Source organism: Cryptomeria japonica, chromosome 9 (genome assembly GCF_030272615.1).
Source record: "Cryptomeria japonica chromosome 9, Sugi_1.0, whole genome shotgun sequence".
In the NCBI taxonomy this organism is placed as follows: Eukaryota; Viridiplantae; Streptophyta; class Pinopsida; order Cupressales; family Cupressaceae; genus Cryptomeria; species Cryptomeria japonica.
The window spans coordinates 306,205,156-306,277,244 of NC_081413.1; positions in this window are offsets into that span (position 1 = coordinate 306,205,156).

Consider the following 72,089-nt stretch of genomic DNA (forward strand, 5'->3'; position numbering starts at 1 on the left):
TTTATTTCTTGTCCTATTTTTTCCCTCTTATCCTTCTTCTCTTGTTTTGTTTTGCACTTTCATGATTTTGGAGATTGGGGATAGAGTTGTTCCAAGGTTTCTTTGGGGCTCATAAGACTCAACCCCCAACCCCTCCTTCTTGTCCCTTTTTTTTGTGTCCTAAGTGTCGAGGATGTCAGATACCTAACCCTCATCCCTTGGTGCTTCCCTTTCATGGATTAGATAATAAGGGGGTCAGGGTAACATAACCTTATGTAACCCTGACAACCTTGATCCTCGACCCTTAGCCCTTGGTGTCTCCCTTTTGAGGATCAAGCATTGAGGGTGTCAAGGTAACATAGCCTTACGTAACCTTGGCACCCCCGATCCTTGAACCTCGAAAGGGGTCTGTATACCCTACCTACCCACTTTTACACATTTTAAGTCCCCTATACCTATAAAAGAAAAATTTGAGAGTTCATTTTACACATCATAAATCAAACCACCTGATGTTTATACTTGCTTTCCAAGGCAAGAAAGTGACTGGTTGTTCTCTTGACTATAATCAAGATTTGTGAGTTCCAGATTAATAGAACTAGGCATCGGGCTTGTTGTTTTTGGGTTTGAGGTAGGGTTTTGTTGTTTCTTTCTTTGCTTTTGTTATTTATTTATTTTTTTTCCATTCTCATTTTGTCTCATGCTTGGAGTTTACCCTACAGGCTTCTACACCACTCTCCTCATGTGTCCTTTTTTTTGTCTTCGGCATAGCCTTGTGGGGTTGGGCTCTCATCCTTCCACTATGTGTAAGGGTGATGTTAGGGAATTTTTTTATTTTAGATCAATGTCCTTATTGTAGCTATGTATGCTTCCACAGTTGTATTAGTTTGATGAACTTTGTTTTAATCAAGTTAGGGTTTGAGGAATCCGACTCTCAATCTAGATCAATAACTAATCTCAATATGAATAACATAAACCTATGACCCAAAAACCCTAGGGTTTTAAGTGATGTAATGCCCCGCCAGGAAACCCTAAAGGGATAAAGCTAAAATACACAAATGGAGTGAAAATATATATATTTTTAAATAGAAGACACAACATGATGATAGAATGAGTTATCTAAAGTTCAGATAACACGATGGAAGACTAAACAAAACCTAAGGAGTTTCCCAACGTGATTACGTAGCTTAACAACTAACTCAACTCACGACATCTAACCCAATAAAGCAGGTTAACTTAATTCCATGTTATTACTTTAAACAAGGATATTATTTGTTTAGTAATTTAAAATTGTAGATAATAGGACACACTCATCCGTTATGGTTGAAGACGAGTCTAACATGAGGAAATTTACCCATTAAAGTTAAAACGTAGATAACATATGAATTCATCCATTAAGGTTAAAATATAGATATCTTGATGAGTTCATCCAATTTAGTTAAAATATAGCTAATATGATGAAGTTTGTTTATTAAGGTTAAAATGTAAATAACCAAATGAGTTCATCCATTATAGTTAAAATATAGCTAATAAGATGAAGTTCATTTATTAAGGTTAAAATGTAAATAACCAAATGAGTTCATCCATTATAGTTAAAAAAAATAGCTAATAAGATGAAGTTCATTTATTAAGGTTAAAAATGTAGATAACAAAATTAAGTTCATCCATTAGAATTACAATTTAGGGAACATGACGAGTTCATCCAATAATTTTTAACCATTCATTATGATTAATTTTACATTAAACACATGCCATGCACCTTGTTCCAAAATGCACTTAAACTTCATCATAACTAGTGAGATCTTTTCAAGCATACTTATTTTCGTTAACGATAATAGAATTCATTCTGCTAATCAAAACTACACTCTTTCATGATCCACATTACTGCATTAAGAGGCGATTGCATACATGCATTTACGATACATCTCACCTAATCCACTTATACATTCTACCAATATGCCATCCATACATGCTAACACTAAAACATGAAACATAAGAACAAAAGCATCACATAACACCCAATTGATATCAAAATTCACCCCTAAAGGGCTACATCTCCAGGTTTTCTCAAATGCAAGACCCCTCTGATCATTTAAATAAGTTAAGGATACATAAGGTTCACATTATTTACAATCCTACCATCAGGGCGGACATAACCAATATACAAACGACCACATCCCCTACATAGAAACAGATCCAACTGAACATATTAAAAATAAATACAAAGGTCCATTGCCTGACGATACTCTAGCTAGAGACCTGACCAACTATGGTCAACCACAAATCAACACACTACACCCACATAAAGGACAAGACCAATTATAACATCATCACAAGGCAACAACCAAACTAGAGTTCATTGATATAAACAAGTACCCCAAATCAACCAAATGACAGGGTCCAAACAAACATATCAAGGCCTTTCCATTACTTTTAACAAAAGCGAATACAAAAATTAAACTTGCATAGGTAATAACCAAGAAAGGACAATATTCTTTCCTATTGGTTTAAACAATAAAAGTCGATCAAGTTTTCTGAATGATCTAAGTTTTCAAAAATACATTAACAGAAAAATCACCATTACAAGGTGAATACATTACTAAAATTGTAATATTACCATTTGTCTATTTCACAATACAGAGGAAGAATATAACTAAACCATTTATCTTACTAAATGAAGATATCATTAACTTACCAATTTTCCAATCGATACATTATTAAATTTCCAGTAATTCTAATAGCATATCATTTAAGTTTTCAAAATATCCAATGATAAATAATTCATTTTTCAAATACTCATATACTTTAGTAATTTCAATTCTAAAACTCCTAAATGTCCTATATCATTGAAATCGAAAAAATAATACATATTCTTGAATAATATATTATTTAAATATTACCAAACAATAAAAATATTTTATTTCAAAGATCTTCCAATTTAAACAATATTTAATCTTTTTTCCAAAAGATACTTCCCTATTAAAAACAGATTCCAAAATTAAATATTAATTAATATATATTTATTAATCCATGATTAATAAAATATAGTTAATTTAATAATTAATAATACCCAAACTTCAAATTAAGTATTATTTAATATATATAAATATATATATATATATATATATATATTAATTTTCATCAATAAAATATATATTAATAATAACTATTAACTGAATTAAAACTATATAAAATAGACTTTAATAAAATTATATTAAAAACTTCTTTTAACCACACCATAAATCACGATGCATATATTTCATTTTATATATTTTTTTTTTTAAATAAAAAATAAATAAATTAAACAAACCCTAAGCCTGCGGGTCCCACCTCCCATCCACGGGAATGGGGTGGACCAATCCGCAGGTCCCTACGACCATAGGTGGACGCAAGCTCCTGCCAACCATATTGTGGACGCAGGTCTCCTGCGGCCCACAATGTGGATGTAGGTCCCTGCGGCCCACAATGTGGACACAAGAAAAGTTGCGAACCCATAGGAAAGAGGGAGAGGGAGGCGGCGTGAGTTGAGCCTCGGCTCCTCCACCCGCCAAACGCTAATGCCCAATTATTTTTCGATATTAATATTTTAAAATACATTTAATAATGGTTTTACAAAAAAAAAACCCTAGTTCGATTTAATATTCATAGTCTCAAACAAAGACTTCAAACAATTTCCAGAATGTCCATGGATAACAAATTATCAAAATTTCTAGAATAACCAGGCCTAAATTAGTCAAAGTTTCCTCAACCAAATAACAAATTTTGGGCATAAAAAAAGATCATTTCTCAAACAACGAATCCACCAAATTTCCAAACTTTAAACTAAAATGCACAGATTTAAAACCCAATCCCCATTTCCTTCAAGAAATTTCTTTCAAAACCAACCAGTAATTTTATTTTTTTTCTATCAAGAAGGAAACAATTAAGAATCCTACCTCCATATGCAATCCTAGATGAGATTTGCTGAAGAGCCCAATCCTCTAGCTCAAGAAATCCTTCTCCTCCAAAATCCCCAATTTTCACCATCCAAAAATATTTTCCAAAAAAAATCAACAACCCTAAAAATATTTTCCAACCTAGGTTAAATGGAAGAATATTTGACCTAATCTCCTATTTTCGAATTTAAACACTTTCTTTTAATTAAAATGAAAAATCATTATTTTCAAAATATACAAATATTCTAAACTTGTTTTTTTTTTTGCTAATTAAAATCAAAATGTTTCTCTCCCTCATTTAATTTTAATTTTCTCAATTCTAACAAAACTAACATTTATATTTCACAATATTAATGAGGGTAAAACGTTTTTTTTTAAATTAAAAAAAAATCCCAAAATCAATCTTTCACACTATATCAAATATATATAAATTAAACTTGCTTTTCTAATAAAAATTGATTTTCTTAAATAATTAAAATTTACCTTTCTATTCCAAAAAGAAAAAGGGATTAAATTATTTCTATTTCGAATAAATTTAAATCTTCCCTTTCAAAATGCATAAACTAAATAAATTCATGATTTAAAATTAACCATTAAATTAAACTTGCTACAAACATAAATAGAGCGATCTTTTTAATTAATGATTAAGCACATAAAAAAAACCTATTTATTTTAATTCCTCAATTACTAATGCGTAAATGAACACATTGAATCAAATTAAATACTTAGGATGAAATATTCAATTTTACCATGCGCAAGGCATGCAACCCAAGAAAGCCAAGCAAATACACGACCCACAAACCCAAACGAAAAGGGAAAACTGACGGACTACAAACGACGCTCACTTGAGCATGACTAGGGTAAGATGAGGGTTTTATGACCACCTAATCCAAATTCTAAGGACGAAAGAGGTATACTCAACCTTGCGAATCCCGATGAAGACGAACCTCGCACCTAGGCGGTACTATACCTGTAATATCCTGCAACCAAGAGTCACACAAGCATACATATATATATATATATTTAATGAAGGTGTTAGCTCGAGATTAATAACAAGAATCAGGAGAATAATTAAACTTACATAAGAATCGATGTGAAAGCACATTAATAGGTACGCACAACAATCACAATATATGACTACAACATTACATAATGGTAAATCAACTATCCCAGAATGCCACATAAAAAAAAAGTCAACCAAGGTCAAACCAGTTTTACAAAGTTGACTAGGGTAGGGGCACTACAAGTGACCCATCAAGTTTTCCCCCTAAAAATGGATTGATTGAACTAGGGTTTAGTTCATGAATAATAAATATTTCTACTTGGGTAAGTTATACAATAAAAATAGCAAATAAGATCCAAAATGAAGTAGTCCAAGAAAGTGGGGAATCAATAGGGGATGATCTACATCAACTTCCCTAACCTAAATTTCAACAAAGTTTTGACTTGTTGGACAACAAGGATCAGGGGTTCACTAAACCCATTAAGTATCAAGGATACTATTGTAGAAGATTGTTGTAGATATGGTGTCCGTATAACTTTGTTCTCATTGATGTCAAACCTCAATGTGGTGTGATACCTTTGTTACTTGCACTTGTATGATGATAATGTATAGTGATGATATTGAAGTTCATGGTTGGATTTCATACCTTGCTAACTAAGGAGGTAATGTGTATATTTTTTTGTCAACAAAGACTGAGAATCATGATGACATATTATGATGAGGATTATAAGTATGATGGTGAGAATGCTAAAAAATGTTATTCTATCTCTCTTTTTCTCTTATGTAAGGAATCGATATTATAAAGATGTTTTGGTCTTTGCATATTGTTAAAAGAATGAGACACAAGAAGTTGTACTTGTAGGCATCTAAAAATGGTCAATGCTTGTGGTGTCATATGGAAAAGGATTTACCATAATGTAGAAGAAGGGATATGATGGATGCAGTGGTTTGGGACTTGACAAAAAGAGGAAGATTAGAGTCTATCATCCCTGAGATGTGACATAAAACTTTGGGTTTAGGTTTTGTAGTATTGTGAATCGAAACCTCATCTACTAAAGTGACTATGTGTGAAAAAGGGCATGATTCTGATGATGAAATGACACCTGAAGATACCCATCCTGAAACTAACTATAATGAATGGGAGTGGGACTCTTATTCCTCAAGCTCCTATTCCCTTGATAATGTCTTCATTGAACCTAACGATTTGCCTATGGAAGACAAACATGAAATTCCTCCTCCTGTCAAAACATGTCCTAAAGCTTGGATAGTATCATTTTGGAATCCTAGCACTGAATCTGGCACAAGTAGCTCAGATAGTGATACTACTAACATTCATATCTTTACTATCACAATCCAAACCTTTACTAAAACCGATGATGACATGCCCCTTGTATACCCACAACTTATCCAATGCGGCCAACAAGGACCACTTCAGTTATATTTCTTTGAAAATGACGAGGCAATAGCAGAATTCTTTGAGCTTAGAGAAGGCATACCATAAGGTGATCACAACGATAGATTTTCTATTGATTTAGATTCCTCAACATATTTTGGGGAGTCAACTCCATCTTCCAGTTGAAAAATTGAAAATGAAAATTAAAAAGAAAAAAATCAAAAGAATAGCTCTCTAGGTGAAAACTACAAGGCACCCTCTGACCACAAAAAAGTAAAAACAAAGGATGTACCTGCAAGTGAAAACCTCTCTGAGGAACCCATAGGTGGAAGATTAGACATAACCCCATCAGGTAAGGACAAATCAACATTGCTTGTGGAGATGACTGAAGAGATAAATTTGGGTACACTTGACAATCCTAAGGTCATTCATTTTGTTGCTTCATTGTCAGAACAAGAAAGAATAGATTTTGTCAGCTTTTTCCTTGAGAAGAGGATCAATTTTGCATGGTCTTACACAGACATGCCTGACCTTGATCCAGAAGTAGTCCTTCATCATCTACCATTAAAACCAAGTGCCAAGCCTATCAAACAAAATCTAAGAAAAATGCATCTGCAAGTGGCCCTACTAGTCAAAGTTGAGCTCAAGAAATTGCTAGATGTGGGCTTTATTAGACCAATTGATAATGTAGAGTGGATCTCCAACTTAGTGCCATTCAGGAAAGCAACTGGGGGTATTAGAATTTACACTGATTTTAGAGACTTAAACAAAGCATACCGTAAATATGACTTTCCTCTGCCAAATATTGACATCATAGTAGACATGACAACTAGATATGAGATGTTGTCACTAATGGATGGATTTTTGGGTACAATCAAATCTAAATAGCTCCTGAAGACCAACATAAGATTGCCTTTACATGTGATTGGGGAGACTATTGTTGGAGTGTGATGCCATTTGGCTTGAAAAATGTAGGGGCAACATATCAAAGAGCCAAGACAACAATTTTTCATGATTACATGCACACTTTGATGAAAGATTATGTTAATGAGCTCCTATGAAAATCAGTTACTAGAGATAGTCATCTGGCTATTTTAGGACCAATATTTGACCGGATGGAGAAATACAAGCTTAGACTAAATCCAACAAAATGTGTTTGGTGTTGCATCTAGCAAATTATTGGGCTAAATTATTTCTCAAAGAGGTATTGAAGTTGACCCTACAAAGGTCAAAGCAATCCTAGATATGCCTCCCCTACCAATCTTTGTCAACTAAGAAGCCTCTAGGGATAGTTACAATCAATCCAACGATTCATAGCTTAATTGGCAGACAAGTGTCACCCCTTCCAACATCTTCTACACAAAGGGGTATCTTTTAAATGGAATGATTAGTGTCAACAGACATTCCAAGCTTTAAAAGATTATCTTCTATCACCACCTATTTTAATGCCTCCCATAGATGGAAAGCCCTTCATTTTGTATATCTCTGCAACAAATACAACATTAGGAGCTATTTTGGCCCAACAAGATGAACAAGGAAAAGAGCAAGCTATTTATTATATTAGTCAAACATTAGTGGCCTATGAATTAAATTATTCTACCATTGAGCGAGCATGCTTGGTAGTAGTATTTTCATTTCAAAATCTTTGACATTATATGTTAAATCATAAGACCTTGTTGGTAGCCAAGATTGATCCATTGAAATATTTGCTTAGCAAAGAAGCTCTAATAGGCCGATTAGCAAAATTGGTCACAATTTTAAGCAAGTTTTATATTGAATACATTGAAAGAAAAGAAATAAAAGGACAAGTCATAGCTGATCAACTCACAAATGCACTTGTCCAAGATGATCATTCAATGTTGACTAATTTTCTAGATGAATCAGTATTTTATATCATATCTTCTAATGAATGATAATTATATTTTGATGGATCCCACACCAGATTTGGCTCAAGGGCATGTGTTCTATTTGTAACCCCTCAAGGTGATGCTATTCTAAAATCCTACATAATAACTTTTATTTGCACTAATAATATCACAGACTATGAGGCTTTGGTTACTGGACTCAGAGTAACAATTCAATGACATATTACACATCTGCAGGTCTATGGAGATTCTCAGTTAGTCATCTGCCAAGTAAATGATGACTATGAAACAAAAGATGAAAAACTTCTCCTTTATAAGCACATGGTAGACCATTTCAAGGAAAAATTCACTATTATCCAATTTAATCAAGTCCCCCATCTTCAAGTCAAATCAACAGATGCTATGGCAACTATTGCCTCTATGTTGGATATGCCTCAAAATATGGACAAATGTGAATTTTTGGTAGACTAGTTGTTGGTCCCATCTTTTGAAATTCTGACATCAGATCTGGTGTGTGTCCTTGTTGGTCCTAACCTAAAATCCCATTCCCTACCTCCAAACCTTTATACCAACCAACATCGAGCCTTTATTAGACAAGCTGCCAAATATGTCATCATCGGTGATACCCTCTACCATCCATCCTTTGACCAAACCTTCTTCAGGTGTTTGGATTCTGATGAAGCACAAAGGACTTTACATGAAGTTCACGATGGTATATGTGGGGGCCATTTCAATGGTCTTATCCTAGCTTAAAACTTGGTTTGAGATGGATACTATTGGCTGACAATGGAACAAGAATCCCATGACTTTGCTAAGAAGTGTTACAAATACTAGACGCATGGAGATTATATTCATGCACCAGTAGAAGAACTTCAACCTATCATTTCTCCATGGCCCTTTTCTCAATGGGGGCTTGATCTCATTGGAAAGATCCACCCGACATCATAAAAAATACACAAGTTTATCATAACGGCCACATAATACTTTACAAAATGGATTGAGGCTATACCTATGACCTATATCATTGGCACCCAAATTTCTAATTTCATTCTGAATTATATCATGTGCTGATATGGATTTCCTCTTACTATTGTCATAGACAATGGTCATCCATTTAAAAATAAAGATGTTCGTGAACTCTGTGATAAGTTTCACATTCAACATCACTTCTCAACACCAAATTATCCATAGAGTAATGGCCAAGTTGAGGCATCCAGTAAAACCATTATCAAGATACTCAAAAAGGTTGTCAATGGCATTGGTAGAGATTGGTATGTGCAGTTAGATCTAGCTTTATGGGCCTATCACACTTCTATCTGCACCCCTACTGGCACAACACCTTACTCTCTAGTGTATGGTGCATAAGCTATCTTACCTTTGGAGGTCAAGATTCCATCCCTACGAGTCTCCTTACATCACCTGATAGATCATGAGGCATACAGAGTTTCTAGGTTGCATTAACTTGAGATGCTAGATGAAAGGTGTAAGACAACTTTGACACACTTGCAAGCATATCAAAACCATCTTTGTTACACCTATAATAAGAAAGTCAAAGGATGACACTTAGAAGTAGGAGACTTGGTCCTGAAAGCCAACCCTAAGGATTCACAATCTACTGAGATCATCAAAGGTAAATTTGAGCCTAATTGGGTTATCCCTTTCATCATAACTGAAGCATATGGTTTAGGTGCTTATCAACTTGCAACCCTAGAGGGAGAACCACTATCAGATCTTGTGAATAGCATGCACCTCTAGAAATATTATACATAGATTTATTTTAGCAGTTCTTCAATATGATCTTGAAATTTATTTTTTAAATGTGAAAAATAAAAAAATATCACCTTGGTGAAAACCTGGTAAATAGGTGCCTTGTATGAGAGCAAAAAAAGTGAAAAAGAAGAAAAAATGTCAAAAATCATAAAGAAAAATCATCTCCCCTCTAGTGAAAACCTAGCAAATAGGCGCTTTGGGCAAGTACCATGGTGAAAACCTAACAAACAGGCTCCACATGTAGCAAGGTTGCCGCTTCACCATCTATCATGATTCCCTCTATACATAGCACAAAGTTTTATCATGCCCATCCATTTTGATTTGACCCAGTGTCTTTCTCCAGGCTCGCGATTGGTTAGCTTCAACGTCTTTTTTTGTCAATTACCAATCCATGTATATATGTTTTCTAACCTGGTCATTGTACATATTTCGGATCTCACTTGGGGGCCAATCCCTTGTCATGATCAATTGACGGAGTTATCATATTGAGCAGATTGGACGCTACGACATGTAAATAACTTTTAAAGTCCTCAAAAAATCACTAAAAATAAAAAAATGTCCTGAAATAATTACAAAAAAAAAATTATAAAATGTCCTGAAATAATTACAAGAAAAAAAGTCATAAAATGTTTCGAAGTAATCCAAAAAAACCGTAAAATGTCCTAAAAAAAAATCAAAAATCAAAAAGTTCAAAACCCTAAAAATTTGAAAACATAAAAAATCCAAAAATAATCTTTTATTTCATTTCGCCAATAAGCTGTCCCCTTTGTATATAGACAAACATTTTGAGCACATGCCAAATAGAAACACGATAAAACATTACGCTTAACAAATCACGCATTTACAGATGAACTAGTCAACCGATCAAGCATTCAAATTGATCAAAGTTGTCCTATCAATCAACAATATCAACATTATCGGTCCTTTGTCAACATTATCATGGGTCTTATGTAGGGTGTGGTATACTCAAAACCAGACTGTGTCCTGTCTTTGGCAGGGTACTGCATTTCTTGAAACTAGACAGCATGATTGTCCTTTCACTACAACATTATCACCTTTTGGCAATGAAGATCAGAATGTTTGTTTTACTTGCTTGGATTTGTTAGTATTATCTTTCATTGATTTATCTTTGATCATGTTCCTATGTCACTTGATGATGTCACTGAGTGATTTAGAGTGGCTGGGATGGCTCAAGATCAGTTTTTTTGTTTTGTTTTCTATTTGTGGAGTGTTTCATAAATTTCTGGGGCACGTATGTCTTCGGTGTCTGTGATAAGTACATTCTCTTTTTGAATGGCGCACATACCTCGACCTTTGACACACGCCTTTTCTTAGAATGTTTTGACTCACTCCTTATCTGCAATGTGTTTGTTTTATGTAAAGGGATTGCATTATCGCTTTGGCCTTCAATGCCATGATGTGATGCATCCATTTTGAAATATTAAATAAAGGTTCTCACCTACTCTTTGTGCATTTATGAAAGCAAGATTTTTCTTCACCACCAACTCTTCTCCATCTAATTTCCTCTAGCTAACATTTCTTTCGTCAGTCATTGCGGTCATCTTGGTCTAGTCTTAGTATTATTTTCGATAAATTAGCCTCTTTTCTGGATTTTTCCGACCAATTCCCCAAGGGGGCATCCATATATGTTGTCATTATATGGGGCATATTTATTGATTGCTCTTTGAAACAATGCTCATAATGGCAGTCTCAAAGAGGGGCAAAATGTAGGCATCTAAAAATGGTCCACGCTTGCGGTGTCATACTTTAACATGTCTGTGTGACCTTATTTTAGGGTTTTCACATCCTATTAACATTTCTTCTATGTCGCACACTTGATCTTTATTATTTGTTGACATTTTGTCATTCTTGTGCATTTCTTACATTTGTTGCATTCTCAATTAGGTCTTGTCAACATTATCATTATCAATTGAGATCTTTGATCATTATCAATATTATCATGTCAATAGAACATCGTCAACCCTTCTCAATGTCAAATTAGGGTTTTGTATTGATCAATCATCAATTTATCATTTCTTATCAATTTGGATCGATTAGTCATTGATCCTCTTCAATTGGCACCTGTCAATTTCATCGTTGTCAATCTTGATCAATTTATCATTGATCTTTGTCAATTAAGATTGACACTTTATCAATTATCTAGTTTTCATCATTAAATCATTGATCAAATCTACCCTATCGATTATCTTTTGTCATGACCTAATTGTCATCCTTGCATTTCTATTTCATCTCCTAGGGTATTCTGATTTAATCATTTAATCCTATTTGTCATTTCCCTCTAGGTTAAATAATTTATTTATTTTATCCTAGGTTCTCTTGTCACAATTAAATATATATTTAACTGGCTAATTAATTCTCCCTCTTTTGTGAATTAATTGTTAGGTCCTGGAGACAATTGAGAGGGGGGGGGGTGAACCAGTTGTCCAATAAATTCAACCAAAATTAACTTATCTAGAACTTAATGCTTAATACCGGTAAACCAAACTTTATGCTAGTAGATAGTCTTAACAATTAATTGCAAAACCGGTAAAGATTAATGAATGAAATAGAAAGACAACAAAATCCACAACAAATAACACCAATGTTTGTATGTGGAAACCCTGTAAGGGGAAAAACCATGGTGGGAAGTCTTACCCATAACCAAATGATACTACTGTAGATAGTATGTGTTTACAATATGGATTCTACACATGCAGAAAGGCCAGCTACCTAGAGCTCACCGCTCAATCACAAAATGAGAGTCACATTGACTACAATTGGATGGTTAAATCCAATGATAATGTACTTTACAAAATAGCATCTTCATATGCTGGATTCAGTACCAGTGTAGTTTTGATTGCCTTCACAAAACCCTCCTTCAACCTTTAAATGATGTTTGCGTGTATAGCTCTACTTATTTTCACATATACTCTATTACAATTCTTTTTCCAATCCCCTATCAATCTTACAAATAAGATCTTACATACATACCATAACCTAAGACCAATTGAATAGGTCGGCTCACTAAAAGATATTAAAATAAAATTAATTACAAACAAATCAATATCCAATGCAAGATGTCAGCTCAATGCATTTATAATAATAATAAATCATCTCCATGACATGTCGTGCTAATCTGGAATAGATAAGTATGTCGGTGCTTATCCTGGACCTATTTGCCGGTAACAACAAATATACAAACCTGAATAAAAAAATAACCAAATCGCCAAAACCAAGTGATCGAATAATGTCTTCAACATAACCAAGTAGTTTCCAAGTCATTCCAAGTGTCGGTGAACAATATAATATACCGGTGAACCAAATACCAGTTTCTTGCATAATTCTCTATCTTGCCTGTGAACATAACCAAAGTCTCTAAATGCTGATAAGTGTTGACAAGCGATGACAAGTTTGACAAGTGTTGACATCAATGACAAAACCATATCAACATATCCAAAATACTAACAATCTCCCCCTTGGCATTGATGGCAACACAAGATGGAAAAACCATCAAAGTGCCAAAATAGAAATGCCAAAAACCAAAAACCAACAATCTCCCAAAGAGATCATTAACTGGAAATAAAAAATACATAATATCTCTTCCCAAAGGATAAAGTCTCTCCCCCTAGGAATAATATGTGTTATCCATGTGTTTTTCCATATCAATCTCTCCCCCTTTGACATCAAATGCCAAAGCAATACAAAACCAAATACAAAATACCAATTCATTCAATATACCTACTCCCCCTTAGAAGCAGTGCTCCTCATCAAAGCCGGAATAAAAGATTTCACTATTAATTCTATCGGTTGATGACAAACATCAACTGTCTAGGTCTCTACCGGTGGGGGTAGGACTCCAAGTTGCTCTCTAAGATACTCAAGTGTTTCCTTAGGAAAAGGCGTTGTAAAACTATCTGCAATCTTCTCTTTAGTATTCACATAAACCAATTTCACTTCTTTTGCTTCAACATTCTTCTTTAGAAAGTTCAGTTTGATAGAAACATGTTTTGTTTTAGAGTGAAGTGCCGGGTTCTTTGATATATCAATTGTTGTTGTATTGTCACAGTAAATAGTGATAGGTTCTTTGCAATTCACCTTTATGTTCTTCAACATTTGCTTGATCCATAATACATGTGTACAGTTGGTTGATGCTGCAACATATTTTGATTCTTCTATTCATAAACTTGTACAACTCTGTTTCTTGCTCAACCATGAAATTAGTCTACTACCAAGAAAAAATGCTCCGCCGGTGGTGCTTTTTTTGTCATCCACATCTCCTGCCCAATTAGCATCTGTGTATGCATATAAGTCAAAATTTTCATCTCTAGGATACCATAAACCAATATTTGTAGTGCATTGTAGGTACCCGAAAAACCTTTTTACTGCTGATTCATGATTTTCTTTAGGATTACTCTGAAATCTTGAAGCAATACATACTGCATTCATAATATCAGGTCTTGTTTGTGTCAAATACAGTAAACCTCCTATCATAGATTTGTATCTAGTCAGATTAATAGGTGTAGATTCATCCTTCAAAGATAATTTTTCATTTGTAGTCATAGTTGTGCTTACCGGTTTACAGTTCTCCATGCCAAATTTCTTTAGTAATTCCTTCAAGTACTTAGATTGACATAGGAATATACCTTTATCAGTCTATGAAATCTGCAATCCTAAAAAGAATTTTATCTCCAATCATAGACATTTCAAATTCTTGTTGCATTTTGTTAGAAAAGTCTTTACACAAACCATCTTCTCCTCCAAAGATTATATCATCAACAAAAAATTCAATAACCAAGATGTCATCATTAGTCACTTTGTAGTATAGATTGCTATCAACATTACCTTTTGTGTAACCAAGCTTCAAAAGATATTTGTCCAATCTTGCATACCAAGCTCTAGGAGCTTGTTTCAATCCATATAAAGCTTTCCTTAACCTGCAAACCATGTCTTTGTTATCTGTCAAATAAAATCCATCAGGTTGCTTAATGTAAACTTCTTCTTCAAGATCTCCATTCAAAAATGCACATTTAACATCCATTTGATATACTTTATAGTTCTTGTGTGCTGCAAAAGCCAATAACAGTCTTACTGCCTCAATTCTAGCTACCGGTGCAAAGGTTTCATTGTAATCAATTCCTTCTTTCTGAGAATATCCCTTACACAGCAATCTTGTTTTTTTTTTGATTAGTATGCCATCTTCATTAAGTTTATTTCTGAAAACCCATTTAGTTCCAATTACATTTTTATCTTTAGGCCAGGAAACTAATGACCAAGTGTTATTCCTTTCAATTTATTCCAATTCATCTTCCATTGCTTTAATCCAATATTTATCTTCATATGCTTCATTTATTGATGTAGGTTCAATTTGAGAAATAAGACATACCTCTTCATTTTCCAATATTCCTCTATTCATAACTCCTTGAAATTTGTTTCCAATTATCTGATCTTCAGAATGATTCAATCTTACATATCGGGGTGTTTTTGCTTGTTGTTGTTCTTCAGTGACTGTTGAATCTCCAGATGATGCCGGTGTAACTGGATCACCATTCTATACTAGCGTATTCATAATAGGTTCATTTGTGATTATCTCAATTGTCGGTTCAGATTCTGTGTACCTTGAATTTCCTCTAAATTGTTCACCAATCTTCATATTCGCACTCTCAACAATTTTCTGCAATCTCTTGTTAAAACATCTATATGCCTTGCTCTTAGATGAATAACCAAGAAATATTCCTTCATCAATTCTAGGATCAAATTTTCCACTATACTCATCTCTTCTAATATAACACACACTTCCAGATATTCTGAAATATTTAAGAGCAGGAGTATTACCAAACCATAGTTCATGTGGGGTCTTACCAGTTTCTCCTCTGATGTGAACTTTGTTGAATGTGTAAACAACTGTATTGACCGCTTCTCTCCAGTATATATGAGGTAGATTTTCTTCTGATATCATACTTCTAGCTACATCCAAGATAGTTTTGTTTTTCCTTTCCATGACTCCATTCTACTAGGGTGTCCGAGGTACTGACAATTGTCTTCTAATCCCATTCACTTCACATAATGCATTAAATTCCTTAGATGTGAATTCACCTCTTTGATATGATCTCAAACATTTGATTTTCTTACCGGTTTCATTTTTACCATCACCTTGAATAGTTTGAATTTTCCAAATGCTTTAGATTTTTCTCTGAGAAAAGTAACCCAGCATATTCTAGAATAGTCATCAATGATTAGCATAAAATATCTATCTCCTTGTATACTTCTAGTTCTTGTTGGACCACATAAATCAATATGAATTAAATCAAGAACATTGTTAGACTTCTCCAGAATAATTTTGAAAGATGCTCTAACTTGCTATCCAAATTGACATTCCTTACATACCGGATTGTGAGGTTTAACAATCTTAGGTAAATCTCTAACTGCCTTAGTAGTACTGATTTTTACAATACAATCAAAATTTACATGACAAAGTCTTTTATGCCATAACCAACTTTCATCAACATGTGCAATCAAACATGCTTTCTCATTGTTGTTCAAATAAAAAGATATTACCTCTAGTCTGATTACCAGTCACAATTTCCAAACTAGTTATGTTTAAGATTTTGCATTTACCATTCTTGAATTGTAACTGAAATCCTTTCTCAACTAATTGACCAACACTCAAAAGATTATGCTTCAAACCTTCAACATAGTAAACATTATCAGTATTGTGCTTACCATCAAAAGATATAGTGCCTTTTCCTTTGATCAAACAAGCTTTATCATCTCCAAACCTTACTAGACCTCCATTGTAATCCTGAAAAGTTAAGAATTTACTCTTATCACCAGTCATATGATGTGACCATCCTGAATCAATAATCCATTCATCCTTATCTTCAACTTTCGCTGCCAGAGCCTACTCTACTGGTTGAACAGTAGGTGTCGGTTGATCTTGTGTTATAGCAACAAAAGCCCATCCATTGTCTATTGGATCTTCATCAGAGTCATTAGTAACTCCTTCATCAGCATAATAACAAGATTTGTCTTTGTTCTTCTTAAACTTGTATTTTTGATAGTCAGGGTTAGGCTTATATGTACTTTTAGCTTCTTCTCTTAATCTTGCATGTCTATCAGGACATCTAGATGCCATATGACCAATCTTACCTTTACCTTCATACTTACTTCCAATTGGACCTTTAGGCATTTTCCTTGCAAATAGTGCTTCAAGTTCTTCATTTTCTCTCCTACTTTCTTCAATTTCTCTTGCATAGAAGGCTTTCCAATCAGATTTTTCAAATGATGATGATGTTGCTAAAGTTGATGATGATGCCTTAAAAGCTAGATCTATCTTGATAGTAGTAACAGGACCAACCAAAGTGTCTCTAGATACTGATGCATTAGTCATTGTCTTAATTCATTAATAGCAGTTACTTTCATTTTGTATACTGGTGGCAAAGCTCTTAAAAATTTAGAAACAATTTCATCTTCACTTAAGGTTCCTCCACAACATTGTATACCCAAAACAATTTCATTTACTCTTTCCATAAAAGTAGAAATTCTTTCATCTTCTTCCATTTTCAGATTTTCATACCTGACCCGGAAGCATTCCAGTTTTGCGATTTTGACTGTGGTATCACCTTCATTCAATGTTTCTAGTTTATCCCAAATATCTTTGGTAGTAGATCTATCATATAATCCCATGATTTGTTGGTCAGACAATGTGCTCAAAAGTGCTTCTCTTGCTTTGCAATCATTTTCTTCATCTTTAGCCAAGGTTGGTGGAATAGGTTGACCTTGAGTAGGAACAGTATAGCCATTCTTTGTAACATCCCACATGTCCTTCCCAATGCAATTCAGATGTGTTTCCATTATGATCTTCCATATACCATAGTTAGTTCCATTAAGCTTCGGACTATCCTTCCTGAAATAGTTAGAAGATATTGGATCTCCTCAAGCTGTTAAACTTACATAAAAGAGGACTAGGCTCTGATACCAATTGTTAGGTCCTAGAGGCAACTAAGAGGGGGGTGAATCAGTTGTCCAATAAAGACAAATCAAAACTAACTTAACCAAACTTAATGCTTAATGCCGATAAGCCAAAATTTAATGTCGATAGATAGTTTAACAGTTAATTGTAGTACCGATAAAGTTTAATGCATGAAATAGAAAGACAAATAACATACACAACACATAACACAGTTATTTGTATGTGGAAACCCTATAAGGGGAAAAACCATGGTGGGAAACCTTACCCACAATCAGATGATACTACTATAGATAGTATGTGTCTACAATATAGAGTCTGCACATGCAGAAAGGCCAACTACCTAGAGCTCATTGCTCAATCACAAAATGGGAGTCACACTGACTACAATTGGATGGTTAAATCCAATGATAATGTACTGCTTTAAATATCATCTTCATATACTGGATTCAATACCGGTTAAGCTCTGATTTTCCTTCTTCAAACCTTCCTTCAATCTTGAATGATGTCTGCATGTGTAGCTCTTCTTATATTCCCATATACCTTATTACAATCCTTTTCCACACTCTACCACACAGTCTCATAAATGAGATCTTACATATATACCAAAACCTAAGACCAAATGTGTAGGTTGGCTCACTAAGATATTACAATAAAATCAATTACAAATGAATCAATATGCGATGCATGATGTCGGCTCAATGCATTTACAATAATAATAAATTATCTTCATAACATGTCGTGTTGATCTGGAATAGATAAGCTTATTGGTGCATATCCTAATCCTATTTACCAGTAACAACAAATATGCAAACCCGATTAGACCAATGAACAAATCACCAAGACCAATTGTCCAAATGATGTCTTCGACATAACCAAGTAATCTCCAGATGATAACAGATCATCCTTAGTGCTAGTGAACAATATAATCCTACTGGTTAACTAGATACCAGTGACTGTGCATAAGTCACTGATCATGTCGGTGAACATAACCAAAGATCTCCAAGTGTTGATAAGTGTTGACAAGTGTTGACATCAATGACAAAACCATATCAACATATCCAAAATACCAACATCTAGGACATGTAAAATTGGATGAGTTCCTTAGGAGGATGTCAAACCTAGATGGAATGAGCTTCTAATCTCATCTTTGATTTTATTTGAGTTAGTGTAGGTGACAAGTTTCCCCATTTCATTATAATCTCTATATTTGGTACTAGCTTGTACAAGTAATTACAAATCAAAAGAGAGGAGGGTGTATGGTCCATTGGGAAATTTATCTTAGATATTTCACTAGATTAAATTGAGGAAGTGCTTTCTATTACACCACATGACCAATATGTTAGGGTTACAATAGTCAATGGAGAGAAATTCTATAAAAATGAGAAGGATCCTATTGAGTACATCAATGAACAACTCTTATTAAATCTAAAGAAAACTCAACAATTAAGAAAATAAAGATGATACTCAGAGCTTACTTACACATGCATGCTAGGGATTTTGTTATTCCCTTGAGTAAGGTGGCTGGATTATCGAATGCCAAGGAGTTCTAGCCTTGGATGTCATTGTTCATCATAACTATTATATCTAGGGAATAATATATTGATTGGGAAAAAAAACTAGGATGAGAAATGAGTTAGAGTTAAGAATGACCCAAGGTTCTATATGATATTATATTTTGTCTATCTCTTAGCTACTCAGGCCACTTATCCTAGACTAAGGAATAATGTGTCAATCACCAATCCAAATATGAGAGAATGCAATCAATGTCCCCAACTGGCTCTAGAGAGAAGTAGGGAGAGTTGTGTGATAGTCACTGATGCTTTTTTTTCTATCATAAGGATCTTGGAGGGGGGTTTTGTGAGGCCCTACCTTGAGCCTGTCATAGCGCTTCATTTTTTTTCATGATAGACTTATTATTCGATACACTATTTTGATGCATCATGGATTTACCTACTATTTGTCAGTTGATTTGATATCATTAGATATGGTGTATCCCATCTTATGTTGATTTCAATACTTATGTTAATGATTATATGATACATTTATGCATGTCTTATGGAGATTTGATTTATATGATTCTTATGATGAGGCAATTGAGTAAATGATTTCATATGGATTGCTAGGAAAAATGGCAATTGGATACTTTCTTTATTGTTCTTTGATTTGGATCAATTTATGAGATGTTGTGAATTTTATGTTATGTGTTTGATGTGTATTTCCTTTCATATACTTATATATGCATGTAATTTTGGACTACTGATGTGTGAAATGAGATGTGTAGGGAATTAATCCATGTGACCATGGAAATGCATAGAGAACTAAGGTCAAACTTATGTGTATAGTAAATCCAAGGTTTGTCTATTTGGAGAGACAATGCCTCATATGTGATGTGTTTAATTTTGTATTAGTGAATGCTTGAGTGTATGCTCAAATTTGTATTTGTTAATTTTAAATATTCCTTAAAAAGGACATGCCAAGTGTATTTTGTGTTGAGTATTTATGGTGTCACTTGACACTTGTGATTTGTTGTGAGTTGGCATATGACATGTCCTTAGGAGGGAAATTGTGAAACCTTATGCATTTTTAAATATCTTGTATTGGTCCCAAAAGATAACTTGGTTAGAGAGCCTTTAGTTTGGTCAAATCAAGTTTGACCCGTAGATAAACTTTAGGTGGGTTTCTCGGGGGTTAAACTAACTCATATGATTGAGGTTAGGTCACTTTTGAAGGCCCACTTGATATACCTATAGGTAAGGGACATTTTTAGCCATGTAACCACTCAAATGTGATTGCCAAGTCACTTCAAAAGTGGGTTTTCCAAGATGGACGAAAATTCAACTTTTTAAAGATTGACCATTGGTAAGACAACCTTCCATTTCAGTGATTGATGCACTTCCCCACCTTACACTTACCTTTTCAGTTTCCATTTTTAGAAACCATGTAAGAGGTTGGGAAGACCAACCTATGGGATCTCACATCATTTCCAAGGAAGTTGGAAAGTGTGAGGAAAACCTACTTAAGAAGAAATTCAAACTTGGAATTTTGATCACCCACTCTCCAATTCTGGAGACTAAGTTTTTGAGTAGGAATTAAGAATTAGAAATGAAATTTTGGCTAAGGAAACTTGTAGGGAGAATTTGGAAGCTCTTCTACAACACACAAACCATTGGTAGGAGTAAAGGTTGGTGTAATTCTTTCCATAGTTTAGTTGCATTCATGTTGTTTGTGTGTTATTCTGATTTTGGTTTATGAATTGAATGTGTTTTCATATCTATGAGCTATGTTTTGAGTTGAATTTCATTGGGGATTTATTGTATATATGTTTATGGGAGTCAAGACTAAACTCACCCTTGGGAGGGAAGAGTAGTCTCGGAGTGAAGGATTTTGGGATGGTCTTTGGGTGTAGAGTCTCTCTTCTAGGAAGAGAGGGATAAACAAGGATCTGGTATCCTTGTTGCTGTTATTTTTTTATATAAAATTTAGGGGTCATAAGTAGAGTTTTGACTTGAAGCCTTTGGGGGTCATAAGGTATGTTTTTGGTCATGTGAGCGACCAAGTAGGAGGTTATTTTAGCCTTGTGAAGGCATTTGAATGTAATGGTTTTATTGTAGATCTCCCCTTAGATTCTTGGTCCACCTTCACCCCTTGTTTTGAGTCACTTGGTGACTATGTGCTAGCCTTGGGTTGGGAGTTAATTGTGAAATGTTTTCCCTTGTGAAATCTGAAAGTGTCTTTGTGTTTGAGTATGCTTGTATCCTGTTTGATCCTTGGTTCTCCTAGCTCAGGGGTGGCCTCTTGTAGGCCTAGGTTGGGAGGCGAGCCTCCATGGTCACAACCAAAGCTACATTTGATTGTAGGTTTGCAACATGTTTATAGGATGGATAAAAGTAAGACTTTTAAGTGGTTGTCAAAGTGTGATTGCAAGTGCACCTCAATGTTCATTTTCATATTTAAATTCTCCTATTATATTTGGTTGTATTTCTGGAAAAGTTGTTAAAAAAAAGACAATGAAAATCCTTATATTCAATGTATTCAAAAAAATGTATTACTTACTCTAGTTAGTTTATTCATTGACATGAGAAAGAAGTTAAATATGTAGTTAAGTTTTCAGTTGTAATTCCTTATTGAGAGAAAAGAAAAGTGTAGCATTATATTTAATTAAATTCAGATTTATCTATATTATTTTTGTGTGTTTAAATCTATTTAGTAGTTAGTCTAACATTTAGATTTAAACAATATATTTTCATTCCATTTATTTATTTATCAACATTTCTATATGTTTAAACTTGCAAGTAGTCAATCAGTTTAAAGGAAAGATTTAAATCAGAATGAATAGTTTTACATTTCGCTATAGAAATTTGTTATATATATATATATATATATATATATATATATATATATATATATATATATATATATATATATATATATATATATATATATATATATATATATATATATATATATATATATATATATATATATATATATATATAGTTATTTCAAAACCACTATAATAATAAACTGGAAATGTTTTAAAAATAAAAAATAAAAAATCAGAATGTAGATTAAACAAAAAAGAATTTCATTCTTATAAAAAATATATTTGAGAAAATACATACACACATACATACATACATACATATATATGTAAAGAATATCATTTTGTCCCTGCATTCTGTGTTTAAAAAAGAAAACCTTGCTGGTTATTGAAATAAAATAAAATAAAACTTCATATTAACGATATATATATATATATATATATATATATATATATATATATATATATATATATATATATATATATATATATATATATATATATATATATATAACTATATATAACTTTCAAATAAAAAGATGTTGCTAAAATAAACTGTTATGAGAAAAAAAAATGTGTATATAACCTATGTGTGTGTATATATATATATGTAAATGTAAAAACCACATTCTAAGTTTTCTTTTAAAAAAACATTTAAATAACAAAAAAATCATGGGCATCACCTTTTGGGAGGGTTGCGGGCTGTGGGGGTCGTGGCCACCCATAGTCATAGGGGTTTACCCCTGTGATTGTGGGGAGGCCACCCCACAGTCACAGGCTCGAGGCTCTGTGGCGATGGGGGGGCGTCCCCACAGCCACAAGGGTAAACCCTGCGCTGTGGGCAATGGCCGCCATGATGATCCACCTCCCCACAGACCTCCTTCCCGTTGTCCGCTGAAAACATACGTCATCGTCACCCTTACCTTCACCGAAAACCTGCAACATGAAAATAAATCGACCGCAATGGGAAAATAAATGACCTTGCTACGATGCAATCTGCCCCGTTGCATAACACAAAAAAATAAAATCCCTAACTTCGGTTAGGGTTAGAATGAATAAAAAGGGCAATTAGTTATTAAAAGAAAGGATGCCCTAACATTTTGAAATGTTAGGACATTTTAAAAAAGGGTATTTTGAATATGTTTTTAATAATATAAAATATACCCATAGGGTATGCTGTTAAATTAAATAACAATTATATATATATATATATATATATATATATATATATATATATGTATATATATGTAGGTGTAAATATATACATATAAAAAGGACTTATATATGTATATAGGTGCATGTACATATATATGTTTGATATGGATGGGGTTTGTTTTTTTATAAAAGGTATTTATGGATTCATATAAGAAGATAAATATATAAATACATATATATATGTAAATATATACATACATACATATATATATGTATATATACGTGTGTGTGTGTGTGTGTGTGTGTGTTAACTTTATATATATGTATATACTCATAAAATAATTGGGTATGTATATATTTCATATACACCCTAATAGAGATATTTTAATGATTATTCTATGGTGTTGGAATGCTAAGGTTGGTGGATAAATATTTGTGATTTTTAAATCAATAATAATATAAGGAAATTATATTAACACCAATATAGTTAAAATTGAAGAATTCAATCGAGCGATTTACTTGACAATAAAGTTGTATTGTCATTATTGGGATATTTTAATCAACTTTAACTAGCAATGGGAATTATTAGTAAATTATAAGAAATTGAAATAAAATTTATTAGTAACTATATTTAAGATGAATTGAATGGTTTTCAACACTGTTAAAATTTAAATAATTTAATTATTAAATTGCTTATGGATTTGGGAGAAGTTCTAAAGTTCCCCTTTAGTTAGGAGTTAAATAAAATATTTAATCGCTCGAATTAAAGGCCTAATTAAGTTGACACTTAAGATATCTAATTAGTGAAACTAAGTGAACAAACAAATCTAGACATTACGTAAATCTCAAGTATTTAAGCATTTTAAAAAAAAAAATTGTTGTGTTTTTACCCAAAAGTTTGGGCACTACAAGTTTCATCAAAATATTATCCATTGGTGTCATTGTAGAAATTTAGAGGTTTAGTAGCTATTTTATGTAGTTTATAACTTTCACATACTTGAGAGTAGAAGGTTGCACTGTGGCACCTAAAAAATTACCAAGCTACCTTGTGATAGATTGATTGTGTTAGAACTATGGAGATAAGGTGGGTGATGCCCACTGTATACGGTGAAAATGGATAATCAACAATGTTGAAAAGACTAAATAGATTCAACCACAAAACCCTAGCCTAAATACAACAAAGATCCACTATAACATATGAAGATTACCTAAGACAATGCAAATCAAATGAAATCACAAAGATTATACCATCACATGTCCAATAGGGTTTGGATCTCCATTCTTCCTATCTCCATTGATCTTGCTTGATATATTTGCTCTCAGATTTTATGTGCACAAGAGCTCAACAAACAATGAAATGTGGTTGTAAGTAGGATCGCATATGAAGGTGCAAAGCGTAGTGTAGTCAATTGATCAAGTAGTCGGGAGGGGGTTTGATAATGAAGGAAGCATCTCCTTATATAGAAGACACTATAAGAAATGGAGGGATAAGATTGAGAGGTGTAAAAGAGGTCGGCTATGATTAGAGGGTAGGTAAAGAAAATAATAAAATAATGAAAGGGGTAGGTAGTGTATGAATTAAGAGATGAATGACATGTGTCATGGGTAGAAAAGGCTAATGAATTAATTAAATAAATAAAGATTTATTTAATTAATAGAGGAAACGGGATCAATTAAATAAATAAGATATTTATTTAATTTAGGAAAAGGATAATTTAAATAAATAAATGTATTTATTTAAATGAGAAATAAGGCTAGAAGAGGATAAATGAATTAATTAAATAAATAAAGATTTATTTAATTAATAGAAGAATTAGGCTAAAGTAATTAAATAAATAAAATATTTATTTAATTAGACATGACAATTTTAGGTGTCTACACCCACAAGTTGGTGGTGAACAAACATAAACCTTATTTACAACTACCTATTAGAGTAGGAGCCCATGTTTGCTTGGAAATTAAGCCTGTGAAGAATGTATAAGAAAAAGTGTTGGTGTTCTCTTTAAAGTGCTTAATGATAGACAAAAGTAAGTTTGAACCAATTAGTACATTCAATTGTGTAATGGGATCACATTTCAAACATATACCTCATATTGAAGACCTGGAATGGTAAAAAATTAGGGTTTCACCCAGTAATATAGTAAAACACTAATTTCTACTTAGGGACCAATTACATTAAAGAGGGGAGAATCCAACAAATCTAGCCTCAAATCAACAAGGATAGGGATGAGAATTCTAATTAGATTCACTGGTTAATATTTGAATCCCTCTTTTTAAGTTGAATTGTGAAAATGTTGAAATAAATGTGTTGAAACTCAAGATATTATGCATAATAAGTAAGCTATAGCCATCAAATGGAGCCACAAACTTGGATCTGAGCAATATATGAATGTTCAGACCTATTCCAAAAAGATTGTCCTGAATTGTTAGGACTAGAATGCCCACCGCTTTGGTCCTCTACACTTTTTCATCATCCAAAGGGGAACCTGTTCATCTCTGTAAATTATGTCGATCCTGAAAGTTCCAACTTCACACCTGTTCTTGTGGATAGTAGAGAAGAGAAAATAGTTGGGGTTTAGGAATTAACCTTGACTGAATAATGCAAATATTGAAATAAACAATGGAAGGATATACTTTAAATCTGCAATTGTTGATGATTATTCTTTGCTTCTTGAATGTAATCACATATGGTGTATGAAATGACATGAATATGAAAAAACCCTAATCACACACACATGCTTGCATATGAATGATGTAATTTTTCTCCATGTTTAATTGCTTGGAGATGGAGACTTAAGATTGAAATGAATTGATTAATGTCTTTATATAGGGGTATCTAGGTCATTTACCAAGTAGCCCAACCTCCAATGGCCATGTAGAGCCACTGTTAGATACTTGATCGATCCCAAAGACACTGAGAGGGGGGGTGAATTAGTGTATAACCAGTATATGAAATATTTAAACTTGTTTGCAACTTTATAACTCAAATTAATGTATTGGTAAATAAGCAATAAAGAAATAAAGAGAAATAAGAGAGACAACATCAATGCACACCATAACACAAGATATTTTGGCGAGGAAAACCCAGTAGGGGAAAAACCTCAGTGGGATTTGTGACCCACAATATTTACTCACTGGCCAATATGAATAAATATTACTCATACAATAGGGGCCTGCACATGCAGGAAGGCCAATAGCCTAGACCTCACTACTCAATCACAAAAAGGAGTCACACTGACTACAAAATTGGATGATTAAATCCAATGACAATGTATTGCTCAAAATAGAATCTACAATGTTGGATTCAGTACCGGTTTAAGCTGTATCAAATACCTTTTCCATAAACCTTTCTTCTCTTACATACCATACATACATATAAAATAACCTACAAGATCTCATACATATATGAATCTTTACAATACATCATGTTGGCTACAAATAGTGAATTACATTACAATATAATTTGCATAAACAAAAAATTATCTTATGTCGACCTGAGTGCCGATATGATTCATTGTTAGTGTAAACTGGATGACGGTGTGAATGAACCTTGTGTAGCTGTCGGTGTCGGTATGTGAAGTTTGTTGCCATTATAATCAATAGAATCCTGTAGAACCCTGTTATCAATTGGTTGCCATCAATGACAACATCAAGCATTCTCATCTGAGTATGTAATGCCAACAATCTCCCCCTTTGGCATTGATGGCAACACTCATGAGAAAAATTAAAAATCAAAATTGCCAAAAAATGAAAGTGCTCCCCCCTGAGAAAATGATCTCCTTCAGTATCTCTATCACTCCCCCTTTGACATCAATGACAAAGGTTGTCAAAAATTCAAAATTCTACCTTGTTACTTGTAACCTTTTATGTACAATCTGAAAGATGTCTGCTACAATCAGATTAAGTCCTTGCAAAAATTTAGAACTATCAGAAATGATATCCTCTGTCTATCATATCATGTCAGTTAGATGATGCATTTGTTCCTTCGGTGATCTTCTTCCTAGAATAGTAGCCTTAGATAGTCCATTCCAATGTGTCAACAAAATGTCCAATCTAGGACCAAGTTTGTTCTTTAGCTCCCAGGATTTTAACCTTAATCGAGCTTTCTCCTTTCCAAGTTTTTCTATTTTCTCCCCATATACTACCATTTCTTGATCTAAAATTGAAGTGAGTTTAGAAGAACCAATCAAGTTATCTGCTACATCATCAATTTCCTTCTGTGTCTGTTTAATCTGATCATCAATGTCAACAATCAAATGATGTGGCTTGCAAACATCTCTATACAGTTCCTTAAACTCCAAAATTGTTGAATTCAGTGTTGGTATTAAGGAATCTAACTTTCCTGTATAGTCTTCAATAGATTTATTAAAGAAATCTATCTTCTCCTTATTTATCCTTTCTCTAATTTTCTCCTCATTAATCTTATCAATCGATTGAATATTAGATGAAATGAATTTAGACAATGTGTCTAACTTGCCAATAGAGCCTACAATATTATCTACCTTACATGTTGGTGCTATCTGTTGTAAAATAGGTATGTGTCATCAATAGCCTTAAATTCTAAGGCATTACATTTAGTGATCTTCTTGATAGAATCTAATAAAATATCTGTCATAATTGTAGGTCTGAAGTCCATGGTGGAAGGGCTAGGCTCGGCAATAACTTTCTTTTCTTCAGATACTTGTCCAAATTCCTTAACCACTTCTTTCGTATTTCCATCATTAACCTCATCTTTATTCATTTTTGCTTCTTTTTTCTCACTCTGTGTGTCAACTATGTTTACAATCTTACTGTCATCCTTACTTTCTATCTTGCTGACTGTCGGTTCAACTATACTTTGTTCAGGTTCTTTCTCTATCAGTTTCTCTTCCTTTTATTGAGTGTCAACATTTAGATGTTTAGTTTGTGCTTTTACCTCTACTTCTACTTGTGCTTCTGCCAGTTTTTCTATGTTAGGCAGAGTAGCATCAAGGATGGTATCTTTTTCTTAACTCTGTTGTTTCCACAATATTCTAAGAGTCAACAGTGTTGACCAGTGGCTTAGAGATCTCAATATTTGTGGCTTCAATTTTCTTTTCTTCAATATTCTCAAAAGATTTATCTATAATTATATTGACATCCTGAGTGTCCACATTCATGGTGAAAAGAATGTTTGACTCTGGATCAATATTATCAGTGTTCACTTCCTCTGTTTTCTCTTCCTCATGTTCAACATGTGCCCCAACTTGTTCTTTAACCTGTTCCTCTGCTTTTTTCTCATCTTGTTTCTCTATCACTACTGGTGGTGTGTCATCAGCTGGTGGGGGCAGGTTATCCTTGATGGTGAAGTTAGGAATACCACCAACTTTTTTCTTACCCTTATCACTTTTCTGATATACTTTGGTGAAAGATTTGTCTATTTTATGTCTATGCTTCTCTTCCTTCTTCTCTTTTTCTACAAAGAATATATCCCATTTGTCATCTGTTTCATCAACAATTTCTTAACTCTGCCAGCCATTAAGCTAACTTGCCAGTGACCACTAGCAAAAACTAATTGGTTGGCTTCTGTAATCAATTCATCAATCTCCTGTCGGGAATTGACAGGGTGAACCGCCAACAATGCTTAAACATTTAATTTCTTATCTAATTCCATTATAGACATTCTTTTTGCCTCAAGTCTCAAATAAAGATCATTAGGCAAATCATCAACAACCTCAATTAAAAATTTCTTGTAAATATCAAGATGTAGAATGACACTTTCCTCAATTTTTTCCTTGTTAGAATCCTTGAAAGTATGATAACATTTGTTGACATTGCTGAGATTTCCATCCTAGGTAATTTCATTTATAAGTTCTTCTAGGGATAGAATATCTGATACCTTAGGTGTATGTTTCTTTGGCGCAAGTTTCTTTTTTCTGAATGTTGAGCTCTCTCCTAGCTTGTTGTTTCTTCCTTAGTGTCCTTGACTTCTTTGGAGATGGATTAGGTGCCAATGAAGGTTTCCTTTTCTTCCTTTCTACTCTTTCAAATTATGCTCCTTTATCACTTTCCATCTCAGAAGAAGTAACAACTGGGGAAACATGAGCTACTGGTTGTTGTTTTGATTATCTTTTTACTTCAGCAGCAATACAATTGATATTCATTAGACCTTCTATTACCTCTTTAACTACTTTAGAAGCATCTGTCATGAATTTGTCTCTTTTCTTCTTCTCCTTCATCATGGATAAATCACTTTCAATTGTTTCAGCTATGCCAAATATCTTCTTAGCTGGTTCCCTTGGTGCATCAAGAAGTATCTTTGCATAAGATTCAAGAATGTTCAAATCTACTTCATAGCCCATCTTTGTTATCCAAATCGTTCGAGGAGTAACTGTTAGGAACCAAAAGGACAACTAAGAGGGGGGGTGAATTAGCTGTCAATGAATTTCAACCCAATTATAATTTAATCAAACTTAGTACTTAATACCGGTAAACTAAACTTAAATGTTGGTTAATAGATTAGCAGTTAATAACAATACCAGTAAAACTTAATGCATGAAACAGAAAGAGAAACAACATCCACAACACATAACACATATATTTTGATGTGGAAACCTTGTAATTGGAAAAACTATGGTGGGAAACCTTACCCATAATTAGATGATACTACTGAAGATAGTATGTGTATACAAATGGGGTCTGCACATGCAGAAAGGCCAACCACCTAGAGCACACTGCTCAAATGGGAGTCACAATGACTGCAGTAGGATGGTTAAATCGTAGAATAATGTACTATTCAAAATAGCATCTCCAATGCTGGATTCAGTACCGGTTAAGCTCTGATAAACACCTTCAAAGCTTTCTTGAACATTCTTTATGGTTTGCTCATATGATCTTTAATATTCGCACATGTCATGTTACAATACCATACCATAACCATATCCTATCTATCATCTCACAAATGAGATCTTACATATATAAAAAACCTAAGACCAAATGTGTAGGTCGTCTTACTAAGAATATTACAATTAAATCAATTACAAATAAGTCTTGATGTGATGCATCATGTCGGCTCAATACATTTACAACAATATCCAATCAATAAATCATCTCCACAATGTGTCGTTCTGATCTGGGATAGATAATGCATATCGGTCCATAACCTAGACCAATCTGCCGGTAACAACAAATATCTCAACCTAATTAGAATAATAACCAAAAAACCAAAAACAAGTATCCAAACCATGTCTTTGACATAATCAAGTGATCTCCAGATGATAACAAGTCATCATCAGTGTTGGTGAACCATATAACCTATCGGTGAGCATATACCAGTGACTATGCATAAGTCACTGACCTTGCCGGTGAACAAAACGTGTTGGTTCAACAGTAAACCAATATAACCATAGTGCCAAATCAACAATGTAGATCTCCAAAAGGATAATTATTGATATCAATGACAAAAGAAATGCAACACATTAATAATACCAACAATCTCCCCCTTTGGTATTGATGGCAACACTAGATGGAAAAACATCTAAGTGCCAAAATAGAATGCCAAAAACCAAAAACCAACAATCACCAACAATCTCCAGAATAGATCAATACCAGAAATCAAAATACAAAGAGTATATTTCTCTCCCTCAATGAATAATCTTTCAAAAAGAATAATGTTTTTCCATAGATATCTCTCCCCCTTTGACATCAAATGCCAAAGCAGTTAAGAAGAAATACTAGAACATACAACCAACTACTCCCCCTAAGAAGTAGCTCTCCTCCATCAAAGCCGGAAAAAATGATTTCTCTGTTAGTTTCTATTGGTTTGATGCCAATCTTCAATCATCTAAGTCTCTACCGATGAGGGTATGACCCCAAGATACTCTATGGGATATTCAAAGGCTTCCTTAGGAAAAGGCTTTGTAAAGATATCTGCAATCTGCTCTTTAGTATCCACATAAACTAGTCTTACTTCTTTTGCTTCAACATTCTCTTTCAGAAAATTATATTTGATAGAAACATGCTTAGTCTTAGAGTGAAATACCGGGCTGCAACATATTCTGATTCTGCTATTGATAATGATGTAGAACTCTACTTCTTGCTTAGCCATGAAATCAATTTTCTACCAAGAAAGAATGCCCCACTAGTGGTACTCTTTCTATCATCTACATCTCCTTCCCAATTTGCATCGGTGTATGCACATAAATCAAAAAAATTATCTTTAGGATACCATAAACCAAGATTTGTTGTGCCTTGTAGATACCAGAAAATCCTTTTTACTGTTGATTCATTATTTTCTTTAGGATTACTTTGAAATCTTAAAATAATACATACTTCATTCATTATATCAAGTCTGGTTTGTGTCAAATACAGTAAACCTCCAATCATAGATTTGTATCTTGTCGGATTAACAAAAGCTGAATCATCCTTCAATGTCAATTTATCAATTGTAGTCATAGGAGTACTTACTGGTTTAGATTTTTCCATACAAAGTTTCTTTAGTGGTTCCTTCAAGTATTTTGTTTGACATATGAATATACCTCTATCTGTTTGTGAAATCTGCAATCCTAAAAATAATTTTATCTCCCCAATCATAGACATTTCAAATTCTTCCTCCATCTTGTTAGCAAGGTCCTTACACAATCCATCTTGTCCTCCAAAAATGATATCATCAACAAAAAATTCAATAACCAATATGCCATCATTAGTCACTTTTTAATATAATTTACTGTCAGCATTACCTTTAGTGTAACCAAGCTTCAAAAGATATTTGTCCAATCTAGCATACCAAGGAGCTTACTTCAATCCATACAAAGCTTTCCTTAATCTACAAACCATATCTTTAACATTTGTCAATAAAAATACATTAGTTCTTTCAATGTAAACTTCCTCTTCAAGATCACCATTCAGAAATGCACATTTTACATCTATCTGATATACTTTATAGTTCTTACGAGCTACAAATGCAAGAAATAATCTAACTGTCTCAATTATAGCTACCGGTGCAAAGGTTTCATTATAATCAATTGCCTCTTTTTGTGAGCAACCTTTACAAACTAATCTTTCTTTGTTCCTAATTACCTTACCATCTTCACTAAGTTTATTTCTGAATACCCATTTAGTTCCAATTACATTTTTATCTTTAGGCCGGGGAACTAATGTCCAGGTATTGTTCTTTTCAATTCGTTCTAATTCATCTTCCATTGCTTTTATCCAATGTTCATCTTGACATGCTTCAATAAAAAATGCTGGTTCAATTTGAGAAAATAAGCATACCTCTTCATTTGCCAGTCTTCCTCTTGTCATAGCACCTTGATACTTATTCTCAATTATCTGATTTTCTGAGTGATTCAGTCTTACATACCTAGGTTTATTCACATGTTGTTGTTCTTCAGTCACTGTGGAATTCTCTGATGATGTCAGTGTGACTGGATCCACATTTTGTACCAGTGCACTATGTATTGGTTCATTTATGATCATCTCAACTCCCACTTTAGAATCTACAGATTTTGAATTTCCTCTAAAGTGTTCATCTATCTTCACATTAGCACTTTCAATGATCTTTTGTAATCTTTTATTAAAACATATATATGCCTTGCTCTTAGATGAATAACCAAGAAATATTCCTTCATCACTTCTAGGATCAAATTTACCAACATACTCATCTCTCCTAATTTAGCATTGGCTTCCAAATATTCTGAAGTATTTAAGAGTATGAGTATTACCAAACCATAGTTCATAAGGGGTCTTATCGGTTTCACCTTTGATGTAAACTATGTTGAAAGTATAAACTGATGTATTCATTGCTTCTCTCCAATACAAATGAGGTAGATTTTCTTCCAATATCATGCTTCTAGCTGCTTCCAAAATAGTTATGTTCTTCCTTTCCACAATTCCATTCTATTGAGGTGTTCGAGGTGCTGATAGTTGTCTTTTGATTCCATTCACTTCATAGAATGTATTAAATTCCCTAGATGTAAATTCTCCTCCTTGATCAGATCTCAAACATTTGATTTTCTTACCAGTTTCATTCTCTACCATTGCCTTGAATAACTTGAATTTTCCAAAAGCTTATGATTTCTCCCTGAGAAAAGTAACCCAACACATTCTAGAATAATCATCAATAATTAGCATAAAATATCTATCTCCCTTTATACTTCTTGTTCTTGCCGGACCACACAAGTCAGTATGAATTAAATGAAGAACATTATTGGATTTCTCATAAATACTCTTGAAATTTGTTCTAACTTGCTTTCCCATTTGACATTCCTTACATACTAGATTATGAGGTTTCACAATCTTAGGTAAATCCCTTACTGCGTTAGTTGAATTGATCTTTACAATGCAATCAAAATTCATGTGACAAAGCCTCTTATGCCATAGCCAAATTTCATCAATATGTGCAATCAAGCATGTCTTATCACTGTTGTTCAAATGAAAGATATTACCTTTAGTCTGATTACTAGTTACAATCTCCAATCCAGTTTTGTTCATGATTTTGCATTTACCATTCTTGAATTGTAACTGAAATTCCTTTTCAACTAATTGAACAACACTCAAAAGATTATGCTTCAAACCTTCAACATAATAAACGTTGTCAGTATTGTGCTTACCATCCAAAGATATAGTGCCTTTTCCTTTGATTAAACAAGCTTTATCATCACCAAATCTAAATAGACCTCCATTGTATTCCTAAAAAGATAAGAATTTACTCTTATCACCAGTCATATGATGTGAACATCCACTATCAATGATCCATTCATCTTTTTCTTCTATTTTAGCTGCCAGGGCTTGCTCTACTAGTGGGACAGTAGGTGCTGGTTGATCTTCTTTTATTGCAACAAATGCCCATCCATTGTCTAGCGATTCTTCATCAAAATCATCTGTAACTCCTTCATCAACATAATAACAATATTTATCTCTGTTCTTCTTAAATATGTATCTCTGATATTCATTGTTAGGCTTATAAGTTCTTTTAGCTTCTTCTCTCAATCTTGCATGTCTATCAGGACATCTAGATGCTATATTACCAACTTTATTGCAATTAAAAAATTTAAACGATGCTTTACCTTCATACTTACTTCCAATTGGACCTTTAGGCATTTTCCTTGCAAATAGTGCTTCAAGTTCTTACAGTTCTTCATTTTCCCTCCTGATATCTTCAAGTTATTTTGCATATAGTGCTTTCCAATCAGATTTGTCAGATGATGATGATGATGTTGTAGATGATGATGCTTTGAAGGCTAAATCTATCTTAATTGTAGCAATATGACCAAATTCCTCAAGCTCAAATGTTGATAGTTTTCTAACCAAGGTATCTCTAGATATTGATGTATTAGGCATTGTTCTCAACTCATTAATAGCAGTTACTTTCATTTTGTATGTCGATGGCAAAGATCTTAAAACTTTAGAAACAATCTCATCTTCACTTAAGGATCCTCCATAATATTGTATTCCTAAAATGATTTCATTAACTCTTTCCATAAAAGCAAAAATTCTTTCATCTTCTTCCATTTTCAAATTTTTATACCTAACCCGGTAACATTCTAGTTTTGCAATTTTGACAATGGTATCTCCTTTATTCAATGTCTCCAACTTATCCCAAATAGATTTAGCAGTAGATCGGTCTGATAATCCCATGATTTTCTGATCTGATAATGCCCTCAAAAGTGCTTATCTTACTTTGCAATCATTTTCTTGATCTTTACCCAAAGTTGGTGGATTAGGTTGATTTGGAGTAGGACCAATATAGCCATTATTTGTAACTTCCCATATGTCCCTTCCAATGCAATTCCGATGTGTCTCCATTTTGATCTTACATATACCATAGTTAGTTCCATCAAGTTTAAGATTGTCCTTCCTGAAAATGTTAGTTGCCATAGGATCTCCTTAAGCTGTTAGGCTTCTGCAAAAAGAGGACTTAGCTCTGATACCAATTGTTAGGAACTGAAAGGACAATTGAGAGGGGGGTGAATCAGTTGTCAATGAATTTAAACCCAATTATAACTTAATCAAACTTAAAAATTAATACCAGTAAACCAAACTTAATGTCGGTTAACAAATTAGCAGTTAATAACAATACCGGTGAAACTTAATGCATGAAACAAAAAGAGAAACAACACCTACAACACATAACACAGAGATTTTGACATGGAAATCTTGTAAGGGGAAATTCCATGGTGGGAAACCTTACCCACAATCAGATGATACTACTACAGATAGTATGTGCATACAAATGGGGTTTGCACATGCAAAAAAGCCAACCGCCTAGAGCACACTGCTCAAATGGGAGTTGCAATGATTATAGTAGGATGGTTAAATCCTAGAATAATGTACTGCTCAAAATAGCATCTCTAATGTTGGATTCAGTACCAGTTAAGCTTTGATAAACACCTTCAAACCTTTCTTGAACCTTCTTTATGGTCTTCTCATATGATCTTCAATATTCACACATACCATGTTACAATACCATACCATAACCATATCCTATCTATCATCTCACAAATGAGATCTTACATATATACAAAACCTAAGACCAAATGTGTAGGTCGGCTTAATAAGAATATTATAATTAAATCAATTACAAATAAGTCTTGATTCGATGCATCATGTCAACTCAATACATTTACAACAATATCCAATCAATAAATCATCTCCATAATGTGTCATGTTGATCTAGAATAGATAACACATATCGATCCATAACCTAGACCAATCTGTTGGTAACAACAAATACTTAAACCCAATTAGACCAATAACCAAAACACCAAAACCAAGTATCCAAACCATGTCTTTGACATAATCAAGTGATCTCTAGATGATAACAAGTTATCATCAGAGTCGGTGAACCATATAACCTGTTGGTGAGCATATACTGGTGACTGTACATAAGTCACTGACCTTGCTGGTGAACACAATGTGCTAGTTCAAAGGTAAACCAATATAACCATAGTGCCAAATCAATAATGTAGATCTCCAGAAGGATAAGTGTTGACATCAATGACAAAACAAATGCAACACATCCATAATACCAACAGTAACAGCCTCCATCCATGTCTCATCTCTCTTTATTACAAAACATATCTGTTTGTCATATTTTTCCACAATACTTTGAGGAATCCTTTCCCTTGCCTTCATCTTAGTTTGAAAGTTCTTGAAATAATCTTTTATCAACTTGTCCCCATCAGCACCTATGCCGGTAATTGCTTTCATAATATGTCTTCCAATAGGGATGTCATAAGCAAAGTACTTGTGACCAATGCCTGGAATTTCCTTTGTAAAATAAAGCATTAAGCATACAAGTAAGTTACCAAATTTGAAGGTTCCTTTCTTATCACCCTTCATCTTCTTCAAATTGTCTATCAGTTCATCCTTTAGCCATTCACAAATGTCAATCTTTGCACTGTTCTTCACCATTTCATATGCACTATGTATACACAAACTAGAAATATAATTTAACCTATTTGTATGAGCAACTCTGTAGCCAACCACCATACTAACATATTTCACATTCTCATAAGTGATATCACTAACTCTAAGAGATCTGCGATCAGATGTGGCACCGGTTAGGTTCATAACCACCTTATTTTGGATTTTCGTCTTCTTGTCAGGCCTAGTACCGGTAGAGGGTAAACTAGTGACCGCCTTGATTGCCTCCTTAGTAATTTTGAAAATAGAATCTAACCACATAAATTCGCCATGAACCCTGCTAAGTACAAGTCAAACTATCTCATCTGGAAATTCAAGATTGTTCAAGATATCAACAAATCCTAAATCCTCAACAATCTTATGCTCTGGCTTGATTAAACCTTGTTTGTCAGCTATAACATTTTGGTATATATTTTTCAAATCATCAGACCCTAAATTATCTATGTTGCAATGAATATATATTCATGGATCTTCAGCAAAAGCAACTCCCTTCAAGATTTTATAAAATGCACCAATAGAATCATCTTGCTTAACAATCTTAGGAATGATCTTAAAAATGGGTCGAGGACGCTTAACATTCTCTACCACAATAGAGTTTGCAATGAATTTGGGAATAGAAGATGAAGTGGCCATGATACTGAAATAAATACCTTTTCTATAAGTGAAATCCTTTGAAATACCCTAAAAATGTCTTAGCTACTTCGCCTCTTGAATGCCTTCGCTCTCTTCACGCTCTTCATAAATTTGAATGCTTGGTGATTCGAAATGAGAGGTTACAATGCCTTTATAACCAAAAGGTTCACCAAAAACCGCATAAATGCTTCTGGTTAAGTGAAAAATTAACATGTCTGCCAGTAAAGAAGAAATATAACTTCTTACCATCAATCAAGGGTAAAATACATGATTTTCAATTTTTTGCCTTACCCCTAAGGATTATTCCTTAGTTAGATGAAGTACCTCCTGTTGGTGTAGGACTACCTTGTTCTGCTAGTGCAATGACATATTCACCACTACTTTGATCTCTCTTTCTAGTCCATTATTTAGAAAATTCTTGCTTGATTTCAGTCACCTTTTCATTGCCTTTGTTATTGGATCCCTTGTTGTTCACTGGTATAGTCTTGCTTCTACAAAAAATTTCAATATGCCCAATCTTGTTACATGCATAACAAGTTACATTATTTCTCTAAATAGCCTTTCCATAACCTTGACCGGTTTGAGTTCTGCATTGATTAGATAAATGTCCAAATCTACCACAAACATAGCATTTCACATTCATTCTGCAATTGTTTGAGTTATGACCATTTTTATTGCATTTGGAACATTGACCGGTGGGTAAGTTTGTATTCTAATTATTCCTAAATCTGCACTGATTTTCTCTATGACCAAATTTGTTGCAATTAAAACATTTCCCATTAAATTTATAAGCATTAGGTTGCCTTACCGGTTCATTGTGATCATGATTGTTTGCAGTCCCAGAGCTTTCTCCATGTTCAAATCCAAGTCCAACTGTTTCTCCATCAGGTTTTTGACTTTTCATCATATCATCAAGATTATCTGAACTTTTCTTGAATTTGTCTTTGTATTCATTTGTAATGACCAACTCACTTTCCAAAGTGCTAACCTGTCTCAAAAGTTCATCCTTATCATGCTGCATGTGGATCAAATTAGTTTTAAGCATATCATTTTCATAACTAAGCCTTTGAGATTCATCCGATCTTTCATTAAGTCTTCTGGCCAAATCTTCTTCATTCCTCTTCCTATCTTCAATATTTTTGCATAGTCTCATGGTTAAATCTTGCATCTCATTCTTCATGTTACTATTCTCTTGTCTCAATTTGTCTGCAATATCCCTAAGAGTTTCTTTTTCTTCATCATCTTGATTTTGCAATTGCACATGTAATTATTTTCTTTTATTCTTTTCTATAACTAGGTTATCTTGAAGTGCTTTGATAAATTCTTGAGCAGTTCTGAGTTCATCTTCCAGTTTGATATTCTTCAATTTTTTTGCATCAAAATCTTCAAGATCTCCTTCCAACTATTGTCTCAAGCTTTCCATTGATACCGGTTTCAGAATTTTCCTCAAGCTATTAGGCTTTTACAAATAGATGACTAGGCTCTCATACCAATTGTTAGATACTTGATTAGTCCCAAAGACAGTGAGAGGGGGGGGGGGGGTGAATTAGTGTCTAACCAGTATATGAAATATTTAAACTTGTTTGAAACTTTATAGCCTAAATTAATGTACTGGTAAATAAGCAATAAAGCAATAAAGAGAAATAAGAGAGACAATTTCAATGCACATCATAACACAAGATATTTTGGCAAGGAAAACTTGATAGGGGAAAAACCTCGGTGGGATTTGTGACCCACAATATTTACTCACTGGCCAATATGAATAAATATTATTGATACAATAGGGGCCTACACATACAGGAAGGCCAACAACCTAGAGCTCACTGCTCAATCACAAAAATAAGTCACACTGACTACAAAATTGGATGATTAAATCCAATAACAATGTACTGCTCAAAATAGCATCTGCAATGTTGGATTTAGTACCGGTTTAAGCTCTATCAAATACCTCTGCCATAAACCTTTCTTCTCTTACATACCACACATACATATAAAATAACCTACAAGATCTCATACATATATGAGTCTTTACAATAAATCATGTCGGCTATAAATAATTAATTACATTACAATATAATTCACATAAACAAAACTTTATCTTATGTCAGCCTAAGTGTCGGTATGATTCATTGCCGATGTAAACTAGATGCCGGTGTGAATGAACTTTGTGTAGTTGTTGGTGCTAGTATGCGAAGTCTGTTGCTAGTATAATCAATAGAATCTTATAGAACCCTGTTATTAGTTGGTTGCCATCAATGACAACATCAACCATTCTCATTTGAGTGTGTAATGCCAACAACCACAAAATTGAATTCTTGTTGGAGAGAAAGGACCCATCTCCCATTTTAAAATAAGGACCAAGGCGCTGGGCACTCTGGTCCTAGGACCATAGGACTAGTGCCCTTGTCCTTCTTAGTTTAAAGACCTTAATTTATCTCCAAGGAGAAGGATACCACTTTGGGAAATTAGCCAGTGGGTGCACATGGCATTAGAACTAGAGATAAAGCACTAAACAAACCTAAATAGGAGATGAGGAGAGGACGTGCTAAAGTAGAGGCACAAACATGAGGTGTATATTGGCCCAGTGACAATTTACAATACTACATTTATCCCCCACTTTAATGAGAGTATGATCATATGCAAATATTCATGGTAAAGTAGATGAAAGATGAAAGAGAGGAGCAATTAGGAGCACAACCACAAGGAGTATAAGACATCACTAATTTTGAGGAACCAAGCACCCAATCTTAGGATATTAACTCACTCAATCACATGCAAGGGAACACAAAACAAGACAAAAAGAAAAAAATAAAACAAAGTCAAATAAAGGAAAAAGACAAAAGACACACAACACAAAAAGCTAAAAACCACAAACAAGACCTCAAGTCAACTAGTCGAAGATATCTCGATATCAAATGTCTCAACTACTAATATCACTCTTGAAAAATGCCATCTCAATAACACAAGTGATCACGTTAAATATCAAGAGCATGCAACATCTATGAACTAAAAATAGAAAATCTAATATGAGCTCATGAGAAGAAAGAGAGAAGCATGGATACACATTCTAGGTGTGTTTTTCTAGGTGATCCATGAGAAGAATGATAGAGGGCATGGATACACATTCTAGATGTGTTTTTCTAGGTGATCCATGTTGGGGAGGAGAGTAGGAATAGTCTAGTTAGGTTTTGCTAGTTCCACTCATCCTTCTGTGTGTGTGCAAGTAATGTTTGGTTTTAGGTGTTAAGCATCCCATAGAAGAGTTTTTTTTCTTTGGTTTCGAGCATGCAACAACCTATGTAAGACATATAATGAAAAATATAAATGTGTCTAGTTTCAGGAACATATCATATAAGAGTTTGTTTGCTCTAGTTTTGAGAATGTGTAACCTCATTTAAGACAAATATATGTTTGGTTTTTAGGACATCCCATGTAAGATTTTGTTTTCTTTGGTTTTAAGAATGTGCACCCTGTATAAGACATATATCAATGGCGTGTTTGGCTTTGGGCGTGAGGCATCTCATGTAAGAGTTTGTTTTCTTTGGTTTCAAGAATGAACACCCAATTTAAGAAATTGCAAAAATATAGTACAATATGGTACAAAGAGGGTGATATGTATGCCCCCCCTTAAGATGTCAACAAAGCCCGATGTTGATGTTTTAAGGAAGCTAGAAACAAGGATAGCCACCTTCAACGCCAAGGAGATATCCTTTAGGAAACAATGTTCATAAATCCAAGATAAAGAGGCATTACTCTTATAAGAAAGGATAAAATAGTTGAAAAAGAGATATCTTGCAACAGTTGTAAAGAGGATCCTTGGAGGAGAAGAGATCCTTTCTCAAAATACATCTACCTCCAAGAGGAGTTCTTGAACAAATATAATATCTTCTACCAAAAGAAGGGAAGGAGAACAAGAATGCCTACCTTCCCCCTATTCCTAGGTAAAAGGGATTCTTGATAAAGGATGACACACTTTTGACCCAATGTGAGGGCTAATATTGTAATAGATGTACATTGCCAAGTGAAGAAGAGATTGTAGTCAAGAATACATACCTATTGTATAAGAGATAATCCTTGAGTAAACAACAACTTTACAGAAAGAATGACATTAAATCATAAACACCACTCAACAAAGGAAAAGTGGATCCTTAGTGTAGTACCCCTACTTATTTGAACTCATTAGACTCATATTTTATTATTGGTTGTTTTTTAGTGGATACATTACCATGATATGTTATTTAGATTTTTATGACATTATGCTTTATTTGGAGATGAGATGTATAATTTATTTGCAGTATTTCAGTATTTGTGATTTATGGCATTTTATGGATTATTGCTATGTACTGACATTTTACTTTATCTATGCAATGTGTAATTATATGTTGTGTGTTTATGAGTGTATTGGATGCAAGGGGACGATTTTGCTTCACTCATTTCGGTGAGACAGGGAACGTCGCGATTCTCCTTCATCGCTGTGTATGTCGTGTTTTCTATATTGTATATATATGCAAGTGTGGTTCGGTGATGTAGGATATTGCAGGTACAAGTACCGAGTAGGTACGGGGTATCATCTCCACCTGGCTTCACAGGTCTGAGCGTGCCTTATATTTTCCGATGGAAGTGGAGGAGATAGTAGTTGACCCTATTTTTACTCAGTTGCACTCGTATGAGTGTTGTCAGTTGGTCGTCTTGTCAGTTAGTTTGGTCTTTGTATTTTGTTATTTTATCTTTTATGGGAAATTGCTTGAGATTTGTTTAATTTAAGTGTTTTAGTGGATTTAATTAATTAATTAATAAAGTTTATGAAATTATCTCATTATTGTATTGTTTATGCATTGAGATTATAAATTTAGTTAATTAAAGAAATTATTAAATTAAGCTGCATGGTATTAGAAATATATTTTTATTTTAAAAATAAATTAGATTAATTGTATTTATTATTTTCTAAAGTTATAATTAAATAAATGAATAAAAGGATTAATTAGAATTAAAATATTATTTTAATTCTTTATTTAGAAAAATTAATTAATGTACATGAGAAAAGAAAAGAAAGAATAATGTTTTTTAATTATTGCATGTGATAAATTTAGAAAATAAAATAAAAATTACTATTATTTTAAATTTAGGTTTTTTGTGAAAAAGCTATTGAACCTAGAATTTTAGTTTAAATAGGGGTTAGGTCTTTATTTTAGTTACACAGAGGAACAGGTCAAGAATTTAGGTGAAGAAATTTATTGGAAATTATTGAAGGGATTAGGGCTCTTCTACAGATTTCTTCCAGGAAAGCTATACCAGGTTGGATGAATTCTTAGTTGTGGGTTTTTAGTAAATACTTCTATTTTTCTCTGATTGATGTGTGTGTGTAAATTTATTTTTAAATACAAACCCTCTTCTGGTGAATTCGAGTTTTGTTTTAAAATCCATGCCTGATGTGTATTTCTAATTTATGGGAAGTATGTAATTTTGAGAAAATTAAGAGAAATTATTATAGAAAATTTATCAAGATTTTAGGATGCATGGAAATTGCAAGATTTGTGAGAAAGGGTATTTACCTGAGAAATGGTTTAAATTACCTTAAGAAAATAAATTTAATTACACATTAAATTTATTTGGGTTAATTAAATTTTAAAAAAAATATATGAAGAAGGATTAAATTATGTGAAAATGGAATTATTGGAAAAATATTATTTTTTTATTATTTTACTTAAATTATGTGAAAATGGAATTATTGGAAAAATATTTTTTTTTATTATTACTGTTAAAATATTATTAAAAAAAAATAAAAATTAAATTAAATTAAAAAAAAAAAAGAGGGTAGGGCATACTACCTACGGTAGCATCAGCTACCGACGGTAGTACAAAGTACTGCCGACGGTAGCAGTGCTACCGGCGGTAGTACTAGCTACTGGCCGTAGCTTAGGCTACCGTGCTAAGGACTTTAAAACAAATTTTAAAGTCTTTTTAATTTTTTTTAAATTAATTTACAACCCCTATGCGTACTGCAGTATGACTGTTTCACGTTTCGTACCCAGGGGTTGGATAAATAAAATTTATTATGTATATATGTATATAAATAGATATATGTGTATTCATATATGTGTTTATATATATATTTATATATTAGATATGTTTTTCTTATGGTAGTTATTATAATATTTTAAATGTATTTTAAATATTATTTAATTACAGTTTGGAATGTTTCAGGGATAGAGCTTATAATTTTTATAAAGATGTTGAAAATACATTAGGAGAATTATTTTTATTTTAAATCTTTTTGGACAAATGACAAGAAGGATGTTTTTTTTAAATAGTGGTATTTTCTTATTATTGAAAAAATCTTTATTCGCAAATAATTTATGCTTTGGTTGTTTTAAGAAAAGATTGCTTGTATTAGGATCTTGTGTAAATAGTGTTTTCAGTCAAGCTTAAATTTTATTGGTATTCTGGTTGAATTGTCATTGTGTCCTATGTTATTATTTCTCCTAGACCAGGTGTTGTTGTATAACCTATTTGATATGAGCCATTGTGTCTTTTTGTCCAAATGGTCAATCTTGGGTTGGTATTTGTGTATCCTTCACCTGTGTTTGTCAGGATTGTTTATGGTTGTCTGTTTCGCCATAGAGTTCTCGTAGAGAGAAACATTTCCTGTTAGTGTCCTAGGAGAGAGAGTGGCTTTCGAGCGGGGGCCATGACCGAAGTGGATGACAGGATAACCTGTCGAAAGTTAGTTAAAAAGTGATAACCTAATAATTGATTAGGGGGTGGGTAGATTAAATATTAATTAAGATAAATGTACCTCGTGCATAGGTGAGTGCTAGTACAGGGCTCATAATGTTACGAGAAGGCCTGGAATGGCAAACTTATCACCTTGTCTTCATGAAAGGATTGGTAGGGTCTACATGAGACTTAGTTGGAACTGGAGGCTCGGGAGAGGTTACCAAGAGAAACCCGAGGATGGGGGCCAGGACCTATGGAGGTTGTACCATGGTAACCATCAAGCTATGCGATGACACTCTCTTCTTGGAGTCACTAGTGTTTTGTGAGTTGAGTCACATGGATGTTTGTAGAGTCTTGTAGTCCTTTCATACTTGTCTTACTTTGCTTGCTTGAGGGTTTTCTACTATCTCCTAGCATGGTGTGGTGGTTCCATTTTGGGATCACATGGTCGGGTGGTAGTGCCACTTCCCATCGGATGATCTAGATTGTGTCTTCAGGTGAGGAAAGGCTTCACTGGTGTTTCTTGGTTCATGGTTTATGTACCAGCTCTTGTTCGAGATCATTGTTCAATTGAGACCTTGTGGTTATTGTATCAGACTCTTATGTAACCTTGATATTGTATCTTTGTAATCAGTGGTTTTTTTGGAAGCCATGTATTAATGGATATTGTAATATTATTATGTCAGTGAAATGAATGTTATTGTTTTGATCTTATGTTTAAATTGTTTATGGGAATTGGATACATTGGAATACTTTTATTTCTTTATTATGAAATTTGGATGTATGTGTAATTTTAAACTTAAGTATTCAATTTATCTAATTAAATGGATTAACTATGGTGTTAATATAATCTACGAAATTAATCTTCATTGGCTACCCTTAGGATAACATATGATAGACTTCCACTGTGTTGTTAAACGTGCAATGGTTTTAGTTAGTGCACTTAGTCTTTAACAAAAAAAATAAATTATTTCACCCTTTAGTTGCCTAGTTGTGTTGTTTTCCTTTAGGGTTCCTAGTGGGGCATTACATTTGGTATTAGAGCCCAAGTTTCAACACTGGGTACTCTGGGTTTGTAGTGTGCCTTTCATTGACCATCTTGCTTAGGTCATAAATGTTTGTATCTCTCGTGTCTTATCCTTGCTATGGATCTGAACCATTTTCTCTTTTATGGTACCAGGTCATGGCTAAGAAAGCTAGAGGAGGTGGCCGTACAGGTGGTCGCAAAGGAGGCAAAGGTGGAGGATGGGGCCGTGGTTCTGACCATCATAGCCCTTCACCACCACCCACTCATGTGAGTGTTGAGCTAAAACAGTCAGTTCATCAGGAGCAGGAACAATCTGTTCATCAGAACTCTCAGCATGCAGGAGAACATATTTCTGAAAGGGAAGAGCTGAGACAAATGTTTCAGGAGGTTCTAGCTAGGTTAGGCCAAAGGCCTGAGTTTGAGCAGCCTATTCATGCTCAGGTTGAGGAGCCACTTCAACAGGTTCTAGAGGAAAGAGAGAGAGAGATCACCAAGGTGAGGGGAGATTCTAGCTGTCCGAGATCCACCTTCCTTGGGTCATATAAAGGACTTGCTGAGGTCCAATCCTCCTTACTTTGATGGTATGGGTACTGGTCTTGGGGTAGAGACCTGGCTTATCAGCTTGGACCGATGTTTCTCTATGTTTCCATACAACAACAACACCAAGGCAAGATGTGCTATTATGCATCCAAATAAATTTGCTTCAATTTGGTGGAGATTAGAGGAGGAGAAGTTCGATGTATGTATTAACACCATCACATGGGAACTATTTATGGAGAGATTCAGAGCATGATTTCTCTCACCCCAGTGGAGGTAGACTTGAGCAGATGAGTTTTATGCCTTGCATCAGTATGGGATGACAGTAGACCAGTCTAAGCATAGGTTCTATGAGCTCAAACAATACACCGAAATTGGTAATGATGAGGCTATGCTTGTCCAACATTTCCTAAGAGGTTTGAACAACTGTATCAGTGGAGGTGTGAGGGTATTCAAGCCAGCTTCAATGGAGATAGCCATGGCGAAGGCCAGATTAGTTGAGCTGAACCTTAGTCGAGCACTTGGTGGTCAGACAGGTGTGCAGATAGAAAGTGCACCTACCAGTGGAAATAAAGCTCGGGGAAATCAGTCCCAGTCAGCTACACCATTTAGAACTCCTCAAGCACCCGCTAAGAGTGGGCAACAATAGCAACAATAGTCAAAACCAAAATAGTTCCAGGGCCAACAAGGTGGCAATTCTTAGTATAAGAAGGGTGGGAACTGGCAGAGGGGCAAACAGGGCCCTACAGGGCAGGCCTCGTAGAGTGCATCTTACGCCCCTAGCTAGGGAAGTTTCCAGCAATCTAGTGGACTGATAGGTAATAGAGGAGCTTTCTTCTCTTGTGGGCAGTTTGGTCATAGAGCTACATAGTGCCCTCAAAATGTCCACAACATAGGTAGTCAGAGGCCAGCAGCATCTGAACCTATAGTAGTAGATACAAGAAGGTCCCATAGAGTATTTGCAGTGGTAGATGACCACCAAGCTGATCATCAGGGTACAGTCATTGAGGCAGTAGGTATGTTGTATGGAACCCCTATCTCTGTACTTTTCAATTCTAGAGCTTCTGATTCTTTTATTTCTTCATCCATTGTGGAGTGGTGCGGACTTACATCTGCTAAGCAGGCAGATAGGTGGCAAGTAGAGTTGGCTATAGGTGTCCGTGTTTCTATAGATGCCTTTATTCCCAGTTGTGAGTTGAAATTAGGAACCATAGTTACTTTAGTTGACCTTCAGGTTATTCCTTTGGGATCTTATGGAGTTGTATTAGGGATGGATTGGCTATCATCTCACAGTGCTCGTGTAGATTTTCGCAAGAAGATAGTAGTGTGTTTAGATGACCTTGGCAGAGAAGTGGAGATTGTTGGAGTACAGAGGCCGGTATCCCTGTGTATGATCTCTACTATGCAACTTAAGTAGTGCATGCGTAGAGGATGTCAACTTTTTGCAATCACTCTTGAGGAATTGGATGAGTCAGAGAGGCGAGAAATCACTCTTGATATTCACCCTATTCTTAGAGAGTATGCAGACGTGTTTCCATTGGATATTCCCAGTATGCCTCCGAAGTGAGATATAGACTTTCGTGTTGATTTGGTTCCTGGTGCAAAACCTATTTTGAGAGCTCCATATTAGATGACTACTCAGGAGTTAAGCGAGTTGAAATTGTAGATAGAAGAATTATTGGCCAAGGGATTCATTCATCCTAGTGTTTCCCCTTGGGGTGCACCTATTATCTTTGTTAAGAAGAAAGATGGTTCCCTTCGGTTATGCATTGATTACCAACAACTGAATAAGGTAACCATCCGGAATAGATATCCATTGCCTCATATAGATGACCTTTTTGATCAGGTTAAGGGAGCCAAGGTGTTCTCTAAGATTGACTTGAAGTCTGGATACCATCAGTTACACATTCAGGATGCAGACATTCATAAGACAGCATTTCGTACTCATTATGGTCACTATGAGTTCACAGTGGTGCCATTCGGGTTGACGAACGTGCCTTCAATTTTCATGAGCTTAATGAATGGGGTTTTTTGCACCTACCTTGATTGTTTCGTCATTGTATTCTTGGATGACATTCTGATTTATTCTAGATCTATGGAGGAGCATGAGGGTCACTTACGTTGGGTACTATAGTGCTTAAGGGAAAATCAATTCTATTCCAATTTAGCAAAGTGTGACTTCTTCCAGACTGAGGTGAACTATCTTGGTCATGTGGTTTCAAGAGAAGGTATATCTGTGGATCCTTCAAAGATCCAAGCCATTGTTGATTGGCTAGCACCGACCAACATTTCAGAAGTTAGGAGTTTTATGGGTTTGGCTAGATATTACCGTCACTTTGTTGAAGACTTTTCCCAGATAGGACACCCAATTATTTCTCTTCAAAGAAAAGGGAAGAAGTTTGTTTGGTTAGAACAATGTGAAGCAGCTTTTAAGACCAGATTTTATGGTATGCACAGATGCCTCTTTGGAAGATATAGGTGCAATACTTATGCAGGATGGATGTGTGGTTGCTTATGAGTCTCACAAACTCAAGAACCACAAGTTGAACTATCCAGTTCATGATTTAGAGTTGGCAGCTGTAATTCATGCTTTGGTTCGATGGCGGCATTTCTTGTTAGGGTGTCGGTTTGAGCTACATAGTGATCACCACAGTTTGTAGTATATATTCACACAGCCAAACTTGAATGCTCGATAGCGAAGATGGATGGAATTCTTCTACGAATATGATTTTGAGGTTCGTTATATTCAGGGAAAAGAGAACATAGTAGTAGATGCTTTGAGTCGTAGGTGGCATGAAGTTTCAGCATTATCCCTTGGAGTAGACTTAAGAGAGAGAATTCTTGGAGTTCTTCCTCAGGATACTTGGTATCAGGATGTTAGAGTTGTGATAGAGTCCGGAAGGCCTTTAGAGGGTAGATTTTCTAGGTATAACCTTGAGGCAGATGGACTTCTTTGTCACCATGGACAGATCTATGTACCTCCTTTAGAGGGTCTTCATGTTTTGATCATGACCGAGGCCCATCGTGCACCTTATTCAGCACATCTAGTTGTCAAGAAGATGCACGCAGATCTTAGACAGATTTATCATTGGGCGGGTATGAAATGTGACATTGCTGATTTTGTGTCGAAGTGTTTAGAGTGTCAGTGAGTGAAGGCAGAGCATCAGCACCCAGCAGGGTTTTTGCAGCCTAATCTAGTATAGAATTGGAAATGGGATATCATTTTCATGGATTTCATTGTTGGTTTGCCTGTCTCTTCACGTTGTCATGATGCCATCATGGTCATAGTTGACAGATTGACTAAGGTTGCTCATTTTTTTCCTATTCAAGCTTCCTACACAGCAGCAATGGTGGCACGAGTCTTCTTAGAAGAAGTAGGGAGATTGCATGGGATTCCGAGGTGGATCATATCTGATAGAGATCCTGTCTTTACCTCAACATTGTGGACCTCACTACAGCATGCTTTGGGGACTCAATTGAATTTTAGTTCAGCTTATCATCCAGAGATAGATGGTCAGACAGAGAGAGTGAATCGGGTATTAGAGGACATGCTTCACATGTATGTGATGGACCAACAATCACACTGGGAGGACTATATATATCTAGTGGAGTTTGCTTATAACAATGGATATCATAGCTCCATAGGTATGTCCCCCTTTTAGGCATTATATGGTCATCCTTACCGCACTCCTTTGAGTTGGGATCGATTAGAGGACAAGGCGCTTATAGGACCAGATATTCTTCGGGAGATGGAGCAGCAGGTAGATAGGATTCATGAGCATTTAGTAGCAGCACAGGATAGATAGAAGAAGTATGTAGATGCTCATAGGGTAGATCGTCAGTTTTTTGTTAGCGATCATGTGTTCTTGAGAGTGCATCTATGGAAGAGTTTGATCCGTTATGGAAAGGGATCTAAGTTGGCACCTCGGTTTGTTGGACCTTTTGAGATCCTTGAGAGGATAGGACTTGTTGCCTACCATCTTGCCTTGCCACTGAGTATATCCCGCATCCACGATGTCTTTCATATTTTAGTTCTTCGACCTTATCATCTAGATGTGACACATGTCCTTGATTGGAACTCTTTGCAGGTCGAGGACGGGCAACTTTCCATGGAGCCCGTGTGCATTCTTCAGCATCGGGATTTGATCCTCAGGGGTCATACCATCGCCCAGGTAAGGGTCCTATGGGACCCAAATGATGAGACCTTGGCGACTTGGGAGGATGTAGCAAAGATGAGAGAACTGTATTCTTATTTATTTTAGGCTTCCAGGAGTAAGCCTAGTTTTAGGGGGGAGAATGTAGTACCCCTACTTGTTTGAACTCATTAGACTAATATTTGTTTATTGGTTGTTTTTCAATGGATACATTACCATGATATGTTATTCAGATTTTTATGACATTGTGCTTTATTTGGAGATGAGATGTATAATTTATTTGCAGTATTTCAGTATTTGTGATTTATGGCATTTTATGGATTATTGCTATGTACTGACATTTTACTTTATCTATGCAATGTGTAATTATATGTTGTGTGTTTACGAGTGTATTGGATGCAAGGGGATGATTTTCCTTCACTCATTTTGGTGAGATAGGGAACGTCGTGATTCTCCTTCATTGGTGTATATGTCGTGTTTTCTATATTGTATATATATGTATGTGTGGTTCGGTGATGCAGGATATTGTAGGTACACGTATCGAGTAGGTACGGGGTATGGTCTCCACCTGGCTTCACAGGTCTGAGAGTGCCTTATATTTTCCGATGGAAGTGGAGGAGATAGTAGTTGACCCTATTTTTACTCAGTTGCACTCGTATGAGTGTTGTCAGTTGGTCGTCTTGTCAGTTAGTTCGGTCTTTGTATTTTATCATTTTATCTTTTATGGGAAATTGCTTGAGATTTATTTAATTTGAATGTTTTAGTGGATTTAATTAATTAATTAATTAAGTTTATGAAATTATCTCATTATTGTATTGTTTATGCATTGAGATTATAAATTTAGTTAATTAAAGAAATTATTAAATTAAGCTGCATGGTATTAGAAATATATTTTTATTTTAAAAATAAATTAGATTAATTGTATTTATTATTTTCTAAATTTATAATTAAATAAATGAATAAAAGGATTAATTAGAATTAAAATATTGTTTTAATTCTTTATTTAGAAAAATTAATTAATGTGCATGAGAAAAGAAAAGAAAGAATAATGTTTTTTAATTATTGCATGTGATAAATTTAGAAAATAAAATAAAAATTACTATTATTCTAAATTTAGGTTTTTTGTGAAAAAGCTATTGAACCTAGAATTTTAATTTAAATAGAGGTTAGGTCTTTATTTTAGTTACACAAAGGAACAGGTCAAGAATTTAGGTGAAGAAATTTATTGGAAGTTATTGAAGGGATTAGAGCTCTTCTATAGATTTCTTCCAGGAAAGCTATACCAGGTTGGATGAATTCTTAGTTGTGGGTTTTTAGTAAATATTTCTATTTTTCTTTTATTGATGTGTGTGTGTAAAGTTATTTTTAAATACAAACCCTCTTTTGGTGAATTCAAGTTTTGTTTTAAAATCCATGCCTGATGTGTATTTCTAATTTATGGGAAGTATGAAATTTTGAGAAAATTAAGAGAAATTATTATAGAAAATTTATCAAGATTTTAGGATGCATGGAAATTGCAAGATTTGTGAGAAAGGGTATTTACCTGAGAAATGGTTTTAATTACCTTAAGAAAACAAATATAATTACACATTAAATTTAAAAAAAATATATATGAAGAAGGATTAAATTATGTGAAAATGGAATTATTGGAAAAATATTGTTTTTTTAATTATTTTACTTAAATTCTGTGAAAATGGAATTATTGCAAAAATATTGTTTTTTATTATTACTGTTAAAATTTTATTAAAAAATAAAAAAAAATAAAAAAATAAAAAATAAAAAAGGGTAGGGCATACTAGCTACAGTAGCATCCGCTAATGGCGGTAGTACACAGTACTGTCGACGGTAGCAGTGCTACCGGCGGTAGCTTGGGCTACCATGCTAAGGACTTTAAAACAAATTTTAAAGTGTTTTAAATTTTTTTAAAATTAATTTACAACCCCTGTGCGTATTGCAGTATGACTGTTCTGGGTTTCGTACCCAGGGGTTGGATAAATAAAATTTATTATGTATATATGTATATAAATAGATATATGTGTATTCATATATGTGTTTATATATATATATTTATATATTAGATATGTTTTTCTTATGGTAGTTATTATAATATTTTAAATGTATTTTAAATATTATTTAATTACAGTTTGGAATGTTTCAGGAATAGAGCTCATAATTTTTATAAAAATGTTGAAAATACATTAGGAGAATTATTTCTATTTTAAATCTTTTTGGACAAATGACAAGAAGGATGTTTTTTTTAAATAGTGGTATTTTCTTATTATTGGAAAAATCTTTATTCGCAAATAATTTATGCTTTGGCTGTTTAAAGAAAAGATTGCTTGTATTAGGATCTTGTGTAAATAGTGTTTTCAGTCAAGCTTAAATTTCATTGGTATTCTGGTTGAATTGTCATTGTGTACTATGTTATTATTTCTCCTAGACCAGGTGTTGTTGTATAACCTATTTGATATGAGCCATTGTGTGTTTTTGTCCAAATGGTCAATCTTGGGTTGGTATTTGTGTATCCTTCACCTGTGTTTGTCAGGATTGTTTATGGTTGTCTGTTTCGCCATAGAGTTCTCATAGAGAGAAACATTTCCTGTTAGTGTCGTAGGAGAGAGAGTGGCTTTAGAGCGGGGGCCATGCCCGAAGTGGATGACAAGATAACCCATCAAAAGTTAGTTAAAAAGTGATAACCTAATAATTGATTAGGGGGTGGGTAGATTAAATATTAATTAAGATAAATGTACCTCGTGCATAGGTGAGTGCTAGTACAGGGCTCAGAATGTTACGAGAAGGCCTGGAATGGCAAACTTATCACCTTGTCTTCACAAAAGGATTGGTAGGGTCCGCATGAGACTTAGTTGGAACCGAAGGCTCAGGAGAGGTTACCAGGAGAAACCCGAGGATGGGGGTCGGGACCTATGGAGGTTGTACCATGGTAACCATCAAGCTATGCGATGACACTCTCTTCTTAGAGTCACTAGTGTTTTGTGAGTTGAGTCACATGGATGTTTGCAGAGTCTTGCAGTCCTTTCGTACTTGTCTTACTTTGCTTGCTTGAGGGTTTTCTACTATCTCCTAGCACGGTGTGGTGGTTCCATTTCGGGATCACATGGTCGGGTGGTAGTGCTACTTCCCATTGGATGATCTGGATTGTGTCTTCAGTCAAGGAAAGGCTTTGTTGGTGTTTCTTGGTTCATGGTTTATGTACCAGCTCTTATTCGAGATCATTGTTCAGTTGAGACCTTGTGGTCATTGTATCAGACTCTTATGTAACCTTGATATTGTATCTTTGTAATCAATCATTTTTTTGGAAGCCATGTATTTATGGATATTATAATATTATTATGTCATTGAAATGAATGTTATTGTTTTGATCTTATGTTTAAATGGTTTATGGGAATTGGATACATTGGAATACTTTTATTTCTTTATTAAGAAATTTGGATGTATGTGTAATTTTAAACTTAAGTATTCAGTTTATCTATTTAAATGGATTAACTATGGTGTTAATATAATCTATGAAATTAATCTTTGTTGGTTACCCTTAGGATAACATATGATAGACTTCCACTATGTTGTTAAACGTGCAATGGTTTTAGTTAGTGCACTTAGTCTTTAACAAAAAAATAAATTATTTCACCCTTTAGTTGCCTAGTTGTGTTGTTTTCCTTTAGGGTTCCTGGTGGGGCATTACACTTAGAAAGGATAGGAGAAGAATTAAACCACCTCTAAGGAGAGATTAAACATAAGAAAATACAAATTATACTCATATGAATAAATATTCAATGTAAGAAAAGACATTAGTATATATAAAATGCAACTCTAAGGAAGAGGTAATCTTGAAAGAAAAATAGAGAATTAGATAAAGGATCACAAACTCCCCTAAGGATATATTAATCATAAGAGGAATACCATTCCATGCAAGAAAGGATACGAAAGTATGAAAAATGCAACCCCTAAAAGGGAATAGTTAAAATCTTAGATAGAGATAATAAATAAGATAGAGGAAATAATGAATTGTGTTTCTACCCCAATATGTTTGTAATTGAAAAAGAATCACCTATTATGAAAAAGATCCCCCAATGAAGTTAACTACTTATGTCATAGGGTGAGGAGCAACATGATGGGTAAATGGAGTGCTAAGATGCCACCTCTTCATCAAGGAAGAGAGAAAGATTGGTTGTAAGAGATATGTGATCCCTATCATATTGTTCTTGAACAAATATTTTAAATTATATAAATTTTCCAAGAGAATGAGAATAACTACAATGAAAAAGACAATGTTCATTTCCTTTCTTATGCTTAAAATTGTTATTGATTTTAATGAAAGGAAAGACCACATTCTTATCATACTTCAATCCAAGATTTTAATGATATGTGAAAAATTCCTGATAAATCCAAGAAATATCAGTAAGATAACCTCACTAAGAAAACATTTCATGACTATATCAAAATAGTTATTTCGATATGATAAATCAACATTAAATACCGATATAGGGATAGCTAACCCGATCCAATAAATCAGTGTTGAACATGGACATCGAGATAGAAATGTTGAACATGAAATCTTGATTTCCCATCAAAATAACTAATAAAGGTGGAGTAATGGTATTCTATAATGCCAATAGAGTAAGCTATCCTAACACACACATTTTAGGATACATCATGCCGATACAAGTCTTTTCAAAATAGTATATGAGATCAGGGTAAGTTCAAAAGATTATCTAGATGATGCAAGTTATCCCGACAAAAAAAAATACAAGAGAATGCATTATGAATGTCCATCAAAATAACTTATGAAGTTGGAATAGCATGTCAACAAGATTCCTATTACTAAAAATATCCCCATGATGGATAAATAAAATTATATCGGGGGAACTATCCCAACTATGCACTTATGGCCGAAGAAATCAATATCGGGGAAACCTATGGTGATAAAAGGAAATTGGAGAAGGAATCCTTATCAGTATAACCTAATGAAATTGGGATAATGGATCATCTATGATATGATAGAACAACTTATCCCCAAAAACAAGTATATGAGGTGACATCAGGATAGTTACTCTAATAGCACACTCTTGACTGGACTACTTATATCGTAATAACTCATAGCAAAAAACAAAATCAAAAGTGAAAATCTTCATTGGGATGACTTGTGAAGTCGAGAAGATAGTTTTTTAGTATGTTGATAGTTAAAACAATCCCAATGAGCACCACAAAAGATGCATTTGGTATAGGTAACCTAAAGAGAAAAAACAAGCTGGTGGTTACTTATCGGTATAGCCTATGCTAAAATGACGAAAAAGAAGGACAATTTCAAGCAGTGACAAAGTAGAAAGACGCTAAACTAGAAGACATGACAGATGAATCAAAGGGATGTAACCCTAATATATAATATTTATATGTCAAACATTATAAGATTTTAAAAAAAATTGGAATGAATTGAAAAAAGATATAATAAAAAAAAAGCAGATTTGTAAAATATCATCAAGACATGAATAAATAAAATACAGTACATGTTCCTTTCTTCTCTATTGTGCTGTAGTAAATTTCTCTTTAGATTAGTTCTCTATGATAACCATTTGAAGCAAGTGGTTGTTATCATAAATCCTTGTGTGAATATTTCATATTGTAATTGCAATTTAGAAAAATATTGAGTGCATCTAAGACAAAAGGTGGCTATTTGCATTTTATTTTGATTGGTCTTTTTGTGAGAGTCAAATTCAATCAGACTAACTATAATTGAAGATATCTAATTGTAACATTGAGGGTTAGGTAATTGAAATATCCATCCAAGGGAGGAGGATTTAAAAATTTTGTCTTTCAGAGTTATACATAGGGTTTGCAAGTGAATAACTCTATTGCCCAAAAGAGATAAGGCTCTAGTCTAGTTGCATATAAAATTCAATTCAAGATCAATCAAATCATTTTTAGTTGTATTTTTATGTTATTAGAAAGTAGAAGTAGAGAATAGGAGTAAGAAGTAAAGATAATAGAATCAGATTGAAGAAAGAGTTAATCAGAACAGTAAGATAATTTATCCCAAAGATATATGCCACTTTGAGATAAAACTAGAAGTAGAAGATACAGTGTGAAATCTGCTATAAAAAGCACCAAGTAAGAAGATTAGTTGGTGAGTAGGTACACCCACCTAGGTTCTATAGAGCCTAAAGTGAAGGAGTTAGCAACCTCAAAAGGTTCACTCTATTAGTTTGCCAAATCAATTGGAAGATTTGATCATTGAGCAAGACATACTCATAGAATTTTCCATTATGTTGATTTGAGCACCAACAAATTGGCGACTTTGTTGGGGACTATTCACATAGGATCTTTGATCATCATTAGGAGAGAGTAAAAAATATTATAAATATAAAGTTTATTTCAGAGGATTTGTTTTAGTTGGTAAAAGGAACTCTGATGTGGAGAAGAAATCGGAAGGAGAGAAAAGAATTTTATCCTCCATGAAGGAGGTGGCGACTCTGTAAAAAAAATTAATGAAGAAATCAGTTACTGCAACAATTTGGCATCCAAAATGTACCAATAACCATATTCTTATGAAGCCCCATGTCCAGGAATGCAATGAACACAACAACTATGGTCGCTACAACCATAGAAAGGAAGATATATTCCTGAACTATATGAGCCATTGGGTTTTAATGATATTCTTGAGTGTTTAGAAAAGATTCTCTATGAGCTTAAAAAATATATGCTGAGGTTCCATGGAGAGGAAAGTGAATAAACTATTAGGAATTTGAAAGAATTTTACTAGTTTATTGAAACTTTTGAGATTTACTCAAAAGAATTGATCATGAAACTGTTCATGATGACACTGGAAGATGTCGCAGAGCAGATTTTTAGGTTGTTGTCCCCGAAAAGCATCTCATCATGGGAGGAACTTGAATGGTGGTTCATAGAGGAGTTATATAGTGTCATTGAAGAAAATTTATCTATCATCATTCCCTTAGTCCATTCTCCAAAATGTTCTATATTCCATAATCAGATTCAAACAAATCATTATATTGATTCTTCGGTACATATTAATGCATTCTTCAACATAAGGAGAAAGGAATGTGAATCTAGAAAAATATTAATTGGTAGAATGTGATGAATACTAAGAGTGGGGTGAATTAGTATACCAAAAATCACTGAACTTGAACACTTCAATAGTTTAGCAGATAACTGGTATGATAGATTTACAAATAAACCGGTTAAGATAAATGCAAACCAAATAGAAAACAAAGAATTCACCCACAAGAGCACAATCACCATAACACAAGAATTTTTGATGTGGAAACCCAAATGGGAAAAACCACGGTGAGGAGAAACTCACAAGTAACTATCTGCAGAATGGAAACCAGACTGGTTAAGGTCATACAATGTTCTTCACTAGAACAGATCCTATTAGGAATCTAGATCTCTATTAGGAGATAAGTCCTGTTAAAGACTACCTTGTGAGAGGATTTTAGATTCACAATTGTGAATCACCTTGCTAGAGGATTTACAAAGGCTTTGCTAGGCCTACCAGGTTAAGGGTTTTAGACTTGTCGAAGATGTGAGTAATCAACAAGTGAGTGATCTAGATACTAGCACAGTATGCTTGGTTAGATCCATGACAACTCATTGTTAATGCATTTCAGCATTACTTCAGTCTTCAATATCTCCACACTCCTACTCTTCTCACAGACCTAATCTTCTCTTCTATGATCGCACATGCAAAACCTCATCATCTACAACCCTAAACATGATGTCCTTATAAAGGAGTCTGATTTCATGTCGGTCTAATAGGATTACATTACAAGTTCCTAGGTTCAGTGCATCTAGACATAGTTGGTAACATGGCACAAAATCACCACCAAAGTGTTGGTGGATAATAACTCATAACAAAAATACCAGTTGGTAACTCATCATAGAGTAATACTGGTTCATACAATTTACCGATTACCGGTTGTCAAAAGTAAAGACTGGAAAAATGTTAACTACCACTTTGTTCCTTCGTACCACTTGAGATCCTTAAACCGCTTGAGGTCTTCATACCACTTTAGGTCTTCAGTCAGTTTGTGACCAGGAAACATCTTCTGCAAAACACCGATAGTCTAAAGACTATAATACATAATATCGGTTGGAACAAATACCAGTTGAGCATAACTCATACATCAAGAAAGTGTACACAAAGCAAGTGTGTGTCCATCAATGACAATCACAACATCATCAAAATGCCAACAATCTCCCCCTTTGGCATTGATGGCAACACTTAGGAAAATTTTGACATCTAAGTGTTTTAACAATAGAAATATGCCATATGTAAAATTACTCCCCCTAAGCATATACACTATCCCTTTTGCAAAAAATACAATGTATACTACTCCCTTAAAGTGGTAACATGAAAGTATACATAACATTCACCAAAATTTTAAATACTACTCCCCCTTTGCCAACAATGACAAAGTACTACAAAATAACCCCTGTTTCTCATTAACATAAAAATGGAGTAAATGTTTATGACAATAAGGAATGAAACTTGTCAAAAACTGATTTAAAATCCTGCAAAAAATGTCTTCATATCTAATGACCATGCTGAAGTAATGAGGTAGCAACCTCATTTTCTATCTGCATCTGAGATACATGTTCTTCCATGGAATCAATAGTACTCATCTCTTGAGTTACTGTTAGGGCTTCCAGATTGAGAAAGAACTTCTGAAGAATTTGCATTTTGGGAAATAAGACCAGTTGAAGCTCCTACAAATCTCTTGACCGGTTGCTGATTTCTAACTCTATCCAGGCAGATTGAAGCTTATAGCGGTGAACTGTTTGCCCATATGAAGTGAAAGAATCATATGGCATCTTGAAGTTTCTTATGTACATCTGCAAATCTGATTGGAGTTTATCCTTTTGTGTGAGCACATCATTGCAAAATAGATGGGGTTGGCTGATTTTGCTCAACAGTAGTTTGCCCTTATCCATAGCATCTCTTATATCCTTCTGTTGTTTCTGAAGTTGAGACTGGAGCTCATTCAGTTTCTTGACCAAGGTAGTTTTTAATGCCTTTTGATGCTTCTTCTTGGCATTTTCTTCAGCAACATCTTCCATACATTGAACCTGGTCCTCTACAACAGTACATAGAAGTTTCAACTTTGACAGAGAGGAATCGGTACTGGGAAGGTTAGTACCTGGAATCAAACTGGTGAGACTATCAACCGCAGTTTGAATAACATCCTGTTCCTTTTTCCTCCTCAATGTTTCCAATCTTTCTTTTGCAAGCTTTATTCTTTGCAACAGCTCTGATTCATCTGCAGATTGGAGGTCAATAGGGCTGGTGATGTCAACCAGTTTGGATTGACCACCAGTTGCCTTTGGAGTCTCCGCTTGTTTTGCTTTCCCTATGGCTCTTTCTTTTCTGCTTCTTCTTTCCTTTGTTCTTCCTTCTTCTTTTCTTCTTCCTTCTTCTTTTTTTCTTCCTCCTTTTTCTTCTTCTCCTCTTCTCTCCTCTTCTCCTCTTCTTTCTTCTTCTCCTCTTCTTTCCTCTTCTCCTCTTCTTTCCTCTTCTCCTCTTCTTGTTTCCTCTTCTCCTCTTGTTTCCTCTTCTCCTCTTCTTGTTTCCTCTTGTCTTCTACTTTCTTTTTCTCTTCCTCTTTCTTTTTCTCTACCTCTTTCGCTTTCTCTTCCACTTTCTTTTTATCTACCTTTTTCTACGCTTTCTCCTTATCAGCCTTTTCCTTCTCTACATCTAGAGTGACATCTTCACCATCTAATGCATCAACATCAATAGTGTCCACCTATTCTGTAACTCTTTCTCCTTGACCATCAAATACCTCATCCAGTTTGGCTGAGGATTGGTTAGGTTCTTGTTCGGTCTTCTTGTTGGCCTCAGATACTTGATGCAATTAGATAGTAGTTTTGGCATGAAGATGAGTGTCCTTCTCCACTTTAGAGATTCTTCCTTCTAGAAGCTCGAGTCTTCTTCTTCTCATGAAGAAGAGACCCTTTTTTTTGTCCATAATCTCAAATAATTCAGAATTGGAGGCTTCAGGAAAGTACTGAGCAAATACTTTCTCCCTTATTTCCTGTTCTTTCTCAATGACAATGTGCCATTTATTGTCCAAAGAATTGTACAAAGAATTAGGTGTCACCGATCTAATTTCAGATGGTGACCGTTTATTCATACACAAATATTTTATCATTTCCTGTTATACTTCTTCCTTCTCATTGTCAAAAAAATCATCAAAATACTCTTTCAAGTCATCAAGCACCTTTCTCTTAATATTCTTTAAAGTCCTTTGACAATGTGTTAGAGTCTTGTAAGAAGAGATGTCTATATTTACCAGTGTTGATGATGCAGGTGCAGTACCAGTAGACTTAGCCTTCTTGCTTGATTGTCTAGTTTTCTTAGGCTGCACTTCCGATTCGGTATCCTCAGGCTCCAGTGAGTTGTTTTTGGTCTTTCGCTTCCTCTCAAATACTTTAGCGGGTGCAACTTATGGTTTCTTCTTGGTAGGTGACCACTTGGTCACTTTTGGGCTGGCTGAGGTAACCGGTGTCGATACTGATGGCACTGCCTTCCCCTTTTTCATTGAAGGTTCTTCAACCGGTGTTACCCTTTCCATGTAGGTGTCGGTTCACTTTTTCTTTGAATCTAAAGGAGAGGCAATCAAGGTAGAGGCATACCCATCCAACATGTCATCCATCACCTCATATCCCGTAGGTTCTACTTTTTCCTTTCTAGGCTCTACCGCTTCCATTATACATTCATCTACTTTTATGGTAAAGCAGATGTCCTCTTCATATTTCTTAACAATATCTCCAGATATCCTCATCCTCTGACTCATCTTCCACTTGAATTCATCAAAGTATTTATTCAAGACTTCAAGATATCTAGTCCCCACCACTTGGAGACTATCCCTAATTTGTTTAGTGACCAGTTGGTCAGTAGACCATTGAATATCACCAACTCCTGGGAAATAGCCTTGGAAGTAGAAAAATAGGCCGACCAAAAGTTGTCAAAATCTGAACCTCAGAGCACTGTCCAATTTGATGGACTTTAGGTTCAGTAGAAGTTGTTTTTGCAAACAAGTACACAAATCAAAAGAGGCATCTTCCTGAATCATTCTGTATGTAGCATTTACTGCAACAACAGGGACATAGTTTATTCAGCTTGCATAAAACACTCTGTAGCCGATCACCATACAGGCATACTTAACCAAGTCATCCTTGATGGGATTGATAGTCATTCCCCTTTGGTTGCTTAGAGAACTGGTGAGCTTAGTCATTTCAGTCTTGATGACTTTCCTAAGGGCTGGCACCTCACCAATGTTGCAGAAACTGGTGACTGCATGAATTGCTTCTGGTGTTATGTCATGCATCCGCTCCAGGTACATTTTATCATCGTGTACTCTGCTCAAGATGATGTGGATGTGATCTCCCATGAACTCTTCAAGAAAATAAACATAATTATGTAGTTTCTTCCTCTCTAGGATGTTGTATTCCAGTTTGATTTTCTTGTCATCCCCGCAGAACAGACCTAGCTAGGAGTGAATCACTAGGGATCCTAGATCTTCCAATTTATAGTCAATGTACCCTAAAATATCTTCTTCAACAATGACTTCGGCAGGTATTTGGGATAGGGCATTGTATTTCATTTTCCTTTGAATAAATTCAGTTGAGTCCATGGGTACACTAGAGCTAGAGTGCGATGCAGAAGCCATGATTAACTAGAATTTATAGAAATACCTTCACAATTTTGAAATTTAGGATTTTCCAATGTAGCTATGATACACCACTTTGGCTGCACAGTTACCACTTAGAGTTCTTCACCGATAGGTTGAAAATATCTTTGGATTCTCCTGCAAGATTTAAATTCTCTCTGAATCGCAAGTCGAATCGCACTTTATCGCTCCGCACTTGAAAAATTCTTTGCTCAAAAACTGATAAGTGAAAACGACTTTGAAAATTCCTTTTAAATGAATTCTTCACCTACCATAATAAATGCTCTGCCGCTAGGGTACAGAACCTAATTTTGCCTTTTACCACTTCACAATCTTCTATCGATTGATAGGTAATGTATACCAATTAAGGTCTTTACCGATATAAACTAGGGGTTCAAATATTTTACTGATATGCACCCCCTAAGATTTTTTAAAGCTCAGTTTGCTGGTTTAGAGACTTCCACACTAGGTGCAGAAACCAGTTCATCTTGTGACACTTCTTCATGCTTCTTTTTCCATGTTTTATTCATTCCTACTTGAACAGTTTCAACATCAATCTTCCATTTTGGAGTGATTGGTATATCATCTGATAGGTTCTTTCTCATTCTGTAGGTTCTAGTAGGGTGTCCCGGTTGTTGCAATGATAGCATATCATTCCAAGTTTTCTCCATGGTCCATTGTTCATTCTACCATTCTTCCTTCTACATGTTGCAATAGTGTGACCACTACCATGACAGATCAAACAGGTTGCTCTCCAACCAGTTGCCGCTTGATAGCCACCACCACCTGACTAATGGTCATAGGCATTGTACCGATTTGGATTCTGGTTCACAGTGGGTTCCAGGATAACTCCATGAGTCCTTGGAGGGTATCTCCCAGTGTTGTGTATAATAGACCTACATTCAAATTCTCTATGCCCAAACTTGATGCATGCATAATAGTTTCCATTGAATCTATTGGATCTAGGCTTATTGTTTAGAAAATAAGGAAAATTATTGTAGGCCTTATTTCTACACACATTAGCAATATGTCCTTCCTTGAGACAATTAAAGAAAACAAGTTTAAACTTTTGCTTACCTTTATCCTTTGATGTTGGTTGCTTCTTTGATGCTACATCTTTTGTTCTAGAGTTCTCACCTTTCTCATAACCAAAAAAACCAAGTCCAGTGGTATTCTTTACCGGTTTTGCTGATTCAAGCTTTTGCTCTAGCTTAATAGTACTCTGATTGAATTTGGCAAGTATTTCCTTTGACTCAATGAGTTCCTTGGAAATAGCAGCATTGGATTCCTTCAAGGTTGCATTCTTAGAAATAGCTAAGTTTAGTTCACCTTGCATTTCTTCTTTTTCCACTTTACTCTCTTGGAGATGAGCGGTAAGGGCACTGATTCCTTACTTTAGCTTGGAGATCTCACGATCTTTGTCTTTTACCAGATTTTCAGCTTTCCTTTGGTTCTCAAGCTCTTGACACATTTTGATAGTCAGTCCTTCTAGTTCCCTTCTCAGGTTGGCATTGGATTCATTCAGTTTTTCAACTTCTTCAACTAGGGCATCCATGGTTGCTTCATTAGAAGAACTATTCTCAGTAAGCTCCATTAGTTTCTCAAAATGATCTCTTCTTTTTGCCAGAGAATCTTTATACTTGACTTTGAGATCATCATAGGCTTTCTTAGTCTGAGTGAGACAATGAGTAAGTTCCCTCATAGTGTATTCCCCCATATCTCCTTCCAAGTAGTTAGACTTATAGAAAGGTTGGCTCTGATACCAATTGATGAATACTAAGAGGGGGGTGAATTAGTATACCAAAAAACACTAAATTCAAACACTTCAACAGTTTAGTAGATAACCAGTATGATAGATTTACAAATAAACTGGTTAAGATAAATGCAAACCAAATAGAAAACAAAGCATTCACCCACAAGAGCACAATCACCATAACACAAGAAGTTTTGACGTGGAAACCCAAATGGGAAAAACCACGGTGAGCAGAAACTCACAAGTAACTATCTATAGAATAGAAACCAGACCGGTTAAGGTCATATAATGTTCTTCACTAGAACAGAACCTGTTAGGAATATAGATCTCTGTTAGGAGATAAGTCCTGTTAAAGACTACCTTTTGAGAGGATTTTAGATTCACAGTTGTGAATCACCTTGTTAGATGATTTACAAAGGCTTTGCTAGGTCTACCCGGTTAAGGGTTTCAGACTTGTCGAAGATGTGAGTAATCAACAAGTGAGTGATCTAGATTCTAACATAGTATACTTGGTTAGATCCATGGCAACTCATTGTTAATGCATTTTAGCATTACTTCAGTCTTCAATATCTCCACACTCCTACTCTTCACATAGACCTAATCTTCTCTTCTATGATCACACATTCAAAACCTCATCATCTAAAACCCTAGACATGATGTCCTTATAAAGGAGTCTAATTTCGTGTCGGTCCAATAGGATTACATTACAAGTTCCTAGGTTCAGTGCATCTAGACACATTTGGTAATATGACACAACATCACCGCCAAAGTGTCGGTGGATGATACCTCATCACAGAAATACCGGTTGGTAACTCATCACAGAGTAATACCGGTTCATACAATTTACCGATTACCGGTTGTCAAAAGTGAAGACTAGAAAAATGTTAGCTAACACTTTGTTCCTTCGTACCGCTTGAGATCCTACCGCTTGAGGTATTCATACCACTTTAGGTCTTCAGTTAGTTTGTGACTAGGAAACATCTTCTGCAAAACACTGATAGTCTAAAGACTATAATACATAATACCGGTTGGAACAAATACCAGTTGAGAATAACTCATACATCAAGAAAGTGTACACAAAGCAAGTGTGTGTCCATCAATGATAATCACAACATCATCAAAATGCCAACAGAATGATGACAACTTATTTGTAAATACCTGATGATATAAGGCCTAATATATCTACACTTGTGGAATTACTCATGAGGGAATGCAAACCTGATAATTTGTAATCAGCATGTTCGATTGCTATGGAGATTAATAGGGTGCTACATGATGTGTGTGAGAAGAATAAAATCAACATAAGAAATGAAAATGAAGATGAATATATAGGAGAATCAGTTATCCCTTTAGAAGGCCCATTCAATGAGGAAACAATCAATGATATTCATGATCGGGAGTCAAAACCTAAAGAAATTGTTGCTGACATTGATAATGAGGAATGGTCTCTATGTGAAGAAGCATACTTATCTAACAGTGAACAAATGATTGATTCATCAAAATATGAGAACTACAATGATTCAATTGATGAAGAGGAAGCATCCATACCTGAAAGCCACGAGGACACTTTGCCTGAAACAAAGGCATGTATTAGTAACAGGGGCATAAGTCCAGATTGGAGGATTTTTGGGCAAACCTCCAAGACAATTTTGAAGTTAGAGAAAAGAATTATTATAGGTTGTTAGTACCACAAATAAGAAATTTTGAAATAAAGACCAATCTCCCTAAAGAACTAAGGGATGATGGTGAATTATTAGATTTTGTATATAAGGAGCAAGAAATTGACAAGAAGCCCCTCTCTCCAATAAGGTGGTCGACACAAGAGGATATAGATATAGACAAAATAACTCAAAGTGTTATAGATAGAACTAGGTAGTGACTAATTCTGAGGGATAGGCCAAGTGCTTCGAAAGGGAAGCAAAAGGAATTGACTACAGGTGTTCCTCAGTCAAGGAGTTATAAGGATTACACTCATAAGACAAGTTCCAACTCTCGAAGGAACACATCAACTAACCCAGATGAAATTGTCAAACTCAAAGAAAGTACTAAGTAATTATTGAAGAAAGTCAAAGAAAAAATGAGGAGGTCTGAACTTTTGAAAAAGGTTGCAAATTTTGGAGTAAAAGAAGGGCTGGGAGTTGTGCCATTGGCAGAGGTACATCCTATGAGGACGACAATTGGAGAAATGCCAGGAGAGGGCACTCAGGAGGAAGATGAACAAGGGAAAGAAGATGAAAGTGCACAACCTCCTCCTCTTGATATGACAGGTGCATCCACTCAGTCTTCGTCTACCGCCGTAGAACAAGCTCCAATTTTGACCTCAGTTGCTACCGCCCCTATTCCACCACTAACTGATATTTTTGGTACAACAGTGCCTCCCATGACACAGGTGTTAAGACCTACCATAGAAATAGTAAGTGTCCATACATCAAATCAGATTTTGACTAAGAGAACAAGAAACCTATGGAACAACAACCACTTGAAGGAGAGAAGGAGCGAAATGAGTCTAAAGATCCACATGATGAAAGGTTGGTCTTATCTCCTCAAGACCAAGAAGATTTACTGAAATAAATAGTTGATAAGCAAGGTATGGATGAAATTGATAAAGATGGGAAGACATTTGAAGAAGAAATCAATGATAAGTTAGGAGAGTTACATAAGAAGCAACAGTTGAATGTTGATACTGCTCTCCAAGCTAGCTTAGCCCATCAAATTTCTTCACCTTAGGACCCTAAGCATACAGAAGAAGAGGAGAAAGATGAAGTAGAAGAGCAATCAGATGTGCACATAGTGACCACTGACATCGTGCCCCACAAAGGTGAAAAAGATAAGGATGTGCCACAATGGTTAGACTTCACCTTCGAGAAAAAGAAAAGGAAAGTAGAGCTACCAAAAGTTACATTACAATAGGCAATCATTGAAGAACCAAGGAAAACAAAGAAGGCCAAGACCGTACATCATTTATCAAGAATTGGTTCTGGTGAGGTGATTGCAGATATAGAAGTTCCTACACAAGCAGAAGGTCAGAGCTCTCCAAAGTACCAAGTATCACAGGTGAAATTGGGTAAGCAAACTAAGTGGGGAGAATTAGATATGTTGGAATTGGCTACTAGAATCATCAAGGGGCGAATAGAAAAAGAATACACCTCCCATTCAGAGGTCAAGTCACAACTAGAACAATACAAGAAGCCATTGGTAGAGATGGGCAAGCCCTTGGATACATGTGTAAGTGATAATTTACCTTCAACCTCATCACTCCCAGAGGGAGAGATAAAATCATTGGTTGACGTAAGATAGGTTGTTGCCACGACAAAGTCATGGGCACAAATAAATGCCACTAAAATTAGACAATTTTTGCAAAATGCCATGAAGGAATATAGGAAGGTCATACAATCTGGAGGAGTGTTAGCTTCTTGTTCTCAGTGGTGCGAGTGGAAGCTCAACAATTTGGACAAGTAGCTTCAGGTTTGGAATAAAGTTTTGAGTCTTGGAGAAGAAGAAATAATAAATGAAGACCTCTTAGGTGGAGACAGCTGTAAAAATTTCCAATCTTACACATACATTTTGGAGTTGAAGATAGAAATGCTTCAATAGTATGTGGGGGATATAATAGATATTCAGTCTCCCCTCCTTAGGGTAGTAGAAAAGTATGAGAATTTTGTAGGACAATTATTAGGAGTTTTTGGGCTTGGGATAACCAATGCTATAAGTATGGAGGAAGATCGGGTATTCCACCAGTGAGATGCGTATGAGGAACAACATTTTGTAGCTCTAGCTCAGTTTAGTGTGGCATTAATGGACATATATATATTTGATAACCCAGTGTCAACAGGCTGCAAAGACAATAGAGGAGTTAGAAAGTGAAAGAAAGAATGTAGAACAAATTTTGAAAAAGTACCAAGTTCAAAATTAAACATGTTACTGATCCTCCTATTGAGATGATTGCATGTATCATCAACAATTATAAAACCTATAAAAATAAGTAAAAGATAAACGTGTAGTTGCTAATGATAGCATGCCTTTTAAAAATATTTTTTGCATGACCACCCCACTGGGACTCCAACTACGCCTCCAACTCACACTTCACTTTAGAGAAAATTTTTGCATGACTATGAAAGCCTGGCTCATGTAGCATGGTCTTCATAGTGCTCACCTAGTCTCTGTTTCATAATAGTTAACTGGAGTATAGAGGCAGAGACTTGCAAGTCAACTGCGACTCCTTTCTTTTTAGTTCTTAATTTAGATTAGGTTTATTTCCTATAAAGTAGGGCAAAAAACTATAAATTGAGGAATTTGATTCATTTGTAAGGGTCCACAAATTGATTATTTGAGGCCCACTTAGAGATTTTAGATTATTTTTGCAGATTGTTATGAACTTGAGTTATGTTTTGTGATACATTCTTTGAAATTAATACAAGAAGCAACTTATAGATTTCTTGATCTATGCATATGTTCTATGAGTTTTTTATTTGTAGTCTGGTAATGTATATTGTTTGAAATCAACAACTTGTTTTGATCTTCTATTTATTGCCTTATGAATAATATTGGGCACATAAGTGGTGTATGAGAATTAATGCGATAGAACGATATCGTAGTGATATTATTTCCATGAATTTGTGAGGTTGCATGCCTTTGCATATTCATTGGAGGTCCATTCTGATTAATTTGAAAAATAGGTTTTAAGGACCTGAAACCTTTAACATAAGAGCATAAGATAGTTCAGCAGAGAACAAAAAGAACAATGATGAAACATCATACAAAAGACTGGCAAGAAGGCCAGTAAATCAAACGAACAACAAAAGACTAGAAACAAAAATACAAAAAAAACCAGATAAAAGATCTAGTCAGCTAACAACACCTATAGAGACTTTAGAAGATCAATAGCCTTGATGACCAATAGGTCATAATTTGCTGAAGCATCTTTGAGCTCTTTGATTTCCTTGTTTGGAATTTTCTCCTTCTTCTTGGCTGTGATCCTTATTCTTGGTCCTTACACATCTCCCATGCCTTCCATGCTAGGTTCCTGCTCCATGGATTCCTCCTCATTCTCCAGCTTACTGATCAGGATTTTGGTGTTGTCAGCCGAGGCCTTCAGAATATTATGGATTTTTTCAGCAATGCTTCTGAGAAAGGTTTCAATTTTGTTGAGTTTGTTGTCAGTATCCACAATTTTCTGGTCCCTAGCAGTTTCTTTGGTTTTTACCTCGTCCAAGGCCTTCTCCACTTGCTCAAACCTTGGGTTGAAGGCATCCCTGATCTCTTCAGCTTTGCCAATAGTTTTTCCCAAATCATGAACATACTCAGCCATGGATTTACCTTCACCGATGTTGATTGTCTCCAGAATTTGAACCCTATGACTCAGTTTCTTGTTTTCCTCCACAACTTTCTTGTGACTGCTTATGAGCCAGTCGAAGGTGTACACAAACCCCTTCAAACCCTCAACAAGAGGGTTTGAAGGGGGAATTTTTTCACCATCCTTGGCCTGATCAGTATTGGGAACATCTCCACTAGTAATTTGATCAACATTTCCACCAACACTCTGGTTGAAACCATCCATCGTAGTCTCCTCCTCAATTTTTTGGTCCGCATTAGGGTCCTTACTCTGCACTTTGTCCTTCGACTCCAACTCAGAATTGCCCTTTTTTCTAAAAGGAAGAATTAGATTTCTTCTTCCTAGGGGATAGAAAGTCATCCTTTTCAGAGTCCTTAGAGACCTCCTCCAAGGAGGAGGACTGAATCTGGAAGACCTTCTCTTTACTTTTTTTCTTGCCCTTAGAAGAGGATGGTTTAATGCTCACCAATTTTATTTTCTTACCAAGTTCAGCTTCAGAGTCCTCCAGACTCTCCTCAGTCTCACTTTTTGAATCACCATCAGAATGCTCAACCATAGGAAAATTAGAGTCCAACCCTTCCTCCTCTGAATCAGAGATAGAAAGTTGGGGGCAGGAAATTTGATTAGCTTTAATATGGTCATAGATTAAGACCATAAGACCTTGGTGCATAGAAGTGTCTCCCTTAGGGTTCTCTCTATGGGATTTGATAGTGGCATTCATTGAGCAAATTAGGAAATAGGGTATGTTAACTTTTTCTTCATACATGAAATGGTTGAGCAGCACAAAATGGTAGCCATAAAATTTTGTAAATCTTCCATCCAAAGTGATGTAGCGCATAATAGCAAACAAAACCTCCCTTCAAGGCTTGGAAAAATCCTTGGGAGGGTAGTAGGTCTTGCTAAGCTTAACTAGGCACTTCTTCTCCTTAGTAGTTTTAGGGTATCGCTCGATGGGCTCCTTGCTAAGCTTTTTGTCCTTGTAGAAATTACTTTCCTCCCTCCGGAGACCCGTCACCTAAGCAATGAGGTCTTTGTCAATGGAGATAGTTTGATCTCCCATCTTCAGGGTGCCCTTCCTCCATTTTTTGCTGAAAAACTTAGTGATTTTAGCATCCCTCCCATGGAGTCTTTCCATATACTTCGTTAGCCCACCCTTCTACAAGATGCTCCAGATTTCCTCCTTTTGTTTCCATTCCTTACAATTACTAGGCTCGTAGTGACGCTTGTTGCCTCCCATAATTTCTCTGCTCAAACCAGAAAACTAAGAGTTGTAGATAGCTACAGGAAATAAATTTCTCGAGGTGACCCCAAAGACCTAGAAAGTGTGGGAGAAGGTGGCATTTGTCTTATCATTAATGGTATTGACACAATAATAATTAATATTAGCCCTCCAAGTCATGCTATTAATCATTATATAATCCATTTAAGATCTTTGAGGTGTAGTTATATCGATCCATGAAAATGATCGATCTGATGTCATTGAGGAGATCCTCTTCACCCTTCTAGGTAATCAGGTTATCATGAATGACTGCCACATTAGCTGCCCAGTCAGCGGGGCCATTTGCTTCATGATAAATGTGGGAAATAAATTTTTTATCAAAGGTGTTAATGAGATCCCTAGTAGCCTTAATGATATTGTCAATAATCCATGAGGGCTTAGTAATTCCTTTAAGGCAGTTAATGATATTATTAGAGTCCCCCTCAATCCATAGGTAGGGATAGTTCCACCTTTTAGCCAGGAGGATGCCTTGGAGAGAAGCCATAGCTTCTGCCATGTGGTTATTTTGGCAACCTATAGGAACAACAACCATTTCCTTACAAATGCCATTTTCATCTCTGAGAATTGCACCATATCCCGCAGGTCTAGGATTGCCTTTGGTAGCACCGTCAAATTTTATTTTGAGCCATCCATGGGGGAGAGTACCATTTAGCTTCAAGTCTCTTACTTTGTTTAGAATCAATACTAACAACACTCTTCAAGTTCCAGGAGTTGAGGATGTGAGCTTCCAGGCAATTGACAAGATTGCAAGGTTCTCCAATGATCCTAAAGTTCTCCACTATTGCCCTTTGAATTTTCTGAAAAATAACAGCCTGGGGGAGAGAGGTATCCCTGAAGATGCGGTTGTTTCTTTCTTTCCAAATCCTCCAAAGGATGTGAGGGAGAGAGAGCTACCACAAAGATCTCAAAGAGGGATTAGACTAATGATAACTCCAAGAATAAAATAAATCTCGAGTAGAGTTAGGAAACACCCATTCCATACAAAAATTCTTAAGAAAGCTTTCCCAAATTGAGACAGTGAAAGAACACTGAATAGCCAAGTGGTCCACAGACTCTTCCTCCTCAAGACACAAAGTACACCTATTAGGGAAGTTAAAACATCTAATCTTTAGGTTGTCTAGAGTCAAAATTTTGTTTTGGAGAATGGTCCAGTAGAAGATATTGATCTTCAGAATAAGACCCTTAATCTAAGCTTTAGACTAGAAGGCGTTCTCTGAAGGGATGGAGTCAACACTCCATACATGGAAGAAATAATAATATTGCCTTTGGGTTCAAATTTCCAAATAAGAATATCTTATTCATTATTCAGCCAAGCAGAAGATAAGTGTTTCTTGAGATTTATGAGGTTGGGTGAATACCTTCAATGTTCTGCCATTTGTCGCCTATCCAATACCCCTCAACCAAGGAACCAAAAACTCTTTTACAAGGGGCAGCAAAAGGAGCCCAATTAGGGATTTCTAGAAAAGGCTTATCAAGCAACTAGGGGTCTTCCCAAAATCTAACTTTCCTACCATTACCAACTCTCCATTTAACCCCTTTGGCGATGTTGTCTTTACACTTAGAAGCATGATTCGAAATGTGAGATCCATTGATACTGAAATCAGAATTGATGAAAGAGAAAAGAGATGAAGACAGAAGAGGATACTCACTTCTCCAAAATTCACACCACTCACTGTCAGAGTGAAACAATCTCCATATCTGTTTGGACAAAAGAGATTCATTGAAGGTCTTGATTCTCCTCAGACTCAGACCTCCCTTTCTTTTCGATCTACAAACCTTGTCCCTAGCCACTAAATCCATTCTCTTCTTTTCCTCAACCATAGACCAAAGAATTTTTTTTTGGGATTTTTTCAATAGCATCAACAAACTTAACTAGGATTCTGAAGAGACTAAGAGCATAAATAGGAATTCTTTGAAGGGATGCTTTAAGAAGTTGTAACTTGCCAGCCTGACTTAAGAGAGCATCTTTCCAACCAGCAAGCTTTCTTTGAAATTTATCCACAAAGGAAATCCAAAAGGAATCAGGGGGAGCAATGCCCAAGGGGAGGCCAAGGTAGGTAGCAGGGAGATCAGTAATCCAACATTCCAGAATTCTACTAATTCTATGTTGTCTTCTCTCAGGAGTGTTGATGAAAAACACTTCACTTTTAACCCAATTGATAAGCTGGCCAGAAGAAGATGC